The sequence below is a fragment of the Sesamum indicum genome, linkage group LG8 (genome assembly GCF_026168435.1).
Source record: "Sesamum indicum cultivar Baizhima isolate 11 linkage group LG8, ASM2616843v1, whole genome shotgun sequence".
NCBI lineage: Eukaryota > Viridiplantae > Streptophyta > Magnoliopsida > Lamiales > Pedaliaceae > Sesamum > Sesamum indicum.
Window position 1 is genome coordinate 15,768,721 of NC_142664.1, and position 72,089 is coordinate 15,840,809.

Genomic DNA, 72,089 nt, shown 5'->3' on the forward strand with positions numbered 1-72,089 from the left:
AAAGGCCTGATTCTAATCAACAAACTCCTACGAGGACAATTCGTTTAAACTAGATCATGCATTCCCCATAACATAATTAAATACTGTGACATAACTAATCATGCTATGTTGCCACTAAGTATTGAACTAAATAAACAATTACACGGATTTATAAAGTTCAATTAGCTAAGCAAACCTTCTTGATAATGAACAACCGGCAGAATCATTCATAAATCAGATGTTTGTAATTAAAGCACAGAGAATAACATGAATATTTGCTTGACAAGTGTAGAACGCAGATTAGATCTCACAACATAATGGGAATCAAGCAATCACCATACCTTAACCAGGAAATAAGGAATTTAGCCGGACATATTAATGGAAGAACACACTAGAAAGTGGAATTCCATTAATTCCGGTAGTAAAATAAAATAAAAGAGAAGAGATGAACAGAGAATTCTATAGAGTTCTAAGATAAAAACTGAACTACTTCTAATAAAGAGATCCTCCCTATTTATAATAAAAGTCCCTTACGAATCTAGACGTAATGGGGGGATAGATACGTGATAAACTCTAAAAAGGTAAATAGATTACAAAAGATAAGCTTAAAAGAATCCTTTCTAAATCTAAACACTTGATTCCTTTATCTCTTGGGGAAATCATTCGTGCTTATCCTTATCCCGAGTTGACTACTCCATTAAGCGTGGGCGCACTTTGTCAATTTTGCAGAAACGTCCTTGTAATCTTCCTTTTTGCTGAATATGCAATAAAATCACATAATTAGGAATATTTTGGCTTAAAAAGGAAGATTAAATTGCTATAAAATCATTATAATTGCAGAGTTATCATATATTGTTGCATATACTCCACTTAGATTAACTTTGTTACTATATAGTGTAAATCGTTGTCTCATAGTGAGTATTTCTTTTTGGACATGATATTGTATTTTTATTCAGAGTTCTGTTTTATGCTATAACATTTTGTATCTGAAGTAAGCAACTCAAACTTAAACCAAGTTGATGTCTAGTTTCTCTGGAATGTATCCTCCATTGTCTGACCAATACTTGAAGAGCACCTCACTATCAACATCACCATCACCACTCCAACCCTCTATCACCATCATGAAATTAAAAAAACATATTAGCATATGCTGTGAATGCAATATTTGGTTTATTTGGCTAACGGAAGGTTTGGTTATATTTAATTTGTTTCCATTTGCATATACTTTGTTGTTCTAGTACGATGTGTTATGGATTTTACTCAATGCTATGCGTTAGTTTTAAAGCCATATTGTAGAAACTTGTGTGAAGGGGGTCAACACCTTTTTATTGGTGCAGATCAGTGATTTAAATGTAACCAAACAGGAATTGAAGCTTTTCATGGAAATGTATTGGCACCAAATGGTGGATTCAAGGTTAGCATTTTTTATTTGTGGCAAGATTTTGGCTATTTTTGATACTTATCTTGAGTAGTAGTTCCTCAATATTATTATGATTACAATGCAGCTCATTTTGATTAGATTATATACTTTATTTTTTCGATGTGTTGGTTGCTCTCAGAATGGGGAACAAAGGTGAATAACTATTTATCAATAAAAAATGTTAAAGTCCTTTTTTTAAGAGGAACGTTTGACTTGCATAGTTGTTAAGATCGGTAAATTGGATCAGGGTCCAGAATAGACATAAAAAGAAAAACGTAAGGTCCAGAGGTGACTTTTTTTGCTTGATAAGAAATAATAGACAAATGGCAATCATATTTGGGTTTGTTGCGTTGCTGTCATTTCTATGTTACTTGGTCGCCTTTCCTTTCTGCATAACAATTTAGGTTCATTTTTGTTTAAACCAAATGTTTTAAAGCGCCGTCAATGGAGGGACCTTAGATTGGTACTTTGGAAGCAACCCTCATGGTGCTTAAGGTATATGCTTCGATTATCCAAAGATTAAAAATACTCTTTTGGACTTGATTTGGTTTGTTTAACAAAAAGCATGACCTCATCACTAGTGGTGGTGGTCTGTTGTCCACAATTAACTTATAGTTATTGAAATTAAAGAGTCAATAAATTTTAAACTATTGCATCAATCATACTTGGGCTCAAGGTTACCATTAGTTTTTTATTCTATCACAAAATCTTAAATATTGTTTTTTTGTTGTTAATTTTAGTTATGATTGTATATTTTATCATATTTAAGCCTTTTTGCCTTATTTTTTTCATTTAATTTTTCCTGTAAAATTTGAACTATTTACTTTATTATTTCTATTATTTGTGAGTATATGTGTCTATTTTAACATTGATAAACTTGCATTGTATGCTTAGTGCTTGGTTAAAATTCTTATATGTATTTTGATATAAGTTAAATTTAATTTAAGTTAGACAATTTCATATGTTTTAGGTCACCATGGAAGCATCGTATTTTAATAAAATGTAGGATTAAAACGGAGTTCGCTCCTTAAATTAAATACCTTGGCTAAATTATATAATTGATAGATTTAATCATGTTTGAAAGTATGATTATTCTCATTTTACTTTTAGAGAGTAGCATATATTTGTCTGTTTTATTAAATTCAAAATCAATAACTTTATTTAGGTCTTGGTGGCGTACTTTAAGCCAAATTTCAATCGAGTATACTATTGTTGTTAATGCTCTTTATTAAGGTTCCATTCTGAATTGTAATTAACTTTTGATTGTCCGTGGTTAAAATATCTTTTGATATTTTTATTATTTAATCAGTCTTATTCTTATTACAAGATTAACTGATATTAAAAAATTAAATAATAAAATGTTCACTAAATATTTAAATTTTCTTTCACGTGCAAAGTTCTAGTGCTTTTATTTAATTGTCTAAGCTTATTTAATTAATTACATGTGCATAAAATATATTTTTCTACAAAAAAGCTGTCATTTTGCATATAAATAAATGAACAAATTGATTAATACTTGTTTCTATGATTGTAGACAACAAGATGGAATAAAATAAGACGTACAAATAATTTGTTGATATATGAAAGAAAATAATAATACAAAAAAGAATGACATCTGATATATATGACAATTGTTTCAACGTATTTGTATCATACTATGAGTGCATTAGAAACAAAAAGAATGACATCCGACGTGTGACAATTATTTAATCTTATTTGTATATGTATGGATTTTTCATTATATTTTTGAAGTTATTTATGACTGATATGGAAAAACTTTAAAGATTCATCATTTTTTAAAGTTCATATGTTTTATAAACGATAGCACGAAGTTTATATAGTTTATTAATATTTTTGAGTAATAGTATAGTTATAACAATTTAATTTGAGTATATAATTGACTTTCGATTGTGTGGTTAAAATATCCTCTTTTTATCTTTCTTTCGAAATTGGATATGTTTTTATTGAATAGCTGAAAGACTAATCACCCATGAATTAAATGTCTTGCTTAATTTATATAATTGATAGATTTAAAAAATTTAACTCCATCATATTCGAAAAATGTATTTTTGTGGTCATTTTCACTTTATTTATTTTAAATTAAGAACTTTATTTAGGCAATAATAGTGATGTCCTATCAGTATTGTAGGACTCCTTTTATTTTGAGACTATTTGCTTCCTTTCATTTAATTAAAATATATTGGGTACGTTTTGTTATCTGGTTATTTATTAAGCATGAGGAGATTAGAATAATCATTTTATTGGGTTATAACTTATTGTAGCTATATTTATTTAAAATTTTTGTTTTTTATGTACAATTTTTTGGTTTATTTATCTTCTCTTTTATTTAATTAAATAGAAATAATAAAAAGTTCAATTGTTTGAATTAACCTTTTACATGTATGTAACAAGGTCAATTAGTGAAAATAAAATCTAAATTGAAAGGACTCTTACATGTCTTTGGATTCATTTTTTAGTGTTTTGTTTTGTGTTGCAGAGATAGAGAGAGAAAACAAGAGTTATGTTTCGAAAATTAGTGTATCTTTTTATTTATTTTTGGAGGTAACTTAAGATATTTTTTGGAGGGATAAGATTCTCTGTTGATTTGTCAAATTATATCCCCTTTATATGTATTTATATTTGTTGGTGGATCAAAATATATATAATTATATGTGTTGTAAATAAGTTATTAAATTTTATTTTTTTAAAATAATAATTATATATTTTTATAAATCATATTATTTATAATTAATCACATCACTTCCACTATAATTAATTATTAATTAAAACATCACTACCAATTTTAGTAACATAATAATAAATAATTATTTCTTTATGTATTTTGTCACTAATTAATGAAGGAAATGAACATACCAAAATAATAAGTTCTAATCACTTGAAAAAGTTCTATTTTGTAAAGATTATAAAATTAGTGAGAGAATATCGTGCATAAAGTTTCCTGATAAAATTTGAACTATTTAGGATATTGTTTCTATTATTTATAGTGTATGAACTGTTAGTGTTTGATAAATTTAGTGTATAATGTCTATTTTAAAGTTGATAAATTTGATTTGTACGGTTAGTGTTTGGTTAAAATTCTATAATTATTTTAAGTTAAATCATTTTGTATGTTTTAGGTCACCATGAAAGTATTACATATTACTAAAATATAGGGTTAAAATGGAGTTCGCAAATTAAATTAAATATTTTAGTTAGATTATATCATTGATAAGATTTTCTGTTGATTTGTCAAATTATATCCCTTTTATATGTATTTATATTTATTGGTGGATCAAAATATATATAATTATGTGTTGTAAATAAGTTATTAAATTTTATTTTTTTGAAATAATAATTATATATTTTATAAATCATATTATTTATAATTAATCACATCAATTCCACTATAATTAATTATTAATTAAAACATCAATACTAATTTTAGTAACATAATAATAAATAATTATTTCTTTATGTATTTTCTCACTAATTAATGAAGGAAATGAACATGCCAAAATAATAAGTTCTAATCACTTGAAAAAGTTCTAGTTTGTAAAATTATAAAATTAGTGAGAGAATATCGTGCATAAAGTTTCCTGATAAAATTTGAACTATTTAGCATATTGTTTCTATTATTTATGGTGTATGTACTGTTAGTGTTCGATAAATTTAGTGTATCTATTTTAAAGTTGACAAATTTAATTTGTACGGTTAGTGTTTGGTTAAAATTCTATAATTATTTTAAGTTAAATCATTTTGTATGTTTTAGGTCACCATGAAAGTATTACATATTACTAAAATAGAGAATATCGTGCATAAAGTTTCCTGATAAAATTTGAACTATTTAGCATACTATTTCTATTATTTATGGGTATGTACTGTTAGTGTTCGATAAATTTAGTATATAATGTCTATTTTAAAGTTGATAAATTTGATTTGTACGGTTAGTGTTTGGTTAAAATTCTATTATTATTTTAAGTTAAATCATTTTGTATGTTTTAGGTCACCATGAAAGTATCACATATTACTAAAATACAGGGTTAAAATGGAGTTTGTAAATTAAATTAAATATTTTAGTTAGATTATATCATTGATAGATTTAATCATATTTTTAGACAATAGCATATAGTTATTTTTTCTATTGAATTCAAAAACTAAAAATTTTGTTTAGCCAATCAAAATGACGTACTATAAGTATCTTTTTATAACTTATTAATATTTTTTAGTAGTATAACCATACCATTACTTATGTGGATTGAATATACTATCGTTGCTAGTGCTATTTATTAAGGTTCCATCTTGTATGATAATTAATTTTTTATCATAATATTAAATGGTTAAAATATCCTCTGATATATTTATTATTTAATTTTAGCTCTTACACTTATTACAAGATTAATTGATATTGAAAAATTAAATCATAAAAAATTGACTTAACTTTCTTTCATGCGTAAAGGTTTAGTGCTTTGTTTATTTATTTAAGCTTATTTAATTAATATTACATGTGTATTAAAATATATTTTTTATGTAAAGATGGACATTTTAATAAAAATAAATGAACAAATTAGCGCTATGACAACTAAAGGGAATAAAATAAGGTGTACATATAATTTGTTTATATATGAAAGAAAATAATAATACAAAAAAATGACATCTGACATATGTGACAATTGTTTATTCGTATCATATTATAAGTGGACCTTTAATTGGATTTTGCAAAATAGTTTGAAGTTATTTATGATAGATATTGATTGAAAATTTTGAATAATGATGATTAGAAATATGTTATTGAAACGATATTATAAAGTTAATTTATTAAATTTTTTGAGTGATTGTATAATTATACCAATTTAATTTATCTATACGGATTGAGTATAACTGACGTTTGATTGTATGATTAAAATATCCTCTGTTTTTTATTAGCTATTTGTAAAACTAATAATAATTGGTTTAAAATAAAATTTAAAGTTAGAAATGGATTTTGCACCTTAAATTAAACATCTTACATAATTTATATAAATTGATAGATGTAAAAATTTTAACTCCATCATCATATTTCAAAAATGTGTTTTCGCGATCATTCTCATTTTATTTAGGTAATAATAATGACACACTCTAAGTTCTGTAGAACTATTTTCATTTTGAAATTATTTTTTCCCCTTAAAAAGTATATATTGGGTATATTTTGTTAACTAGCTATTTTTTAAGTTTGAAAGGATCAAAATAATTATTGTAAAAGAGTTGTAACTTATCATAACTATATTTATTTAGAGTTTTCTATCTTTTTATGCTTAATTCAATTGTACAGTTACTTAATTTATTTATTTTCTTTTTTAGTTAAGATAAATAGAAAGAATAAAAAATTCAATTGTTTGAATTAAATCTTTCATATATTAAATAAAGTCTAAATTAAATGGATTGTTACATATTCTTGGATTCTTTTTTGGAGTGTTGTGGAGATTGAAAGAGAAAAATAAAAATAAATAAATATATTTTGAAATTTGTGTTTGTTTGAATTTGTTTTTTAAGCTAACTTAAAGTAGATTAAAATATATGTTGTATGCTTAGTTTTTCTTGGTAGAACAAAATTCACTGTTAATTTGTCAAATTATATCCCCTTTATACATGTCTATTTATAACCTGCATTGAAATATATATAATTATGTTAGTAAATAATAATTTTCATAAATTATTTATAATTAATCTCATCACTTCTACTATAATTAATTATAAATTAAAAGTACTAGTAGCAATAGCATACTTGATTATGTGGATATTTTAATTTGGCATGGTTATACTAGTCAAAAACGTTAATAAATTATGAAAAATGTTCTATAATATGTCATTTTGATTTTCTAAAGTGTGTGATTTTGAATTTGATAAAATAGATAAATACGCTAATTTAAACCGTGAATTCTATTTTAATCTTGCATATTTAATTTAAGACGCAAGTTTTATTTTAATCTTGCATTTTATTAATATGTGATACCAGGGTGACGTAAAACATATGAAATCATTTAATTTAAAATGAATTTAAAGCATATATATTCACAAATAATACAAGTAGTAGGCAAAATAGTTCAAATTTTATCATGAAACTTTATGAACAATATCACTAATTTTATAATTTTTACAAAATAAAATCTTTTTTTGAGTGTCTAGAACTTCTTTTGTTGGCATGTTCATTTATTTCAATAAGTAGTGACCAAACACATAAAGAAATAATTAATTATTTAGAAAATAGTATTATTTTAGTCCACTAAGTATGCATAATTTTAATTTTAGTCCGATAACTATGTCCATTTTTGTTTAGGTACAATAACTTAAGAAATTGCTTATTTTTAGTCCTCTGGCAAATTTTCGAACAATTTTACCGCTATGTTAAAAGGACTAAAATTGCATAGGGGTAAAATTGTCCGAAAATTTGCCAGAAAATTGCATAGGGGTAAAATTGTCCGAAAATTTGCCAGAGGAGTAAAAGTAAACAATTTCATAAGTTACTGAATCTAAATAAAATGGACATAATTATCTAACTAAAATTAAAATTAGGCATACTTAGCAGACTAAAATAATACTTTTCTCAATTATTTATGAAATACATAATCACTTTGTTAAAAGGGGCACTGATGTTAATAGTTAACTGTAGTAGAAGTGATATGATTAATTATGAATAATATGATTTATGAAATATGTAATTATTATTTTAAAAAAAACATAAAATACATCTATTTTAGGTCACCTTCAAAAATAAATCTAGATTATTTATCTAGATTTATCTCTCCACCACATATAATAAAGTAAATCTAAACATATCTAACATTCCATTCACTTGACTTTATTTTCACTAATTGACGTCTTTAATTCAAACAATTGAACTTTTTATTATTTTTATTTATGTAACTAAAAGAGAAGATAAATAAACTAAATAACTGTACAATTAAAAAGTGCATAAAAAATAAATCTTTTTAATTAAATATAACTACGATAAATTACAACTCATTACAATGACTATTCGAATCCCCTTAATAAATAACTAGTTAAAAACACATATGCAATACATATTTTTCAATTAAATGAAAGGAAATAAAATAATTTTAAAATAAAAAGAGTTTCAAGTTTTTAGTTTTAAGTAAATACAATGACAATGATCGTGAAAATACATTTTCAAATATGATGATGGAGTTAAATTTTTTTAGACATTTAATTTAGGGTGCAAAATCCATTTTTAACCCTACATTTTATTTTAAACTAATTATCATTAATCTACAAACAGAACAGATCCAATTTCAGAAGAAAAAAGAACAAAGTATATTTTAACCTTTCAATCAAAATTCAATTATACCCGATTCGTATTACTCAAAAATATTAATAAATTATACAAATATCATAATATTGTTTAAAAAACATATGATCATTAAAAAATGATCATTGTTCAAAATTTTCAACCCATATCAGTAAAAAATATACTTCTATCTTTTTAATTTATTTTGCATTTGCACAATCAATAAAAGATTCACTCATAATAGGATACAAATAAGATGAAACGATTGTCATATATGTTAGATGTCATTCTTTTTTGTTTTTGATGCAGTTATAATTCGATACAAATAACTAAACAATAGTCTGATGTCATTCCTTTTTGTGTTATTATTTTCTTTAATATATCAACAAATTATTGTACGGCTCATTTTTATTCTCTTTAGTTGTCTTCAATCATAGCAACAAGTATGAAAATTTTAATTTGAATAATTAATTATTTGCACATGAAAGAAAATTTAAATATAGAGTAAATTTTTTATTACTTAATTTTTGTTAATATCAATTAATCTTGTAATAAGAGTAAGAACTAATTAAATAATAAATATATCAAAAGATATTTTAACTACTTAATATTATGAAAAAATGAATTTGATATGTTTATACTACTAAAAAATATTAATCACTTACGAAAAAGTTCTATAGAACGTCATTTTAATTGCCTAAATAAAGTTTTTAATTTTGAATTAAATAAAATAAATAAATGTATATTATTATTTAGAGTAAATGAGAATAATCATACAAATATATTTTTCAAATATGATGAAATCTATCAATTATATAATTTAACCAAAATATTTAATTTAAGGTGCAAACTCCATTTTAAATTTTATTGTGATATAAAACATACAAATCAAGTTTATCAACATCAAATTAGACATTACATACTAAATTATGTATCTCAATAAGCATATATTCTCACAAAAATAGAAATAATATGCTAAATAATTCAAATTTTATCACAAATTTTACAAAATAGAACCTTTTCCGAGTGTTTAAACGTATTTTTTTGTTTGACACATTTATTTATTTCAATAATTAGTGAAAAAATAAAAAATAATAATTATTTATTTATTAAATATATAATTATGTTATTAAAAGTTGTAGTGATGTTTTAATTTATAATTAATTATAGTAGAAGTGATGAGATTAATTATAAATAATTAATAATTTATGAAACATATAATTATTATTTACTACACATAATTATATATATTTCAATGCACCTATAAATAGATATGTATAAAGAGGATATAATTTGAAAATTAACAATGAATTTTGTTCCATCAAGAAAAACTAAACATACAACATATATTTTAATCTATTTCAAGTTAGCTTAAAAATAAATTCAAACAAACACCAATTTCAAAACATATTTATTTATTTTTATTTTTTTTCTTTCAATCTCCACAAACACTCCAAAAAAGAATCCAAAAACATGTAACAGTCCATTTAATTTAGACTTTATTTTTGCTAATTGACCTCATTACATATATATGAAAAATTTAATTCAAACAATTGAATTTTTTATTCTTTCTATTTATCTAACTAAAAAAGAAGATAAATAAACTAAGTAACTGTACAATTGAATTAAGCATAAAAAGATAGAAAATTCTAAATAAATATAGCTATGATAAGTTACAACTCTTTTACAATAATTATTTTAATCCTCTCAAGCTTAATAAATAACTAATTAACAAAATATATCCAATATATACTTTTTAAAGGGGAAAGAATAATCTCAAAATGAAAATAGTTCTACAGAACTTAGAGTGTGTCATTATTATTGCCTAAATAAATTTTTAGTTTGAAATAAATAAAATGAGAATGATTGCATAGACACATTTTTTAAATATGACGATGGAGTTAAAACTTTTACATCTATCAATTTATATAAATTATGTGATGTTTAATTTAGAGTGCAAAATCCATTTCTAACTTTATATTTTATTTTAAACCAATTATTATTAGTCTTACAAATAGCTAATAAAAAAACAGAGGATATTTTAATCATACAATCAAACGTCAGTTATACTCAATCCGTATAGATAAATTAAATTTGTATAATTATACAATCACTCAAAAAATTTAGTAAATTAACTTTATAATATCATTTAAAATAACATATTTCTAATCATCATTATTTAAAGTTTTCAATCCATGTCAATCATAAATAACTTCAAACTATTTTGCAAAATCCAATTAAAGGTCCACTTATAATATGATACAAATAATATTAAACAATGGTTACATATATGTTACGTCATTCTTTACATTTCTGATGCACTCATAATTTCATATGTCACATATGTCAGATGTCATTTTTTTGTATTATTATTTTCTTTTATATATAAACAAATTATATGTACACCTTATTTTATTCCCTTTAGTTGTGTTCTGTCATAGCGATAATTTGTTCATTTCTTTTTATTAAAATGACCATCTTTACATAAAAGATATATTTTAATACACATGTAATATTAATTAAATAAGCTTAATAAATAAATAAAAGCACTAAATCTTTACGCGTGAAAGAAAGTTAAGTCAACTTTTTATGATTTAATTTTTCAATATCAATTAATCTTGTAATAAGTGGAAGAGCTAAAATTAAATAATAAATATATCACAGGATATTTTAACCATTTAATATTATGACAATCAAAAATTAATTATCATACAAGATTGAACCTTAATAAATAGCACTAACAACGGTAGTATAAATCCACATAAATAATGGTATGGTTATACTACTAAAAAATAACTATATGCTATGGTATGGTATGGTATGATAGTATAAAAAGGTACTTATAGTACGTTATTTTGATTGGCTAAACAAAAGTTTTAGTTTTTGAATTCAATAGAAAAAATAATTATATGCTAATGTCTAAAAATATGATTAAATCTATCAATGATATAATCTAACATTTGCGAACTCTATTTTAATCCTATATTTTAGTAATATGTGATACTTTCATGGTGACCTAAACATACAAAATGATTTAACTTAAAATAATGATAGAATTTTAAATCTAATGATTATGTCAAAATAAATAAGAATTTTAACCAAACACTAACAATACAAATCAAATTTATCAACTTTAAAATAGACATTATATACTAAATTTATCAAACACTAACAGTACATACCCATAAATAATAGAAATAATATGCTAAATAGTTCAAATTTTATCAGAAAACTTTATGCACGATATTCTCTCACTAAATTTATAATTTTTACAAAATAGAACTTTTTCAAGTGATTAGAACTTATTTTTTTGACATGTTCATTTATTTCATTAATTAGTACAAAATACATAAAAAAATAATTATTTATTATTATATTACTAAATTTGATAGTGATGTTTTAATTAATAATTAATTATAGTGGAAGTGATGTGATTAATTATAAATAATATGATTTACAAAATATATAATTATTATTTCAAAAAAATAAAATTTAATAACTTATTTACAACACATATAATTATATATATTTTGATCCACCAACAAATATAAATACATACAAAGGGAATATAATTTGATAAATCAACAGAGAATCTTATCCCTCCAAAAAATATCTTAAGTTACCTCCAAATATAAATAAAAACATACACTAATTTTCAAAACATAGCTCTCGTTTTCTCTATCTCTACAATACAAAACAAAACACTAAAAAATAAATTCAAAGACATGTAAAAGTCCTTTCAATTTAGACTTTATTTTCACTAATTGATCTTGTTTCATACATATAAAAGGTTAATTCAAACAATTGAATTTTTTATTATTTAATTATTATTCTAATCTCCTCAAGCTTAATAAATAACCAAACAACAAAACGTACCCAATACATTTTAATTAAATGAAAGGAAGCAAATAATCTCAAAATGAAAGGAGTCCTATAATACTGATAGGACATCACTATTATTGCCTAAATAAAGTTCTTAATTTAAAATAAATAAAGTGAAAATGACCATATAAATACATTTTCCAAATATGATGGAGTTATATTTTTTAAATCTATCAATTATATAAATTAAGCAAGACATTTAATTCATGAGTGATTAGTCTTTCAGCTAGTCAACAAATCCAATTTCAAAAGAAAGAAAAAAAGAGGATATTTTAACCACACAATTGAAAGTCAATTATATACTCAATCCGTGTGGATAAATTAAATTGTTATAATTATACTATTACTCAAAAATATTAATAAACTATACAAACTTCATGCTATCGTTTAAAGAACATATAAACATTAAAAAATGATCAATCTTCGAAGGTTTTCCACATCAGTTATAAATAACTTCAAAAATTCAATGAAAAATCCGTACATATACAAATAAGATTAAATGATTGTCACATGTCGGATGTCATTCTTTTTGTTTCTAATGCACTCATAGTATGATACAAATAAGTTGAAACAATTATCACATATATCAAATGCCATTTTTTTTTGTATTATTATTTTCTTTCATATATCAACAAATTATTTGTACGTATTTTATTCCATCTTGTTGTCTACAATCATAGAAACAAGTATTAATCAATTTGTTCATTTATTTATGTGCAAAATGACATCTTTTTTGTAGAAAAATATATTTTATGCACATATAATTAATTAATTAAGCTTAGACAATTAAATAAAAGCATTATAACTTTGCACGTGAAAGAAAATTTAAATATTTAGTGAACTTTTTATTTTTTAATATTTTGATATCAATTAATCTTGTAATAAGAGTAAGACTAATTAAATAATAAAAATATCAAAAGATATTTTAACCACTGACAATCAAAAGTTAATTACAATTCAGGATGGAACCTTAATAAAGAGCATTAACAACAATAGCATACTCAATTTAAATTTGGCTTAAAGTACGCCATCAAGACCTAAATAAAGTTATTAATTTTGAATTTAATAAAACAGACAAATATATGCTACTGTCTAAAAGTAAAATGAGAATGATCATACTTTCAAACATGATTAAATCTACAATTATATAATTTAGCCAAGATATTTAATTTAAGGAGCGAACTCCGTTTTAATCCTACATTTTATTAAAATACGATGCTTCCATGGTGACCTAAAACATATGAAATTTTCTAATTTAAATTAAATTTAACAATTATATCAAAATAAAAAACTAATGGTAACCTGGGGCCCAAGTAAGACTGATGCAATAGTTTAAGATTTAAGATTTGACTCTTTAATTTCAATAACTATAAGTTAATTGTGGACAACACACCACCAATTTAATCAAATATGATCCTTGTATTAAATACCACTAGTGATGAGGCCATGCTTTTTGTTAAACAAACCAAATCAAGTCCAAAAGAATATTTTTAATTTTTAGATAATCGAAGCATGTACCTTAAGCACCATGAGGGTTGCTTCCAAAGTACCAATCTAAGGTCCCTCCATTGACGGCGCCTTTAAAACATTTGGTTTAAACAAAAATAAACCGAAATTGTTATGCAGAAAGGAAAGGCTACCAAGTAAGATAGAAATGAACAGCAACGCAACAAACCCAAATATGACTGCCATTTGTTTATTATTTCTTATCAAGCAAAAAAAGTCACCTCTAGACCTTACGTTTTTCTTTTTATGTCTATTCTGGACCCTGATCCAATTTACCGATCTTAACAACTATTCAACTCAAACGTTCCTCTTAAAAAAAATGACTTTAACGTTTTTTATTGGTACATGGTTATTCACCTTTGTTCCCTATTCTGAGAGCAACCAACACATCGAGAAAATAAAGTATATAATCTAATCAAATGAGCTGCATTGTAATCATAACAATCATTGAGGAACTACTACTCAAGATAAGTCAAGATAAGTATAAAAAATAGCCACAACCTTGCCACAAATAAAAAATGCTAACCTTGAATCCACCATTTGGTGCCAATACATTTCCACGAAAAGCTTCAATTCCTGTTTGGTTACATTTAAATCACTGATCTGCACCAATATAATCTTAAAACTAACGCATAGCATTAAGCAAAAGCCATGACACATCGTACTAGAACAACAAAGTATATGCAAATGGAAACAAATTAAATATAACCAAACCTTCCGTCAACCAAATAAACCAAATATTGCATTCACAGCATATGCTAATATGTTTTTTTAATTTCATGATGGTGATAGAGTGTTGTAGTGGTGATGTTAATAGTAAGGTGCTCTTCAAGTATTGGTCAGACAATGGAGGATACATTCCAGAGAAACTGGACATCAACTTGGTTTATGTTTGAGTTGCTTACTTCAAATACAAAATGTTATAGCATAAAACAGAACTCTGAATAATAAAAAATAATATCATGCCCAAAAAGAAATGCCCAAAAAGAAATACTCACCATGAGACAACAGTTTACACTATATAGTAACAAAGTTAATCTAAGTGGAATATATGCAGCAATATATCGCACATCTCCACAACTTGAGATTTGCAACAAAAATCAACAATGACTCCCCCCCCAAAAAAAAAAAATTTATTGCTATTTCCTTGAATCTCACCCAAATCCCTAATGCCTATAATGATTTCCAAATGCAAAGATCTCCTAAACACTTAAATCACACCAATTTCCTCTATAATTTGCTTTTTTTCCATAAAAAAGAGATGATTCTAAACGTGTAAACATAAAAATTCAATCTTTCCTCCCTATCTTATTTCTATGATATCAAGCAAGGAGAAGTACCACACAACTACTTCCTTTAGGTTGAATTTAAGGAGTCCACAGAATAAGTATCATTCGTCCCCTTGAAAAGCAACTACTCTTCCCCTTTCATCTTCCCCTTATTGATCTAAATAAAGCAGTAAATTTCTGTACTTACATCTTACTTTTTATTAAACATTTTATCAAACAGATACCAACTCGGAGGCCACATTTAGCTCATGCTATGTGATTGGGGAAAGAATAGGTGCAATAATATGGATATATTCTACCACAAGCAATTAAGTAAAACTAGAAGTCCACATAATTAAAGTGAAGACAAAAAGCGACTCTCTTGGAATACTAGTGGACGAGAGATCAAGCGGTATGCGAGAGAGAGAGACAGAGAGAGATAAGTAAGCGAGAACATACTTTGTCAGCTTTAATGTTGCATCTTCTCTCTTCATTTTTCTCTTTAGATTTCAAATCATCAGATGGATTAGGCTGTCATCAGATGGATTAGGTTGGTCTTAGCAACTGCAACTCAACAATGTAGTCCTATCATTGTACAAATAGCATGATGCTTACAAAGATGTACTAGAATTGGCTGCAAAAAGAGAAATGAGAAGTACACAAGATCCAAAGACTAATTTTATGCCCATCCTCACACGCCAAGCACAAAGAGGTCATGTATTTATAACATGACACCCGAACAACTTACCACAAAAGATCGCAACACATCAAATGTATGGTATGAGCTAGTAGCTGTCTCCACATCTCGTACAAGAATCTTCTTCGTCTTCAGTTCCTTGACTACAATAAGTCAATAAAAGGTGCCGTTAAATTAATCATATCCTTTAGTGGATTAAAGCTTTAAAAGACAAGTCCTTGATTGCTCAACACTCAAAAGAGTTAATATTCAAAAAGTATGCCCAAGAAAACAACAATTTAGGACACACGATGCAAAACAGCGGCATGACTAAGCATTACATTGCATGGTACTGTCCAACAGCCACATACCTAGAATTCGGCAGGACTAAGCATTACATTGCATGGTACTGTCCAACAGCCACATACCTAGATTTCTTATGGACTCTTGACTAAGCATACCTGCATGTTTCTATTTTCTAATGATCAATGGAAAATTTTATAAAATGTTAATCCAAATAACTCCCATCAAATCATCATTTTTCTAGGCATCTTATATGTCTAAATACAACAACAATGGGAAAAGTTTTTGTATTTTCTGTTTATCCACATGATTTATCCCCCCAAACAGACCATCACTAGTGCGACAAGTATTACATGATTTTGACAACATAAAGTTCGTGCTACGCTGACTCCTCTTCTAGTGTACTAATAGGAGGTGGTGTTCCTGAATCTAATAAAGCAACAAAATCAAATTGTGGGTGATGCATCACCCACAATTAACAAAACACCTATCATTGTTTAGCCTAGTTTCTAAAATTCAGTCAATGGCTAGCAAACACTTAGTCCATATAACAGATGGTGATGCATCTCATAATATTATACGACATCAACATGCTTTCCAAATATCAAAGGTGAAAATTAGACTCCAAACAAATTAACCTGACACCAACCATTTGTTTAGAGATCCAACAAGCAACACTGAGCTTTGCATCCATCCTTGCAGTGCAATGCTATGTCCACTTGCCTCTTAACCTATTGTGGAAATCAACAATAACATGGCTTAGTTGAAGAAGGCAAATTAGTCTCAGTTCTGTCAGATATCAATATCCATTCTTGCTTTGCTTTGAGAAACAAACTGCTTAAAACGCTTCTGGTCGGTCAATTGAACATCTTGAAGAACACGATTGACCTACAGTTGATAATTTGAACAACCGAATCAATCAATCTTCAGCTGCTTCTGATAAATTTGAAAAGGAAAGCAACAGTTGAGGACCAAAGCATGTTGTCCCATTGAGCTTGACAGTTGGTTTCATTAGAAAATGACAAAACCTACCATTTAATTCAATAAGACCAAAACTAGAACACAAGGCAACAGAACAAAACGAGACACATAGGGTACCAAGCCCTGACCAGCATAAGATGTTAACTCATCAGTTGTCCCCTTTCTTAAACCTTCCAATATATAGAGAAGTGAACCACGCTTAAAAAGAACATGAACAAAAGGAATGAATATAAATATTGACACATGTACCTGTAAAAAAACTACCAACACCCTTTTCAGTTAAGCCATGACCCAAACCTTCGATCATGGCTTAGTCACAATAGACTATACAAACTATTTATGTAAAAGAATTGGTTTGCAAGTACCACCACTTTTCAACCTACCTATGCAGTATTCTACGACATACTTCAAAGAAATCTTACACAAATTCATTCAAACATCACGATAACAAAGTTATAACCCTCCACCAACTTGAAAAGATACAATGGTGAGGTTCGAAATTCATATGTAATTAAATTACAAAAAAAAAATACCAGAATTACCAGGGTAAATAAATCTTCAACACGTCCTGACATAGCTTTGCCTCACCCTCGAACAATTATATGGCTGCAGGGCTCCTCCTTCCCTCGAACTGATGGTGTGAAAGAATATAGTGATATCCCACCAGCTTTTCCTTAATTGGTTCAGTTGTACAAAATTCAAATCTTTAGTACCCATCTCCAGCAATGACTGGCTGTTGACACCGCATACCATATCAAATTTAACGTTTGATTTGATGATGAGAGTTACCATGAAACTAGTAAAGCCAACAGAAAACAAAACCAATTTTCTTCAGTATATCACATGAGTTCCATTTCTTGAAAACTAAATTTTCATTGCAAGACTGGTAACAACCTGAAGTTTCAACAATTATACTCCAAGAGTGGGGGTAAGGTTACAAAATTATAGTCCAATACTAAACTGAGGCTGGAGGAGCCCACTTCAACCCCCGCAACCAACAAGAACATCGCCCAGACCACTCTCCAGCAGGATTTTTCTCACAGGAGAAGCAGGGGTTCCCAACATTAAATGGTCAAGAAAACCCAGGGATTGCTCAATCTCCAAATATAGAGGTGCTTCAGAGAGAAATTCTAACTGGTCTGGAGAACAGTTTCTCAGAGCCAACTCTGGATTCCTCAGCAGCTGAATTTGCTTTAAACATATCAAGATATTCTGCATGGGAAAGCATGGTTAATGTAAGGCAACACAAGCTTCAAATTAAGAGCTAATTGCATAATCCAGAGGAACATCTTCCTCTTCACTACGTCCATGACCTTACAAATTTCGCGAATTGACAATCATGGATTCTTTTACTAATCGATAAAATATTAAATTTGCTAGCACAACTTCATCATTAAGATGCAGATGCTATACTTCTTCCAGAAATGCACATTCACGTACAAAACTATCAATAAGTTTTAAAATTCAAACTGAATCAATAAGTTACCCTTAAACTCAGTAATCCATCGAAACATACCACATATATTCGCTTGATTTCTCAATAACGGTGCTCAAACAGTTTGTCCCACTTGGGATCCTTCGCTTCATTCTCTTGCAGCGGCTGCTTCGAAGAAGCCACTGTAGGAGTCAGAAGCAGTAGCTAAGACACCGGCGACTGCTAGGCTTCCGAAGATGAGCAAGAAGCTGATGGGCCAAACCCACTTGCCTTACTTGAGGTGGCCTCTGTGAGAAGGCTTTTCCACGAAACTATTGTCGTCTCACCAGGCCACACGCAGTTCCACCATTAACCAAAGACGACCGCATGAGGACATTGGTCTCGACCCCGAACCCGAATTGGCTCTGTCGTCTTTTGCCATTAATTCAGAGTTTTTTGTCAATCTTTCATCTACAAAGGTTATTGAAGATTTACTATGTAATTCAGCAAAAAGTCGGTCAATCCAATATTTGCATATGTAAATATGTATTTGTCAAGGATGACTAGTTTCTTATATTAAGTGATCATGTATGAGTTTGTTGTGCAACTTTAATTATTTGCATCTAAACTTAGAAAACCCAAAAAAGGGAAAGGTATCAAGGAAAAATGCGGACCAAGTATACATCATTAACATACTCTTTAAGTTACAGCACAAGATTTCTCAAATAATATAACCACAAGAGCTACATGCATGCAATATTCAAGTTGAGAGACTAATGCATCAATGCCAGAAACTATAATGCGGCCTCCCAAACCTATCTAACAATGAAAGAACATAGCTTTCCGATCATAAAAGTTCTATGCAAAAGGTTATCTCTCCGTTGCCTTAATAAAAATATATTTACGCATTGCATTCACGTTTTCCTCGCTTTAAAACTAAAGCATAGCATTCAACAAAAGCCATTTTTCCCATTCTGTCTAGGAGCAAAAGCAGTCACCCCCTTAATTTGCATTTTTCATAAAAAAGAAGGAAGATATTGAATGTGTAAACATAAAAAATCAATCTTTCCTCCCTGCCTTATTTCTATAGTATCAAATAAGGAGTACCACACAACTACTTCCTTCAGGTTGAACTAAACAAGTCCACCAAATAAGTATCATACATCCCCTTGGAAAGCAACTACACCTTCCCCTTTCATCTTCCCCTTATTGATCCAAACAAATAAGTAAATTTCTGTACAACATCTTACTTTTCGTGAAACATAAAACCAACTTGGAGGCCACATTTAACTCACACTGTGTGATGGGGAAAAGAATAATTGCAATAATATGGATATATTCTGCCACAAGCAATAAAGTAAAACTAGAAGTCCACATAATTAAGGTGAAGACAACAAGGGACTGTTCAGCAATACTAGTGGACAAGAGATCAAGCAGTATGCAAGAGAGAGAGGGAGATGAGAACATACTTTCACAGTCTTAATTTGCGTCTTCCCTCTTCATTTTTCTCTTTAGATTTCAAATCATGAGATGGATTAGGCTGTCATCAAACAAAAGTAAGCACATGAGTCTTAGCAAGTGCAAGTCAACAACACAATTCTATCATTCTACATACAGCAAGATGATTACAAAGATGTCCTAGAATGGGCTGCAAAAAGAGAAATGACAAGCACACAAGATAGATCAGAAGACTAATTTTTATGCCCATCCTCACACACCAAGCACAAAGAGGTCATGTATTTATAACATGACACCCAAACAACTTACCACAAAAAGTCTGCTATTAACTGGCTCCGCATGTCGTACAAGAATCTTCGTAATCTTCCGTTCGTGCACTACAACAAGACAATAAAAGGTGCCATTAGGAAACAAAACAATGAAAGGTGCCGTTAAGAGGAACTAATCGTATTTTTTGGTTATTCTTTGGTGGTTTAATGCTTTAAAAGACACTTGACTACTCAACAGTCAAAGTAGTTATAATATTGAAAAAGTATGGCCAAGGAAAGAGCAATTTTAGGATTCCCAATGAGAAACAGCAACAATTTACTTTTTCTGAACAATTGACAATATTTAACTTGACAAGCATTTACAAGTGGTAGTAACTTCAGAACTAACCCAACCAAATGTAAAAGAAAATTAGACATAATTGGTCCAAAAGTGCTTTTTCAGCCAAAACCAAGTGTGAACATACCTATTATCGGAGAAGCATCAGATATTGATAGCTTTCCAAAATCAAGCGGCGGTGACTTTTAATGGAATCTCGTGAATTTCCAACCCTGATATACTCAAAAGTATCCAACATTTTAAATCTTCATCTTTATAAGAAGACACCGAAAATCGGAACAAAAAACATTGGTACTTACAAAAGGCATTGATGGCAAACTGAAAGCTTTTTGTTTAACCCAAAAAATAACTGGGTGTGTCCATGCTCAGCGCACCCAACGACCTCTCGGCCATGAAGGTGATTTGAATCAATTTTCAAGGTTCAGTTTATGAGTTACAGAAGCCAATGCAGATGGCAGAGGCCATGAACTCTCCATGCTGTCAATTGAAAGATTTTCACATATGCACTCTAAGAAATAGCACAGTCGGTTTTCAAATATCATTCTTTAACATATGACATAAGCACATTTCCAGTACCGTTGATAACGACGACCACAATAGTTTCAACATTTTTACAATTACTCTTTCGGCAGCGAGCGAATTTAAGCAGTTAAGATTAACTCCACCCTCAGCATTTTGGATGAGAAAAATATTGATAACCTAACACCCATATGGACAAGAAGAAGAGTAAAGTAGTATGTGATACCTAAAGACTTCTCTTGATCCCATTAGTGAAATAATTATTAGTAACACAAATAAACAGGCACATGATAGACAACATTAAGTATAAGACATGCTATCTGTGAACTTTAGACTAAATTCCACCCAGCACAATAACACAAGAGCTGAATTTGACCCCCTATAACTTACCTTACGCTCCTTCCCATGAAATTGGGGTAACTTAACATCGACAATCCATGCAATAAGATCCTTCCCAATCACTCGAAAAAGTGCATGCATAGGAGCATTAAATTATATGTTATCAGATTCCACACACAAAAACCATTCTTGCCCTCAAGCATGTCTTGATCCAAATACAAGAATTATCCAAGTAGCAATTCTCAAATTTCCTTTCATATCACTCAAGTATATCCCCTACACTAATATGACTTAATAGTTAAAGAAGAGATAGCAATTTGAGAACAAGCACTTGTAGCACAACATTCAACACGTAGGTATCCCATTGACTTCATCAAAACCAAATGAAACAAGTCTCAACACTCTCATAAGGGTTCTCACAACGATGTCATTGTAATCACTCATAACATAAGGCGTTTAAGAATTCGGGTTTCACTCAAGTCAATACATAAAATGCCATTACCATAGGCTTGCTTGTGAATCAAATCTCCACCACGAACGAAATGCAAATTAATGCATGAATCAAAGGGTCTTTCAATAGGTTGTAATGGGGCTTAGGACAAGGTGTGGCAAAAGACAGGTCGAACTTTGGCTTATGAATTCAAAGGCACGATGCCAACCTAGTTGCTTATCCTTCCAAGCTCATTTTCGTTCAACTTAATTCAAGTGCTTTGAACAGTCAAAACTCGTGAAATTTTTACATTTCTTGCATCTCCTGCATCTTTCCTCTTTTTTTTCTTTTTTTTTCCCTTCTTTTTTCCTCCGTTTCACCATTTTTCTTCTCTTTTTTTTTTCTTTTCCTCCATCTTTTTTCTCCTTTTTTTTCCTCTGTTTCATCATTTTTCTTCTCTTTTTTTCCCATTTTCTCCTTTTTTTTTCTTTTCCTTCTTTTTTTTCCTCTCTATTTCATTACTTTTCTTCCCTTTTGTTTTATTTCAATTTCTCTTTCCATTTTTTTTCCTTTCCCTTAGGGCTAACGATGCATCCATGTATGCAGCTTGAATACATTAACTCACTTCCATGTCAACTTAAAAGCAACCAAGCCAACACCATGCCCTTGAATGGGCTCAATATCACTTCAGGAAATAACCAAAAAGGGGATAGTCAAGCTTATAACGTGGTTTAACCAAGAAAAGAAAAGCAAAGGCTCAAATGAGTTTTTCTATGGGTGAATTCAAGGTAGGCTCTGTTCAAGTCAATGGGTTTTTCCTAAGTGCCCTTATCACTTTCATACACCAATCTAACAAGAATGTGGTCTCAAAATGTATTACACAAGCAAGTTCTAGAACGGACAGACTAAGTTTGACGCCCTCAATCAAAATAAATATAGAAGCACTATTGAAATGGAAGTGCTTTGGCCCAAAAGCTCACACAAAGGGTTTTTGTGTTGATTCTTGAACATTGTTAATTTGATGCAGTCAATGGAACATAGTTAACACAATGTCCCTTTTTTTTTGGGTTTTTTTAATATGCCACAAGCATCCGTTTCTCTTACTTATCTCGACTTAAACCAAAATTCCTATTAATCTAAGGGATATCACAAGATGACAATCTGAAAATTCAGCAACTACCACAAGATAATTCACATATTTTTCTCAAGACACACTAACTTCATTAACAAGTTGGTGTTCAATAAAACTTTTCAGCCACCAAACAAAAAATTTCACGTCCCACACATCCACATTCCACACATTAATACGAATTTCAACTTTCAGATTTCCAGCAACACAACCAATTTCGCAAGAATCGTGCTACAATGACTATCCAACCACGTTCTCAAAAACCAATCACAACCACAAAGAACAACATACCTCTCCCCACAACAAGCACATGCATGATGCATTGTCCTCAATCTATGCACAGAAACCCACTCAAACAAGGGAACGAAAAGTAAAAAGGGAAGAGAACACGTTCCTGAAAATTGGGATGGTGTCAAGAACGGGGGTTGTATGGTCTGAGCTAGTAAGTGTCTCCACATCTCGTACCACGAAAGATCGCAGCACATCAAATGTATGGTCTGAGCTAGTAAGTGTCTCCACATCTCGTACCACAAAAGATCGCAGCACATCAAATGTATGGTCTGAGCTATTAACTATCTCCACATCTCGTACAAGAATCTTCTTGGTGTTCAGTTCCTTAACTACAACATGACAATAAAAGGGCCATTATGAGAAATTACTCGTATCCTTTGGTGGTCTAAAGCTTTAAAAGACAAATCCTTGACTGCTCAACACTAAACTCAAAAGAGTTATAATATAGAAAAACTATGGCCAAGAAAACAGCATTTTAGGACTCACAATGCAATACAGCAGTAATTTACTTTTACTGACCATTGCATTGCATGGTACTGTCCAACACCCGCATACCTAGAATCTCTAATGGACTCTTTGGGGCACAATTGTTGCAGGTAATACTGTTCAGCCTTCCACCCTCTCCCTTGTGCTTGCAATTGGCAAGATCTCACAAGAGAAAGCCCACAAAATAGAAGTAGTAAAGCAATATATACTTTTATTTCATTGTAATTACAGCACAAGAAAATTAATTTGATGTACTAATTGTTTTTTTTCCTATCTCCATTTCAAAGTTTCGCACATGAAAGAACTTGAGGTTGGTCTTAAAATGGATTGGACACTACATCCATGCATAAACAGATGCCAAGAAACATAATGGATTCATCTCCACCAGGTTTCTATAATCAAGTGAAAGAGTGCACTCTAACTTCCCACGATTAACAAAACACCCATCATGGTTCATAGTCGAGTTTCTAAAATTCAGCAAATGGCCAGCAAAGGCTTGGTCATATAACAAATGGTGATGCATCTCATAATATTATAGACATCAACATGCTTTCCAAATATCAAAGGTGAAAATAAGACTCCAAACAAATCAACCTGACACCACCCATTTTTTCAGAGATCCGACCAGCAACATTGAGCTTTACATCCATCCTTGCAGCTGCAATGCTATGTCCCTGCCTCTTAATCGATTCTGGAAATCAACAATTAACATGACTTAGTTGAAGAAGGCAAATTAGTCTCAGTTCTGCTGGAGATCAATATATACCTCCATTCTTGCCTCACTTTGAGAAACAAACTGCTTAAAACACTTCTGGTCAGTCAATTGAACATCTTGAAGAACATGGTTGACCTACAGTTGACAATTTCAACAACCGAATCAATCAATCTCCAGTTATTTCTAAGAAATTTAATAAGAAAAGCGACAGTTGAGGACCAAAGCATGTTTCCCAATCGAGCTATGACAGTTGGCTTCATTAGAGAATAACACAACCTACCATTCAATTCAATAAGACAAAACTAGAACACAAGGCAACAGTACAAAACGAGAACACATAGAGGACCAAACCCTGACAAGCATAAGATGTTAACTTATCAGTTTGTCCCCTTTCTTCAACCTTCTAATATATAGAGAAGTTCACTGTGCTTAAAAAGGGCATGAACAAAAGGAATGAATATAAATATGCACACAAGTACCTCTAAAAAAAGTGACTAGTATTCCCCCAAGTAGATTTAGGTATACATAAACATGAGAGATGCACAAGAAATACACCAAACTAAATGAACGGAAATATATATAAAGTTATAAACACAAGTACATTGCATGGAATGAGAGAAGGAACTCCAATAGGTACCTTGGATCATGGCTTAGTCACAGTAAACTACACAAACTATTTATGTAAAAATTCTGGCTTATAAGTATCAACACTTTTCAACCTACCAACACACTTTTCAACTACGCCATGACCCAGTATACCTTGGATCATGGCTTAGTCACATTAGACTATACAAACTATTTATGTAAAAAGATTGGCTTGCAAGTATCATCACTTTCCACCTACCTAGACATAGTTCAAAGGAATCTTACACAAATTCAATTAAACATCATGATAACAATGTTATAGCCCTCCATCAACTTGAAGAGTGACAATGGTGGGGTTCGAAATTCGCATGTAATTAAATTACAAAGAAAAAATACCAGAATTACCAGGGTAAATACATCTTCAACACGTTCAGACATAGCTTTGCCTCGAACATAATATGGCTGCAGGGCTCCTCCTTCCCTCGAACTGATGGTGTTAAAGGATATACTGATATCCCACCAGCTTTTCTTCCAATTAATTGGTTCAGTTTTACAAAATCCAAATCTTTAGTACCCATCTCCAGCAATGACTAGCTGTTGACACAACATATCATATCAATTTAATGTTAGATTTGATGATGAGAGTTACCATGAAACTACTAAATCCAACAGAAAACAAAACCAATTATCTTCGGTATATCACATGAGGTTGCATTTCTTGAAAACTAAATCTCCATTACAAGACTGGTAACAACCTTAAGTTACAACAATTATACTCCAAGAGAGGGGGTAAGGTTGCAAAATTAGACATGTTCATAACAATGGCATTCTAAGCACAAAAAAAACAAAGTAATAACCCCGGGTTTCTTTCTTCAAATATTACATATCAAAGCTGTTGTGGTTTTCTCTTAAGTATGTACACTTTCTTCATACTAAAACAAATGGACATTGGTAGCCTTCAGACATTATGCTTTATTCAGCTATTGATGGATGTTTGTGTATACTCACGCTCATAGACTAATAACAAAATAGATGTGAGATTAACACATTTTGCTCCGTTTGAACATTCATAGAGGGTGCATAATAGCTTTCATTCTTGGCACAAAACTTTTTAAATTCAAGAGAGAAACAATAAAAAATACAGTCTCGAATAAGTTTAAGCCGAGCCTCAGTCTAAACAGCTTGGGTCACTCTGCTTGACTTACTGCCCGGTTGTAGTTGACTTTGGAGGTAATATGCATGGGCACTTCAGACTTAGGTACGGTATTTATTGATGGGATGGTGCTATAGCACATATTCAATAACCAAGAAAGTACTAAAAGTTCAATTTACGATAAATTAACATTGTAAAATAAAAACAAAAATCCAACATTATCATAACTGCACCAAATAATAAGCAATAATCGAACAAAATCGACAATCATGGTTTTTTTACCAATCAATAATTTATTAAATTTGCTAGCACAGCTTCATCTTTAAGATGTACCTACTATACTTCTTCCAAAACTACACATTCATGTACAAAACTATCAATAAATTTTAAAATTCAAACTAAACGAATGAGAGAGAATGAGAGATATACCTGTTCAGTGACAGACCACTTTGAATTGAGAAACTGGCTGTAAATGTCGTACAACCTTTGCTTCTCAGCTTCTGAAACTGATGATTTAGGCATTTAGCCTTGGATGCCATGGACTCCAGAGGAGCACCCGTGATAATAGGCATATTTCCAGTTCCACTGCCATCTTCCCTGTCCAAGAGCATATGAACTGCTTCAAGTTGTGTGTCAGAAAGAAGTGCTTGAAGGTCCGCTCCACTAAAGCCTTTAGTCCTGTGAGATATAGCGTTCCAAGTTAACATTACTGGCCATTGGTAACTGCATGGAAACAGTCAAATTAGTAATCATGAAACATATGAATTATTGCAAATATTTTTCTTACTAATTATATATCATCTAGCAAGCACTGCGCCCATATAAAGAAGATTAATAAAGAAAATACACCTAGTATCTTGCAGATTACTGATCAAGAGTTACAGACTTAGATCCAATCAATCACTCACTAAGACGTCTTGCTTTTCTAAAGAAAATAAAACAAACAATGACCTGAAACTCGCAATGCTAGCAATTGAAGACAAAGGCTAGATGAAATTATAGTTCACGTAGAGATGTCAAGTTAAAAAATCATTTCCACGTCGTGATTATTGTCAGTGACCCTGTTACTTATTGCAAAGGGCCGTCATAATTATCTGGACAATAAAACTACTGAGCACGATCTCAACCATGGTTTTTCCCTTTCATTTACTTCATTTTACTTGTTCTTAGAATGGGAAGAAGCAACAGAGAAAGAAACAAACAAAATGAAGTTCATTGATCTTCAAAGGGAGAATTAGAATGACCTTTGCATTGTTCCATATTTTCAATTCATAATTTAACAATAAAACAACGGAATAAACCAAGATAAAATGAAATATAAGCCAAGGTACAATCACATTCTGAAGATGGGCAAGATGTAGTTTCAAGTGGACTTAGTTCAATTTTAAGTTAATACTTAATGCAGGGCAATCTCTTCTTCAGGCACTGCACCAGCATGACTGATTGCAGATACTGATGCAAGAAGATGAGGCAATGCTTAAGTAGCACCTAATATGTTTTTTCTTTGTCAAAATGCAAAATCTGCAGCATTTACCTCAGGGGACTCCAAGTTTGAGTTTAATCTGAATAGGAGGTCTTTTGCTAATTTATTTTTCAGCATGCTTGCAAGTTTAGGGGTTAGTAAAGCTCTAAGGGCATCAGCTGCAGCCTGATTGTTGAGTGTCGGGATCTCCTCGTCAACCAAACCACTAAGCCTTGACAAGGCATGAGATGCTTTTACAGCATGTATGTTTTTTGCTATTTGACCGCTAGTTCCAAACCATGTGCATCATATTGGAGCAACAATGGTATAAGGTACCTGAACAAACAAAAAGTGACCCTATAAAACCACAAGTTTCTAAAATGGACCTGGATTCAAACAAAATAATCCACCTGAGAAAGACCATAAAGCAGTTTGCAACAGTGGAGTGGTTTTAAAGATATAACAGGCACATGGCAGCTGATCCAGAGGCCTTCAAGTTCACAATGTTCATAAACCATAAACTTCCACAGTGCCGTAGAATAATGAAATTTTGTCTTTCAAAGAATAGTCACCATAAAGTACCTTCAACACAATAGTTCCAAGATTTTGTTCAATTTTAAAACAAAAGTTGGACTCTCTTCGCAAGCAAATTGACTCGACAAAAGGTACCAAACAAATAAACATTAACTCTATGACCCCTCAAGTTTGTAAATGGACCTCGATTCCAGTAACAGACCACAAGAGAAAACTATAACATCAAGGTACGGCAGTTTTTTGAGAAACATCAGAGTGGTTTTTGTAAGATGTAACAGTCATGTACCAGCTGATGCAGTGGCTTCAAAATTCATATTGTTCAAAAAGCTTCATGTAGAAAAAGTACATTCTGCCATTCAAAGAATAGTCACCGAAAGCATCTTCAACACTACACGAGCACAAAGAGCATTATAAATAGACCAATATGGGTAATTTCATTATTCAATATCCATATATGAGCTACGAAGAATTATATGGGCAAAAGAGTGAAAAGTAATGAACGAATAGAAGCTAAGTCACTGAGCAATATGTCACCTGGAGCCAGGCTAAGCGATAAATATAAAAGGACGGTCAAGAAATCCATAACAGAAACAGTAATGTTCTGCAAACTTCCAGAAACTAGAATCTCATGCTAGAAAACTGATGAAAGCATAATCATAACAATATAATGATCTATCTTACCACAGTACACCAGCCTTCAGAAGGGCATTTTGAATTTCAGACGAGATAGAAAGGTGAGCAATGGTCTGCAGGGCAGCATCAATAGCAGCAGGAACAAGCTCAAGTTCAGTGCAATGAACAATGTCATCAACTAATCCTGAAAATTCGAGCATCTCAGTTCTCGCACTTTCAAACTGACTCAAAACTGAAAAAGTTCGCATTATGCTAGCAACAATAGTAGCGTACGGTTCAGTGGCAGGAGTTGTTGGTTGGACCACACACATGCAACGGGAAAGGAGTGTTGCAAGAAGAGGTATTCCACCATCGCTCACAAGCTCTTCACCATTGAATGGTGAAGACTCACACCTGAAAGTTAAATATGTGGAAATAGCATAAGCAAAAGTACATTCACAAAGTACTTATCTAAAGAGGAATGATATGGAAATTAAAGGCAGATGATGAATTTACATCAACCAAACAAGCTCCGAGGATGCAACTAGAAGATGTGCTCGATCAGAGGAAAGAAAATTGTTATCATCCTTGTCCACTGTAATGGCACTTAAGAGCATAGGATATCCAGCATATTTGAATGGCATCAATACATTCCCATATCGCCTACATAGAATACACTGGCCCTTTAAGAGAAGCAACAACCTCCAAGTGTGGGGACCTTGCAATCCTTGCATGGTCACCTAAGGAAGAGGAATAAGAAAGCAGTAGATCACTAAAAAGAAAATATGAAACATGGAACTCAAATATGAAGAAATACAACCAATTAAAGAGGATTGCATTCCGGCCAAAGACATGCCTCATAAAAACCCTCATACATAGGGTTCAACTTAGGAATTTTGACAAACTTTGCTGATCATATTCCAAGAAGTTTACTGATTGCAGAATGAAATATTAGATGGAGGCAACAAAACCAAATGGAAACATATGTAAGTAGACCAAACCTCATAGGAAAGCCCTATGATTTACATTTTCACTCTTCCGCAAAAGCCACTTAAATTTATATATTTAAATTTATTTCTTGGTCCACACCTTAGATTGAGGTAGTATCATATCTAAGAATTAAATATATATATATATGGTCCCGTGTCCTTCCTAGTTCCAAGATATATTTAAAACCAATACTGATATCCATTTATATGTGTAAAAAAGCATTTGGCTCATCTTGACAGCATAAATACCTTTAGAGCACTTTCTACCAGTCAAATAAACAGCTTAATTGTGAAAACGGCGTCTAAACAAGTCGACTAATTCATTTGAAATAAGATCTGGCAGCTTATAAGATCCCTTGTCTATATGTTCTTTTTTTTTTCTCAAGCTTAATCATATAGTCTCCGTTTTTTATGAGTAACGACAGATCCTCACACAGGATCAAGGAATTTGGCATACCTGCAAGCACTCATAAGCTTTCTGCACTGCCAGAAACTTCTCCCTCCCTTCAGGATTTTTGTTTGGATGATACTTCATTGCAAGTTTCCTATACTGTCTCTTGAGCTTTTCCTCATCAATATACTCAATCTGCTTTGATATATTAGGTATCTCCTCAACTGACTCAAAACTTGGTTTCTTAGGGGCGTCGTCTCTGGATACTTCATCAATGGAAATCTCTAGTATCTTGCAAGCTTCTTCTTCAGAAAGGTCCATTGGCCTTCGAGTTAACTCTTCTCTCACATTGCAAAAACTCAACATGTTCAACAATAGCCAATTAGGAAATCTAATTTCATCACATAAGTTTCGAGTAATAACGATGACACCACATTTCATCTTTCAGCTCTGGATATGTCACTGGTGGCATTGGAGCATAGTCATATAAGGAATGACAATGCTGTGACAATTTCTGAGGGAAATCACCAAGATGCTGAAGAACCTAATCAAATAAAACTGAGAGTTAAATGCAGCACTTATTTGCATTGAGGATGACTCAACTACCACCATGTTTTAGAATGTAAGTACTAAATGTTAAGAAAAGATGCTTGGGGTGAAAGACAAGTAGCAAACTCCAGTTGCAGATTCAGGGCTACCTGACAGATCAGATTTTCTGCTCGCATCTTGTGTATCCAAATAATCTCAGGAGTGTCTGAATCAGAAACCATTGCTGCGGCAAAAGCAACTGGGCCGCTACATTCCAGTACATAAAGCAATGACTCAGGTAAGAGGCCGCCCAAAACACTTCGTTTCGCCAAAGGTAGAGAAGAGGAAATTGCAGCTTCCTCACCACCATGAAAAGCTTGATAAACATGAGTCACTGAGAAGAGTTGGGCAATTGAAAGAAGATCAGAACCAGGGTAAGCCAGTGCAAACTAAAATGCGCCTGTACTGTATAATTGGATCATTGCTTTTGGGTTCCTAGTAACTATAGCTTTCAGCAGAGCAGCAGCAGCATCAACAATAGTCGGTTCACCAGAAACAATGTGCATATTGATGGAGCCACCATCCAGCCACTGCCTAGTTCAGCTTAAAACCAAAAGAACAAATAACGAAAACATCTCAAACCTCTGTGGAAGGCAAAGAAAGGAACAAAAGTTACCCCACATCCAAAGTGAAAGTGTTATAATACAATTACCATCACAAGAGAATATGAAAAGTTGCATCTTTAAAACACCAGGAGTTTAAGGATACAAGTACACACGGATATCCTAAGTGCATATTACATGGAAACTATATCTTAGTTTAAAGAGGTGCAACAGTTCCAGTGACCCTTCTACAATTGTTTGCTCAATCAGTCTCCAATGTGCATCTCATGTGACGATAAGTACCAGACAACTGACTCCCATTTTAAATGGCTTGCAAGGCAACCGGTTTATTGTAGGATAAAGCTCTGATCCTATTTTACTCTATGTTCCACACATCAATCTTTTATGTACCAAGCTCATAACCAAAGGAATGCTTTAAGGGCCCAGAACACGCCCGTTTTAGGAACATTGTAAAACAAGCATACCCAACTATAGGTAGGTGTATCAAGTAAAGACTCCTTCCATGTCATTATTTGTCCCTTTGGCGCAGGAAAAACAGAAATTTCTCTACCATAGATATCCTATTTAAATAACAAAGTAAATAAGAAAGAACCTCGTTCAGTAACTAATTTATAATATATTTAGTCTAAGAAATGTAGATGATCTAAGAGCGAAAAAAATTCTTCGTTATCACAGTAGAAATTACTTTATTTCATATTCTGTGGCGAAACACTGCAACATAATGATCATGATCATAGTCTGTAGGCCAGTAATTAGTCTCTATAGAAACTAGATACTAATTCAACTCCACCAGTTCAGCAGTAGTTTGATATATAAACAAAACTTCAGTGCTATTGAAGATCCCCAAGATCCGCAAAGAGCTAGAGTAGTTCAATACAAGTCAGCAGACATGATGGAAACAGGAAGCACAGAGTTCATGGTGATCCTGATTGGCATCACGGTACCATTCTGGATAATACGCACAAAAGGATACCAATTCAAGGCCTAAACCCAATGAACTCCAATTCTCAAATTGAACAGCCTGCTTAATTATTTCAAAGTTTCAGATCTAGATCTATTAACAAGTTGCATATTTCAGAGACCAAATACAATAGAAGGGTTTTTGGGGTAGCTGATCATAAACCAATCTTGACTAGCATAATCATTCATGATACATGTACTCACAGAGCTTCACAACTCAGTAAATTACCAAATGAAACAATACTTGAGCACGGGCTCATCACTTTCAATCTTACCCAAACTGACTAAAAAAAGGAATATCACCAATAACGTCTACATAAGACCAAACTGTATAGAATATCCTAAATGTAGCATCAAACATCCCATCTCACAACGGACCAGAGCATTGTCCAAATATTTAGATGCAAAAATCCCAGAGATTGCAATTGCATGCTCATGTACATAAGTTCAACAATTTACATAGCAACAGGCATATCATAATTCGAGAAAGGAATAGTAAAAGAATACGGAGACAGTATGTCCACTGTTGTAGACAATTTTAGTATATTGCCATTATTGCACTCAAAAAATCAAAACCATCAAGCATCCTCTAAAATGCTCTGATACTTTGACTTAGAGATATCCACCAAATTACCTTCATTTAGCTCCAACTAACATGCATCATTCTACAGCGCGACACATTCCAATTGTGATCAAAAGTCATATATTACATAAATGAAGCAATTATTTGCATATATTTCAATTTTAAATAATAATTATTATCTTACTAGGTTTTTGCACAGGGGCATAACAAGAAAAGGAATGCCGGTAAAATACTAAATTTCCAAGAGACCATTTCTGCGTGATACCAGAAGAGGATCACACATAAGAAAAGAAAACAAACCTAGAACATAAGGAGACTGCAAGATCATATGATAACTGGAAGCGAGACACCATTGGAGGACACCTAATAGCTGCACTATGTATTGCAGCTTCTCTTGCAACAATCGACGATTCAGTATTAGCCATATCAGCAACATCTCCACAATAATATCCTAAAACAATAATAAGATCGAATAAACAGAATAAGCACTTTAATTTCAGATATTGATATTAAATAACTTCTCTAGATAGATCAACATAAATATCGGTAGGAATTAAGCCAGTACAAGTGACTTACCAGGACTGAACCTCGAGTGATAAGCTCTTGGGAAGTGACAACAAATTCTCGAGCCTTTTGCACCAGTAGTCAAGAAAAACATTGATTTAAGAGAATGACTTACAATGCAATCAAAGATTAAATCACTAAAGATGCAGAACAACAAAAAGTAACACAGACCTAATATTAACAAATGATGGTATCAAATTATATCTGTTGATTCTCAATGGATAAGAAAATCCCTAGCGGAATGCTAAGTCCTCAAAGGTACCTAAAAGATTTTTACAGTACTTATGTTCCATATATTCTTCTCATGATGTAATCTTTTTTTCATTTAAAACACCTTGTTGTGAGCTAATAACTCAATACCACCCAATATCTATTGTCCAGTATGGACTTGAATTTTACTCCTTCAACACTTCAAGAGCATAAAAACATAAATGCAGGAGAGCACTAACACACCTAGCCCCTCAAAAGAATAGCTCGCACTACCAATGAACTAATGAATGGGTTCTGCATAAGAGTGTAGGGGACAAATGATAAAGATGATATGATAGCATATAAATAGTCACCTGCACCACGGAACACCAGCACTAAGAAGCACATCCAGGGACATCATCTGGTGTTCTCACCAAGTGTAGCAAATGTAACTGAAAGATATCTGATGAACTTCATTAAAGAGTTTAACAGAAGATGGAACACAAAAAAGGAATCTGATTTTATTATCAATTATTAGTTAACAATGATTCCCAACCTCACATACCTGGATAAACCGCATTCATGGGCCAGTATAGATTAGAAGTGAAAAATTTATAATACTTGTCTATATGCACCATGGTAGACTTCTTTAACTCTTACATGCAAGCACATACATTTTCCTTTTAAGGGGCGGTCATGTAAGATGCACTACTGCTATATACTGAACTTGCACCCTCACCCTGCTGGGATGGCAATCTAAAGGGAATAATTCATTAAAGATTAAAGAAAACTATAATAATATAGAATTTAAATATTGTTACAATAAATACAAGGCCAGAATCTATCTCCTCCTCCTCCCAACCAAAAATAGTAGTCACATAAGAAAAGGCATGCCAAAGTAGAGGATTTTACACACAAAAATTTTCAGCACTCAGAAATGTGACAATTTTTTAATAAATCAATAAAGAAAAGAAAGGACTGCCGCAATGTCATTAAAGTTATTGCCTCCAACAGAATGAAATACTATGTGCACATAATCTCAAAACACAAACGCCGCAATACATTATGCAAATGCTAACTTATCATAACGAGGGTAAGAGGCCAATCACATCACAACACTTCGTTTTGCCAAGTATAGAGGAGGACAATCAAGCTTCCACAAAATCTATGGATTTCAAAGTGTTATCATCCTCGATGCTAGGACAATACCCTTTTATCTCCTCACATCTACCTAGTCGGGACGGATTTCGCTTTTCTTTCTTTTCTTTGGCCACTAATGAATTTTTTTTCTTTTTTCTTCCCCTTTTGCTGTAGTCACGGCTTTTATTTTCTTTTTTCTTCCTTTGTTTTTGCCCGCGACTTGTGTTCTTTAGGCCGTTTTCCGGTCTTTTGACGCGAATGACAACACTTGTGGTGAAGGCACCCGGTTACTCAACCAAAAAACGTCGCATTCTGGCCTTTTGACGCGAATGACAACACTTGTGGTGAAGGCACCCGGTTACTCAACCAAAAGACGTTTTACCTAAAGTGCTTTGCATACTCATAGCTCCGGCCACCGTTTTACGTGAATAACAACATTTGTGATGAAGTTACCCAGTTACTAAGTGACCTAAACCAGCGGAGTAGATGTAATTTCCTTTTTCTTACTTTCCTTTCTTTCTTTCTTTCTTTTTTTCCGGAAGGGGAAGGGCCTTTGAATTTTTCAAAATGGATGCATGTCCCATGTTAGGGATATAAGGATCAATCGGGTAGAGTTTTAGCAAACAAATATGATCTCACAAGAATCCTAAGATTTAGTAGAAGCAAAGATATTCCAACTCTCTTTCAAATAAATTCCAAAAGCATGAAATTATGCCTCAACGACTCCACAGATAATCAAAGCAACAATCACATAACGCTAGTGCACATTCATGTCTCAATCTTATGACTTCCTAAATCACATTTATTTGTCAAATTACTAAAAAATAATATAAACGGAAGTAGTTTGATAGTAACTGGCAAAAGAAAACAAAACAAAAGTAGTTTGATAGGATAACAAAAGATGAACAAAAATTTTAAAAAAAGTTACCCTCTGGTTCCTATGTGTTAATTAACACTACATATATGTCATGGAATTCTTTACTTTTGAAATGGTTTTATCTCATTTGGAAGGTGAATTGGGCTGTTCAAATCAAAATTAGAATATGAGAAGTTTCATGTAATTTCAATTGAACCAAGAGTCTAATCCTAAAATGCTAAACAATTACAGACATCCCGACAACAAAATGTCTCACAGAGCTTGATATACCACAAAGAACACAATACATGTCGTTTACTTGAATGAGATAACATAAAAGCACAACCAAATTAAACAAGATGAGAAACACCCACACCACAGTAGTAAAGTAATTGAAAACCACTAAAAAAACATCCAACACTATTTATCAAAGGAACAAACTTGCCATAGATAAAAAGAAAATCACAACCCCATAATGTAGATGATAAATATCAAGAACTCAAGATAACAATGCAAACATATAAAGGAATGCTTGATGGATGAAATGAAGAGCGAAAGCCAAGAAAATGATCAACTTTTTACCACCATTATCACTTTGCAAAGACTTTCTAGTTTCTGTGTCATTGTTTTCAAAGACCGTTTTGCCACCTCATACACCTTCCATTCGCGTCCAGCATGCATGAAGACATAAGACAAACAGATAATTTTGAAATTCCACAACCAAACTGCATGTTCACAAGAGGAATTAGTGTACTGTACATCATTCGCCATTGTTGGATAAATAAATTACAAATAGAACTTACGTCTAAAGTCTTCAAGAATCCTCAAGCTCTACCGCCTTCTTGGACCATTCCTCCGAACCTTCCTTAAACGAGTGTACAAGCTTGGTTACCTATGTGGTCCAGAAACATTTTAACACAAAGACGTTGATAAATGCATTAGATGTGGCAAATGTCTACACACACACACATATATATATGAACAACCAATGCATTGCTTAAAAAGATAAGTAGTTGTTAAGACGAAGCCTTAACCAACCATCAATCATGAACTTATAAGGGCATCATACAACTAAGAACAACATGAATCATTACATACACACAAACATAGCCAAAAGTGACACTCTTATAAACAAGACCGTCGTGCTTTGTTATGTTGATCGCCAGCATGGTAAGTCCTCAAAGGTACCTAAAAGATTTTGACAATAATTATGTTCCATTTATTCTCCTCCCAATGTCATTGTGCTACTAGTGCTTAACTTAATACCACCCAATTACTCCCAAATATTATACTCCTTCAACCCTTGAACAACATTAAAAAGATAAACGTAGGACGAGGACCAGCCCACCCATCCACTCAAAAGAATAGCTAGCACTACCAATGAACTAATGAATCAGTTCGCATAAGCTTCAGATCTATTAACAAGTTGCATATTTTTGAGAACAAGTACAATAAAAGTGTTTTGGGGGTAGCTGATCATAATTCAATCTTGAGTAGCATAATCATTCATGATCATGTACTCACAAAGCTCCACAACTCAGTAAATTACCAAATGAAACAATATTTGAGCAGAAGCTCATCAGCTTCAATATTACCCAAACTGACTAAATACAGGAATATCTCGAATAACGTCTACATAAGACCAAACTGTACAGGAAATCCTAATTTGAGGATTGTTCAAACAGCAGAAACACCCTCTCACTCACAATATGGTATTAGAAGATGAATGCATTCAACTTGGAAAGGAGACTGAACTATTCGTGGTAATAACCAACAATGATAAACTGTGAAGGCCCTTAAAACCATCAGAAATTGAAGCTGGTTCTTGAATTAGAAGATAAAGAGGGATGAAAATTGGATTTGGACAGGTCAAGGAAACCAAACATCATAAAAGAAAAAGTGGCTTCCATTAAAACTTCATGTAATAGAATTCATCATTCACAAAAAGAACTAGCATGGTTCTGAAAATTAATTGTTACAAGTCATAAGAAAAGCGGAAATCTCTGCTCACCAGATGCATACGAGATTATTTGCCTTCTCAATGGTGAAATATAATGAGCCCCTTGGAATGCAGCAGCGCGCGGTACATTGAGTGGTCTGAAATCAACGGAATATGCCTTCTGAAGCCATCCAGAATTGCCATCTTGTCAAGTTTTCAGGTCTCCTGCCTGATTTATATCCTCTTAACAATGACACCTAAGCAACCATGGAACACTCATGATTTAGATAAATGTTCATGTCTTACAAATTGTCACATCTTAAGAGCTGGAATAAAAAAGGAAGATTACGGGAAAATTATACAGACATGTACCCTCAGGTTTGGGTATTACGGATTAAACGAAAAAAAGAAAAAAAAAAAAAAGAGGGAAAGGCCTATGAAGCATGATAATAAAGATCTATGAAGCACTTTATTCTCCACAACACACCTAAATGAAAACCACAAACAAGATAATCTGTGAACATTACAGGTTTCATCACAGAGGGAGACAGCTGCAGAATTGTGCTTACCCTAGTATTTCTTTGTTAATGTCTCTGGCATTGTACCTTGTATATCCAAAACCAGTGTAATCCCAAACCTAGAAGAAGACATTCATCAAATTCGGATGTAAACTGTTCCAACAATCCTTAGCAACATTTTTCTAATTTTAAGTAGAAGAAAATTACTGACCATATGATATTATAATAGAGCAAATTAAACACATTAGGATTGTCAAAGCAAAAATTAAATGAAAGAAGCACTAGAAAGCAAGATAAAGATGACATGTAAGATGGAGGGAGAAAGTATTTGCAAGCAAGGAAGTGAGAGCAAACTTAGGACATCAACAGAGAGTATTCCAGTATTCCTTCTTTATCTATCAATATATGAACAATGAGAAAATATTGGGCCAAGAAGGATTGTTCAAACAGCAGTAACATTTCGCAATACCATAATTTGAGGCCTCCTTCTCGCTCTGTCTCTCCCCCCTGCTTTTCTTGGTTTTCTTTACTCTGTTTTTTGGGTGAGAAATGAACACAAGAAAAAAGAAATGAAGGTGAGAGGGTTTCACCATGTGAGTGTGGGTGGGGTTTGATGATGGGGAGAAAACGGTGGTTTAAAGGTTTTTTCCAGCGGGGTTTTCCTTTCTTGGATTTGTACCCACATCCTCAGCTGCTTCTCCCGCGGGTGCTGCCGTACCATCACATTCGAACCCTTGAGTCGGCCATACCACCATGAACTTCACCTGCTTTCTTTAAACTTTTTCCTCAAAGAAGTGAACAGAGGAAAAGGGAAATGGTTTGATGGTGGGGTTGGGTGAGGGTATTTTGGCGGTGGGAGGACTGAACAGCGGCGTCTCTCCTTCGCGGCTTTGGCTTTCTTGGAGGGAGAAACTGAGGGGTATTGTTTGAGGTGTGAGAATAAGAATTGCAAGAGGTGTGACGGCCTTCCTCGTACCTGCAACATCACCCACTTGCCTCATCTGCTTCTCCACATTCAGCAACATGTCAATTTTCGTTTCCAAATCTCCGCCTCCATATTCCTACAAAATTAAACCAAAACATTCGATAAATCACAGCATGAGATATAAAATGGGTAAGCCAACAATAGCGTATAAGCTAATTGGAAATCAGGAACACGCATTTGCTTACCATTTCGATCGAATAGATACGACCAATTGGGGAATTTTTCGTGCAATCGATGAAAAACAAAACCCTAGAGAGAGAGAGAGAAAGAGGAGAGAGTTGTGAATATGTTTTACCATGCGACCATCTTACCGCTAATAAACCTTTTACAAAATTATAAAATTTTTATTATACATTTTGACCCCTAAATTATGTTTATTGTAACAAAAGTCCCCGTAAAAAAATAATTTAGTATTGACAAAACAAAAACATCCTTTTAACTTATTTTTATATTTTTTGTTTCACTTCCTAAGTATATTTAATTAAAAAATCTCTCTCAAAACTACTTTTAGTAATTTTAAAATTTTCACTCAAATTTTTATTTAAACAACAATGTTCAAAATGTATAACTTTATATAAACTATATAATACATAAAAAAAAGTTTACAAATTCAATATGAAAATATGTTTTACAAAGAAAATTATTTACAAGATCAATTTAATTTTATAAAAAAGTATATTATATAACTTATAATTTTTATATTAAATTACATGCATAAATATTTAAAATATAGCAGTCTGAATTATATAGCCCCATTCTATAAGAATCTTGTCCAAGATACAACAATATTGTATGATAGGCTTAAAAAATATCCATCATCACTCATAACTTATATATTTTTATATTAAATTACATGCACAAATATTTAAAATATAGCATATCATCACTCATAAAATAATAAAATAAAAAATCTCTCTCAAAACTACTTTTAGTAATTTTAAAATTTTCACTCAAATTTTTATTTAAACAACAATTTTCAAAATGTATAGCTTTATATAAACTATATAATACATAAAAAAAAATTTACAAATTCCATAAATATGTTTTACAAAGAAAATTATTTACAAGATCAATTTAATTTTATAAAAAAGTATATTATATAACTTATAATTTTTATATTAAATTACATGCATAAATATTTAAAATATAGCAGTCTGAATTATATAGCCCCATTCTATAAGAATCTTGTCCAAGATACAACAATATTGTATGATAGGCTTAAGAAATATCCATCATCACTCATAACTTATATATTTTTATATTAAATTACATGCACAAATATTTAAAATATAGCATATCATCACTCATAAAATAATAAAATATTATATATTAATTATATCAACAAATTAGCATATTTTATAGTACGTATACATAAATGTTCAAAATAATATTTTATATGATGTTGACAATTCCTCTAGAAAAAAACTTCACTATATATAACAATACAAAATAAAAATTATGTAAATCTTTTAGAAATTATATAAAATAAATGAATTGAAAATTTATAGAGTTTATTCAAATTTCATACTAATTACAAAAGTTATAAATTTTGGATAATATTTATTTTAAATAAAAAATTATAAAAATTGAGATTACGTTTTTTTGTGATGACTATAATAAATATATTTTAGAGGGTGCAAACAATAAGGGTATTTTTGTTATAAAGCTTTTGGTCCATATTATGAGGGAGTTTGTTATATTTTATAGTTTAAAGGGATATATATGACGATTTTATATATACTTTAGGGATGGAAAGTGCATTTCACCCAAAATTTTATTTTATTTTATTTGACATTTTCAATTGAAGATTTTTACAATCAAAACTAGTATAGTAAGTTCCTTTTACTAATTTTTTTTTATATTTATACATTTGGTTGTTTTTGTTATAAATGTTATTAACTCAAGTTTTTTTTATATATATTTTATTTTGTTGTGAAAATATGGCATAGCAAAATAATATTACTATTGTTATTTATTTTAGAGGTCAATGGATTTATTCATATGATTGTGTGAGTTATGATCACTCTTTAGTCATATTTATGAAAATATATTATAGTACTACGTTTGTTGAACTAGAGTCGATTTTGTATGAAAAACTTGGTCTTAATGTTTGATGCAAAGTTATGTGAGATAACATATATTTATGGGATAGTTACACCTCCCATTCTTAAGGTTTGGTGTAACTACACGTAAATTTTATGTAATTTAAAAAAATTAAATCTAGTATTCCTAAAGTTTGTTTATGTTACTCAAAGTTCACAGAATTTACTAATATGAATAAAAAAATGAATGAAAATCCATTATTACCCCCAATTTACTTATTATTGACTTATTGCAGGTCAAATAAATCTTTTTATAGCCAAACTACCCTGCATCTTCACATGTTAATGCATGTAAGGAAGTATATTTTCTAGTTTAGTCAGAAAGTATTATTTTATTTGAAATAAGTCAATTGAGTGTAAATATGAATTGTCATCCTTTTTTAAAAAAAAATATTAGCAATTTTTATGAATTTTAAGTGACAGATTGGTAAATTTATTAGACGAAAGCAAACCTCATGAGTACTAAATGTAAATTTCCAAACCACAGGAGATCTACGTGTAATTATATCAGATCTCAGGAAAAGACAGTGTAATTATTTGGGCCAAATTGCATAAAACCCCCATGTAATTTAAAAACTCAGCAAAAGTCCCCCTTTTGATTTGAAAATAGGCAAAAAGCCCTGTGTCTATATTTTTGGATAAATGTAAGTTTTATTAATAAAATAATAGTACAGTACAACATGGTGGTTATCAGTTGGTGTCTCCCTTGACAGGCCAAGGGATACGCCAAAGTCTAAATAAAGCTCGTGTACTGACTAAACTAGATAAAGTAATGCTATGTATCCGCTGCCTGATGTCCTCAATAATTACTACTGCCATGGTGCTGGGTGTCCTTTTGGTTTGCTCGAATCGTCTCAAATTCCTCTCCTTCCAAATGTGGTAAACACATGATGCTAATAGCGCTCGGTAAGACATGTTAATAATGTGCTTACCCCTCCATTTCCGGGACGCCCATGTAATATCCGTCATCCAGTCTCTATTAGGCCACGAGAATCGTACTATTTTTCAAATTTCTATGAGACACTGTCGACTAAATCTACACTGAAAAAATAAGTGGCCATGTGTCTCCGTCGCTCCCTCGCTGCATAGAATACATGGGCCAAGGTGGGCTAGCCATGGTTTATTCGTCGTAGCCAACTTGCCAAGAATAGCAAGCCATAGGATGAATAAGTGACGTGGAATCTTGAGGGATCCCGAAAGTAGTAAGGACCACTCTATTTTCTGTCCAGGTGGATCAAAAAGCCTGTAAAGAGCGTGAGCTATAGGAAGCCCATGATTGAACCTCCAAATAATGCGGTCCTCCCCTCCATGGATAGTGGGTAGTACATGTGTGATTTTCAAATACTCAAAATCTGTGATAGAGGGCCAATGCCACTCTCCTCCACTAATCACCATACTGAGTTTAGTTGACTCCTCCAATCTAAGTAACCTCGGTCCACGTGGGAATCTGTCACTAAGGGGTCCCAGATGATGCCATGGGTCCTGCCACAAGTAGAATCTCCTCACATCTCCTATTTGATAATCCACCATAGATCGGAGGAAGATCCGTAATCGGAGGATTTTCCGCCTTACCCATGATCCTCCATGCTCTCTAATCGTCCATATGGAAGTATCTCGTAAACGACCCTGGTAGAGCCATTCAACCCATATCGAGGTCCTATCGCACCTGATGATATCACATAGTTTCTTAGCCATTAATGCACGATTCTAGATAGTAATATCCTTGAATTCTAGGCCTCCCTCCTCCTTCTGCCGACACAGGTCTTTCCACGCAACCTTGGTATAACCACTGGTTGATGTCCCTTTCCACAAGAAAATTTGCAGCCTCTTCTCAATTTCGTTTGTAACTTTCTTTGGCAGTATGAACGCCGATGCTCAATATAAACTCAGCGACATGAGTACAGATTTAATAATTTGTACCCTGCCAGCATAAGACAGTGCAATACCCTCCCAACCAGCAATACGTTTATCAATTTTCACCAATAATGGACGACAATCCGCAATTGTTAAGCAAGATGATAAGAGATGTAGCCCCAAATACCTTATCGGTAAGACACCCTCCTGAAACCCGACTGTTGTCAGCATCTCCTTGCGCAATCCTTGGGCTGAACGTGAGATAGTAAGATGGCTTTTCTGCACGTTCAGCCTGAGCCCCGGCCATATAGCAAATCGATCCAATCCTGTGTTAATGACTCCAATAGAGTCCATATCAGCATGACAGAATAACAACAAGTCATCAGCAAAGCCCAATTGAAAAACTCTGGATGTATCACATTTCCAGTGGAAGGAAAATACTTCATCCTGATTAATCAACTGTAGTATACCCAAGTGTAGTACTTCCATTACAAGCACGAACAAGTATGGCGAAAGAGGATCTCCTTGTCGAAGCCTTCTGGCCCCCTTAAAGAAACCATGAGGTTTCCCATTCAGCCCAACATAAATGAAGTTGTAGTAACACACACCTCAATCAACTTCACGAAATTAGAGGGGAACCCAAATAACTCCATCACCGCGATCATAAAGTCCCACTCCACCGTGTCGTATGCCTTCCGAATGTCCACTTTTAAGGCACATCGGGGTGGTAGACGGGCCTGGTTGTAGCCTGTAAATAGCTCCTACGCCAACATAATATTGTCTCCAATGCTTCAACTGGGCACAAATGCCGCTTGGCACGGACTAATTAGTTTGTCCAATATCACACTCAACCGTTGGACAATGAGTTTGGCGATAATCTTATATAACACATTACAGTAAGATATAGGACGAAAATCACCAACGGACATAGGAGAGTGTACCTTGGGTATAAGCGCCAGAAGTGTAGTATTTATCTACTTCAGAATTCATCCCGTAGTAAAGAAATCCAGCACTGCCGACGTCATTTCCTGCCCTACTATAGGCCATGCAGCTTTGAAAAAGCCCGATGAATACTCGTCCGGCCCCGGTGCCTTATCCTCAGCAATGTCAAAAACTGCCTGCTTGACATCTGCTGGTGTGAATGGCAAGAGTAAAGAGCTAACGTCCTCTTCATTCAATAGATGTCTCACCCATGGTCGAAGGAACTGCAGATCTATCACGTCTCTCCTTCTTTCCCCACCAAGCAGGTTTTGGTAGTACATGACAAACTCATCGACTACCGCTTGTGGTTCTATATGAGTGGCTCCATGATCATCATTGATTTGTAAGATTCTCCGCGCCGATCTCCGTTGAGCAATCTTACGAAAGAATACCTGGGAGCACTGGTCACCCCGCTTCATCCACTGCATTTTTGCTGGCTGTTGGAGCATACTTTGTTCAAGTTTGGCTGCTTTGGCTAATATGAATCGGCAACAATGTTCTAGCTGCAAGAATAATTCATCCTGTCTGTTAGAACTGACAAGCTGTTGCGCCATCTCAAGAAACCCTTTAGCCAGCTAGACATTATGTGATAAGTCTCCCTTATTCCTCCTCTCCTCTCTAAACACTGATTTAAGTGCTTTGAGTTTTCTTGTTACCGCATACATAGGCACCCCAATAATGTTATGTTGCCAAACCTGCTGCACACTGGGAATAAACGCTGGTGATAAGGTAAGGTAATTATCGAATCAAAATATAGCTCCATGTTGTTGTTGACTATCCCCGTATAGATCAGCGGTGAGTGATCTGAAGTACGTGGGGTGAGGCTAGTGTAAAAAGATGTTGGAATCGAGCCATCCATCTATCATTAATCATCATTCGATCCAACCTTTTCCAAAGATTCAGTGGACTTGCACTGCAGTTATGCCATGTATACCATTCTCCCTGCATGGATGATGGTAGTAAACCTGCATTCTGAATGCAGTCATTAAACTCTTCCATTGCCATTCGAATGTCTCCCGATGCTCCACATATTTCACTAAAATCTCGTACCACATTGAAATCCCCTCCAATAAGCCACGGGATATCAACAGTCTGCATGGCAATAGTCTTTAGGGAACCCCATAACTCCCTCCTGTTTGCCACCTCCGTAGCTCCATAAATCACAATAATGGCAATTGACTCACGTAGTGACCGTATATAAACAAGGAAATGGATGAATTGCGTACCACATTCAACAACATCAACATCTATAAAGTTATCATCCCACGCAATCCAAACCGATTACCAACCATTCCATAATCCACAAACCATTTCCAATTGGGTAATAAGAAAGATTGAATAGCAGCTACATTATTAATACGAATACGAGTTTCAAGAAGACCAAGGAATTGTAACCTAAACTCAGCAATGATATCCGTCACTGCTAGCTGATGGTCTCTTTTGTTCAGGCCACGAACATTCCATATTACTGCATTCAACATGGGTCACCAAGAACGGGGCTACTTTGATTAGGACCCCGTGACATCTCATCTGCATCATCAAGTAAGTGTAGAGCATCAAACGTATTGTATACGACAATTTCCTTACCCTTACCCTTTCGACTCGGCCTTTGGCCACCACCACGAGGAGGTTCACGACCATCTCTCTACTTATCCATCTCTTGTTCTGGTGGTATTGTCTCCTGGTCAGGCACTGGTGGCGGCTCACAACTCCTGGTTTAGGAACGTAAACAGTCACCGGTGGTATAATTGGTTTGGATGGTTTATTGAGTGCACAGTCCTTGACCGAGTGCCCTAATGTCATACAGTTTGTACATTTGGGAGGTATCCACTCATATTCCACGTCAATTTTGCACAGTGTCTCTCCCCCTTCCTCGTCTGGCGTCATAATGATAATATGTTTAGGTAATTTTGAGCTCACATCCAACATCACGCATACACGAGCGAAGTCCAATCTCGTGCATGCCTTTGTAATCGCATCTGGATATAGGGGTTTGCCAATACCGCTGGCCACTATACTGAGGCCCTCCTCAATCCATAATTCTACCGGTAAGTGTCTCAATTTTATCCAAACAGGGACCTGTGTATGTTTTAATTTCCTCATCACCATCCCTGGCTCCCAATTCTGCATCACAATTGGTTGTCCTTGAAACAACCACGGTCCTCCTTCAATTGCTTCTTCCATATATGCAACAGTTTTGAACTGGAAGAAGAAAAAATCATTCGTTGTAGCCTTTACCTCCCGCAATCCCGGCCAAATGGAGTTGGCAAGGTCTTTAACATGATAAAAATACGGGCGTTTCCCAAGAAAATAACCAACCGCTATGGTTTTCCATTTTATAGATCCATTGCGAATAGTTTCCATGGTAGGTCTCACCACCACTTCACCATTTTGTATTATTGGAGGTATGTATGAAATTGTCTTCCGAGATGAATTATTGAAAGCATCAACAATTTTGTCATCAATGCTCATATTGGAGTGTGTATTCAACAGAATATTACCCACAAACAAACTCATGGGAAAAGAGCCTTCTTGTGTAGGAAGAGTGCTAATTTTGTCCATAGCATTGCTTATGTCATGCATTACATCAGCAGTTGCATCAACGGTTGTGTCATTACTTACATCATCACATAGGTTAGCAATGATGTCAGCGTCTGTGTCAGCAGTTGTGTCATGCCCTACGTCAGTAGTGATGTCAGCGTCCGCATCAACTGTTGTGTCATGCTCCATGTCAGCAAATTCCGGCGTCTTCTCAGTTCTCTCCGGCAGCACGTTGTTCACTGTATTCATCGGCCAGAAAATCGTCAGATTAGTCAGAAAGGTGCCAGCAGCAGACCCACTATCTTTACCCATCGTTTCCGTCAAGATCCGTTCACCTATCTTGCCAGAAATGCTGTTGCACGACGACTGATTATCAACCTTTGTTCCTGTTTTGTTTTCCATCGAATTTGTAACCGACAACGACGACGGCAGTAAGTTTCGCCATACCTAATGCCTAGGCTTAGGAAGGACTGGTGCCGTTATCGCAAAACATCGCGTAACTGCCTCCTTCCCAAATCTTGATTCCCATTTGGATTTCAACTCACTAAGTGCTGCCATTGATTCAGTATCTCCTTCGTCGATTACAGAATGGGCAAGGCGAATGAACTCTATCATGTTGAACATGCCCCTTTGATGTCTGCCATTGTTGCTTTGTGAAGGTGCGCCGCCAAACCCTAATTTTGGCTGGCGCACCGTATTCTCCATATTCGTGGCCAAGATTGCTTTTATGGGTAATGATCCGTCTTCTCTATTATCAGAAACCCTAACATTATCGTCTTCCATGGCTGAAACAACCAGAGTCGTTTCATCTTCCCCAAGCGTCGGTTCATATTCTACGGCGGCGCGAAACCCTAATCCTAAGGATGAAGAACCAGTATGTAAATCCACTTCTTTTCCGGCCAGAATTCCTCCCTTACCTTCCCCAAATCCATACGAGTGTGAATGGTTATGAATCTCGCCGGTTTTCGCCTCCAAATCGCAGTTCGTCTCTTCATCTTCCTCGGCGGAAAAATACGATTTGCCTCCAAACTCTTCCATGGCAGTCGTCCTGTTTTGCCCATCAACGTCAGCCCCAACTCCGCCGTCAGTTTCATCGTCGCCGGCGTCCTCTCCGTCGCCGGCCGGAGAGAGAAAAGATAGGATTTGAGGATTGCATGTGTGTGATTCTTTTGGTGTGCTAGTGTGTGAGAGAGAAGAGAGAGAAAATTGAGAGTCCATTTTTTTTGTTTGGGACTATGCTTTGGTTTTGGCTTGTTGTGAACCCCCCTATGTCTAATAAATACATAGTAATTAACCACATAATAATAAGCAACATTAACTTAAAACAAATAAGAAATTACACTTTCTTCCAAATAGTTCTAAAATTACACACACCATTCAAACTTTCACACTTAATCCATAAGGAATTGTCCAAAAATATTGATAAAATTTTAATTTTACACTTATAAAAATAAAAATACAGGGTTAAATCAATTTTGACCCCTGTGATATAATAAAATATCAAAAATCCTCTAAAAGGGAAACAAACTTGCTTTAATAAAACTGTGCAAAACAACTAAATTTTGAACATTATCAGAATTCAACGAAACTTGACCCAAACGTAGATCTAGACCCAAGCATTTGTGTTATACATTTGCTAAGCGTAATAATAACTACAAGTTAGTATAAAAGGAAAACAAATATGTTTTAATAAACCGTGCAAAACAGCTAATTTCTGAACGTTCTCAGAATTCGATGAAACTTGACTCTATCGCAAGTCTAGACACAAGCATTTGTGTTGTAAATTTGCGAAGCGTAATAAAATAAAACCGTGCAAAACAGCTAAATTTTGAACGTTCTCAGAATTCGACGAAACTTGACCCTAACGTTGGTCTAGACCAAAGCATTTGTGTTGTAAATTTGCTAAGCGTAATAATAACTACAAGTTAGTATAAAAGGAAAACAAACTTGTTTTAATAAAACCGTGCAGAACAGCTAAATTTTGAGCATTCTCAGAATTTGATGAAACTGACCCAAACGTAGGTCTAGACCCAAGAATTTGTGTTATACATTTGCTAAGCGTAATAATAACTGCAAGTTAGTATAAAAGGGAAACAAACTTGCTTTAATAAAACCATGCAAAACAGTTAAATTTTGAACGTTCTCAGAATTCGACGAAACCTGTCCCAAACGTTGGTCTAGACCCAAGCATTTGTGTAGTAAATTTGCTAAGCGTAATAATAACTACAAGTTAGTATAAAAAGGAAACAATCTTGCTTTAATAAAACGTGCAAAATAGCTACCTTTTGAACGTTCTTAGAATTCGATAAAACTTGACCCAAACGCGGATCTAGACCCAAGCATTTGTGTTATACATTTGCTAAGCGTAATAATAACTACAAATTAATATAAAAGGGAAACAAACTTATTTTAATAAAATCGTGCAAAACAAGTAACTTTTGAACGTTCTCAGAATTCGACGGAACTTGACCCAAGCGTAGGTTTAGACCCAAGAATTTGTGTTGGTATATAAGGGAAACAACGATATTTTGAACGTTAGTATATAAGGGAAACAAACTTATTTTAATAAAACAGTGCAAAACAACGATATTTTGAACGTTCTCAGAATTCAATGAAACTTGTCCCGAACGTTAGTCTAGACCCAAGCATTTGTGTTGTAAATTTGCTAAGCATAATAATAACTACAAGTTAGTATAAAAGGAAAACAAACATGTTTTAATAAAACCGTGGAAAACAGTGCAAAACAAAAAACACTCTCGCCTATGGACTCTTACAATTCTCTCTCTCCGAATTCACACACTAGCACACCACGAATTACACACACACAACCCCTAGGCTCTAATTCGACGGACGGAGATGGTGGAGACGATGGCGGGGATGAAGGATGTGATGAGGAGGGCGTTCAGACGATGGATACGTTGAACATGATGGTTGAACGTCTACAAAAGATGGCCACCGGCGATTTTGGCGGTAACTTGAGGCGCCGCCCTACCTTAGGGTTTGCAAGCGCAAAATCAAGCGGCTCTCATGGCGAACATGGATCGATCTCCTTCAACATGCCTGAGTTCTCAAAACTTGCCCATACGGTGCTAGATGCCGGCGATAAACAAGCTTTGGATGCATTGCGTGAACTAAACAATAAGTGGACGGAGCGTTTTGGGGAAGAAGCAACAACGCGATGGTTTCCGCCATCTAGGGAGGCGATTACCACGTCGTTTTTGCCCAGAGTATTGAGGCCGCCTGTAAGGAATATTTGTCCACTGTTCAGGCGAGTTGAGAAGATGGAAACACCAGATCCGAAACCGCTTGAGCCGGCGGTAGATAGAAGCCAACCACCGTCCACGGATGCCGGGCGGTTAGTAGCTGAGTATGTGTCAAACACTGGTTACATGGCATCAAAAAATCGGACTGTAGAGATGGCTAAAGACGGGGCACTGGACTTGGTCAATAACGACTTGGTCCATAATAATGCGGTCACTGTGAAAAACGTGGAACAAGACTTGGTCAACAGTGACTTGGTTAATAATGACCCGGTCAAAATTGACTTGGTCAATAAAGACGCGGTCAACGTGGAAATCGTGGAACAGGACTTGGTCAATGATGACTTGGTTAATGGTGAATTGGTCAACACGGACGCGGTCAACGTTGATGTGGATGGGGAAAAGGACAAAGATAAAGATGTAGACACGGTCAGTAGTAATGATACTGTTGGATTTGGACAACAAAGAACATATGAGACTAACTCTACTCATACCGGCTTATTTATAGGGAACATCCCGTTGCAGTTATGCCCAATTCCAGCCGCGGATGATAAAATTGTCGACGGTTTCAACAACTCCTCCCGTAAGACGTTCTCATATATCCCCCCTACTATACAAAATGGGAAAATAATTACTAGACCTACTATTGAATCTATTCGAAATGGAGCTAGTAGGTGGAAAACTACTACGGTCAGTTACTTTCTGGGAAAGAGACCATACTTTTATCATGCCCAAGAATATGCCATGTCCGTCTGGCCTGGCTTACGTGATGTTAAGGCCACCACGAACGGATTCTACTTCTTCAATTCAAGAAAGTGGCATATATGGAAGAAGCAATCGAAGGGGGACCGTGGTTGTTCCAAGGGCAACCAATTGTGCTGCAACAGTGGGAACCGGGAATGATGCTGTGAAAATTAAAACATACACAGGTCCCAGCTTGGATAAAATTGAGACATTTGTCGGTAGAATTGTGGACGGAGGAAGGCCTGAGCACGATAGCCAGTGGAATTGGCAGACCCCTATACCTGGATGTGATTACAAGAGCATGCACGAGATTGGACTTCGCTCGTGTATGTGTGATGCTGGATGTGAGTTCAAAATTACCAAGGCATATTATCATTATGATTCCTAACAAGGAAGGAGGAGAAATACCATGCAAAATTGATGTTGAATATGAGTGGCTACCTCCTAAATGTACAAGTTGTATGACGTTAGGACACACGGCAAAAGTTTGTGCGTTCACCAAGCCGTCCAACCCAGCTAAACCACCGGTCTTTGTCTACGTTCCTAAAACGGTACCTGCAAGGTCACCACCCATGCATGATTAAGAGAAAATACTGCCGACTCAAGGGGTGGACAACCAGAGAGAGGGACGAGAGCCTCCTTGCGGGGAAAGCCGCTATATCCTCCTTGTATATTTTGTTTCCTAGTTTTGATTTAAATGTGTAAAGAAATTGTGCTAATAAACCTGTATTTCTTAAGTCAATTTGTTCAACAAGCTGTTGAAGGATAAGGCTTTATGCGAGGGAAAGAATCCTGGGGCCAGCTCCTCCTTGAAACATCTGCTAGCTAATAGCCCCTCCTTGAATCTTGCCAGCTCGGCCTCTACTAGTGATTCTAAAGGGAAATGTCAGATGGAGCTCATGTTGTCTCCTGTCAAGAAAACCAAAGCTTCTTCTGGTTCCTTGGCTCAACCTGCTCCTAAGCCTCCACCTGTGCTAGCAGTCCTCGTCCTTCATTAGTACAGATATACAGAGAAAAGCTTAGTTTAAATGAGGCTCCATCCTTGCTGAAAGAGGAGGGTGAGAGTAGCTGAGTTGCCAACTTTGTGAAGGGAACTCTGGCTCATCCAGATAGGAGTTTTCTGGGAATCCTTCCTTGCGATCAAGGCATGAACTTATTGGCTTCATACGCTAGCAAGGTAAGGAGTATGAGAGCTTTAATCCTAATATGTGCTTAACCTAAGAGATTTACTTAACATGTTCGCAGACTGTCTTGCTAATTAGAGACTTGTTGGAGCGTGGAGGACCTGCTGCAGAAGAGGCCCAAAGGAAGATGGAGGAACTGGAGAGAGACATGCATGAGAAAGAGTCAAATATGAGGCTAGCATTGCTCATTTGAGATCTTAAGTGTCGGCCTTCATGATAGCTTGGAGCAGGTGACATTAAAGCTTCAGGATTACCCTTCTACTGAGGAAGAAGCAAACTTTTGAGGAGGTATCGGCTAACTGGCTCGCAGACTTCAAGAAGTCCGAGGAGTTTCAGCACCTCCTCGCAGATAGTGCCTTGAAATATTATTATCATGGATATCGGACCTGTGCCTCCCAATTTGTTGATGCTGGTTATTTTTCATTAATTGCTTCTACCGATTTCCTGGAGATCCATGCAGGACTTGCGGATGCTCCTGAGCCTAATGACGAAGTGCCCCAAGAATTGCCAGATAGCCTGCTCCACATTCCTTTTGAAGGTGAAGCCCCAACAGATCCAGAGGATCCCGTGGTGGAAAATGTTGTTCCTTTGAAAGTGGTCCCCTGTTGATGACGATAGTGCCCCTCTTGCTGCTAAGTAAAATTTATTTTTCTATTTTTGACACAAACATTATTACCTCCTCCTGCATGAGGTTTTATGAAAATGCCCGCTTATGGGCTCTGGATGATTTTGAACTCTTATTTCTTTCCTTGCTTTATTGATCTATGCAATTTTCATGATTTCTCTTTGTCACGTGTTGGTGCTTTGTTTAAGATTCCTGCAACAATTAGTGCAGTCCAAAAGAAGAGTAGGTGGAGTTATTTTCCTTCTGTTTAGAGAATTATCCCTATGGAAAAGGAAGGTATATCCTAAGTGTTTCTGTTGTTAGTCAGGAAAACATATTTTTCTATAAGATAGATCATAATAAAGAAGTCAAATCCTGGATATATGCTTGTTGAGATCACTTCCTTTTGAATAAATATAAAGTCTCTTCAACCAAGCAAACTTGAATGGCTAAGATCACTTAAGGAAGTCACGCGCTAGTAATGTATAAGCTGCATATTATCATGGTGTTTTCAACAGATTGCATGTTGGCAAGATGCGTATTAACACACAGTCTACACCACTAAAGTTCTTGGTCTTTGTCAAGGCCGTGATTATTGGTAAACTGAGTTTGGTGACCGGGATATGAATCTGCTAAAAGCTGTTATGCTCCTCGCTGCACTTCATTGAGGTTAGCAGGAGGTTTCATCTCTTGGATAGCTCGAATTTTCTCGAGATTGACTTTTATCCCCTTCTCTATAACCATATATCCTAAGAACTTACCACTTTTTACTCCAAAGACGCACTTGGCCGGATTGACTTTCATGTGATATTTTCTTTATGTATCTAATGTCTTCGCTAGATCAACAAGGTGTTGGTCCATCTGTAGGCTCTTTATCAGCATGTCATCAACGTACACCTCCATGTTGCGTCCTAGCTGTCCTTGAAACATGCGATCCACTAGGCGTTGATACGTAGCCCCTGCATTGTTTAATCCAAAAGGCATAAGAACATAGCAATAGGTTCCCCTTGACGTAATGAAGCTAACACGCTTTCTGATCATCGGGATTCAACATTTTTTGGTGATACCCTGTGAAGAATCCATTAAACTCAATAATTTATAGCTAGAGGTGGAATCCACCAGCTGGTTTATACGAGGTATAGGATAGAAATGTTTGGGGCATGCTTTGTTAACGTCACGAAAGTCAACACACATACACCACTTGTTACCTGATTTGGGTACTAGCACCATGTTGGATAACCATTTTGGAAACTGGATCTCCTTTATATACCTTACTGATAACAACTTACTTACCTTTTCTTATATGATTTTATCTTTCTCAGGCCCAAAATGCCTCTTCTTCTGCTTTACAGGGGGGAAATCCGGATCTATATTCAGACTATGCATCACTAATCCCTACAAGCTCAGCTGTCCAAGCAAAGACATCAACATTCTGCTATAAGAAAATGGTTAAATGTCTTGCTAGTGTAGGACTCAGTTGAAAACCAATCCTGGAAATTCTATCCGACTCTCCAAGTACCAGTTGGATGCTTAGTAACTCTTCTGTCGGCTGGACACGAGCGAGGAAGGCACCCTTTTGACTGTCCTACTAGGTAACATCCATGCTGCTTTCCTTGCTAGGAGGGTCCACTTCCATATTGCTGTTGCTACTCTTTATTGCCTCCTCATAGCACTTTTGCATTGTGTATTGACTGTCTTTGACCTCTCCTACTTTGTCTCAAATAGGAAATTTCAACTCCATATGGTATGTAGAGATAACAGCCTGGAAAGTGTTCAGAGCAAGTTGTCATAACATAACGTTGTATGCTGATGGCATATCCACAACTAGAAAGTGAACTATCCTAATTCTTTTGGTGGGCTCCATGCCCAAAGATAGGGTAAGTGAAATTTGCCCCAATGTGTATACAAACCTCTCCGTTGCAATTTGCCATTTCTCATGCCAAAGCTCAAGTAATTCCCATAACGGTGCCAGTGATGCATACCAGAAATTTGGCCATACCACAAGGGTCAAAGGATCTTCAACAAAATCCTAAGATTATCAAAAGACTAACTTTGCAAAATATGGGTTAGCACTCCGATGCTTAAGTCAGTAACAGATTAAAGAAGAAATAAAAAGAAAAACCAAATCGTAGGTCTAAACCCATCCATTTGTGTGGTAAATTTGCCAAGCGTAATAAAAACTACAAATTAGTATAAAAGGGAAACAAACTTGCTTTAATAAAACCGTGCAAAATAGCTAAATTTTGAACGTTATCAGAATTCCACAAAACTTGACTCAAACGTAGGTCTATACGCATGCATTTGTGCGGTAAATTTGCTAAGCGTAATAATAAGTACAAATTAGTACAAAAGGAAGACAAACTTGTTTTAATAAAACCGTGTATAACAACTAAATTTTGAACGTTCTCATAAATCCACGAAACTTGATCCAAATGTAGGTCTAGACCCATACATTTGTGTGGTAAATTTGTTAAGTGTGATAATAACTACAAGTTAACATAAAAGGGAAAAAAACTTGTTTTAATAAACCGTGCAAAACAACTAAATTTGAATGTTCTCAGAATCCCAGGAAACTTCATTCAAACGTAGGTCTAGACCCATGCATTTGTGTAGTAAATTTGCTAAGCGTAATAATAACTGTAAGTTAGTTTGAAATAAAACAAAGTTTCTTTAATAAAACCATGCAAAATAGCTAAATTTTAAACGTTATCAGAATTAAACGAAACTTGACCCAAAGGTAAGTCTAGACCCATGCATTTGTGTGGTAAATTTGCTAAGCGTAATAATAACTACAAGTTAGTAAAAAAGGGAAACAAATTTGCTTCAATAAATCGTGCAAAATAATTAAATTTTGAACGTTCTCAGAATTTCATTAAACTTGACCCAAATGTAGGTCTAGGCCCATGCATTTGTGTAGTAAATTTGCTAAGCTTAATAATAACTACAAATTGATATAAAAAGGGAAAAAAACTTGTTTTAATAAAACAATACCAAACAACTAAATTTTGAACGTTTTCAGAATTCCATGAAACTTGACCCAAACGTAGGTCTATACCCATGCATTTGTGTGGTAAATTTGTTTAGCGTAATAATAAATACAAGTTAGTATGAATGAAAAACAAACTTTACTTAACAAAACTGTGCAAAACAGCTAAATTTTGAATGTTCACAGAATTCTACGAAACTTGACCTAAATGTAGGTCTATACCTATGCATTTGTCTGGTTAATATGCTAAACGTAATAATACGTACAAGTTAGTATAAAAGGGAAACAAACTTGCTCTAAAAAAACCGTGCAAAACAGCTAAATTTTGAACGTTATCAGAATTTCACGAAACTGCACCCAAACGTAGGTCTAGACCCATGCATTTGTGTGGTAAATTTGCTAAGCGTAATAATAAGTATAAGTTAGTATGAAAGGAAAACAAACTTGCTTTAATAAAACTGTGCATAACAACTAAATTTTGAACGTTCTCAGAATTCCACAAAACTTGACCTCAACGTAGGTCTAGACCCATGCGTTTGTTTCGTAAATTTGCTAAGCGTAATAATAACTACAAGTTAGTATAAAAGGGAAACAAACTTGCTTTAATATAACCGTGCAAAATAGCTAAATTCTGAACATTTTCAGAATTCCACAAAACTTGACTCAAACGTCTGGACACATGCATTTGTATCGTAAAATTTTCTAAGTGTAATAATAACTACAAGTTAGTATAAAAGAGAAACAAAATTATTTTAATAAAACAGTATCAAATAGGTAAATTTTGAACGTTCTCAGAATTCCACGAAACATGACCCGATCGTAGGTCTAGACCCTTGCATTTGTGTGGTAAAATTTGTTAACTGAAATAATGAATACAATTTAGTATGAAAGGGAAGCAAATTTTTCTTAATAAAACCGTGCAAAATAGCTAAATTTTGAACGTTCTCAAAATTGCACGAAACTTGACCCGAACGTAGGTCTAGACCCATGCATTTGTGTGATAAATTTACTAAGCATAATAATAACTACAAGTTAGTATGGAAGTGAAACAAACTTGCTGTAATAAATTCCATGAAGTTTGACCCAACCGTAGCTTTAAACTCTTGTTTTGGTGTGGTAAATTTGTTAAGCGTAAGAATAACTACAAGTTAGTATAAAAGGAAACAAACTTGCTTTCATAAAACTGTGCAAAACAACTAAATTTTGAACGTTCTCATAATTCCGCGAAACTTAACCCAAAAGTAGGTCTAGACATGCATTTGTATGGTAAATTTGCTAAGCATAATAATAACTACAAATTAGTATAAAAGGGAAACCAACATGATTTAATAAAACCGTGCAAAACAGCTAAATTTTGAAAATTTTCAGCATTCCACGAAACCTGACCCAAACTTAGGTCTAGACCCATGCATTTGTGTAGTAAATTTGCTAATCGTAATAATAACTACAAGTTAGTATAAATAGGAAACAAACTTGCTTTAATAAAACCGTGCAAAACAGCTAAATTTTGAACGTTCTCAGAATTCCACGAAACTTGACCCAAACGTACGTCTAAACCCATGCGTTTGTGTGGTAAATTTGCTAAGCGTAATAATAACTACAAGTTAGTATAAAAAGAAAAAAAACTTGCTTTAATAACACCATACAAAACAGTTAAATTTTGAACGTTCTCAGAATTCCACGAAACTTGAGCCAAACGTAGGTCTAGACCCATGCATTTGTATGGTAAATTTGCTAAATGTAATAATAACTACAAGTTAGTATAAAAGGAAAATAAACTTGATTTATTAAAATCGTCAAAACAACTAAATTTTGAATGTTCTCATAATTCCACGAAACTTGACCAAACGTAGGTCTAGACTCATGCATTTGTGTGGTAAATTTGCTAAGCGTAATAATAACTACAAATTAGTATAAAAGGAAAACATATTTGTTTTAATAAAACAGTACCGAACAGCTACGTTTTGAACATTCTCAGAATTTCTTGAAACTAGACCCAAATGTAGGTCTAGACCCATGCATTTGTGTAGTAAATTTGCTAAGCGTAATAATAACTATAAGTTAATATAAAAGAAAACCAACTTGATTTAATAAGACGATGCAAAACAACTAATTTTGAACGTTCTCAGAATTCCACAAAACTTGACCCAAACGCAGGTCTAGACCCATGCATTTGTGTAGTAAATTTGCAAAGCGTAATAATAACTATAAGTTAGTATAAAAGGGAATTAAACTTGCTATAATAAAATCGTACAAAACAACTAAATTTTGAACGTTCTCTGAATTCCACGAAACTTGACCCAAACGTAGGACTAGACCTATGCGTTTGTATGGTAAATTTGCTAAGCGTAATAATATCTACAAGTTAGTATAAAAAGGAAAAAACTTGCTTTAATAAAACCTTCCAAAACAGCTAAATTTTGAACGTTCTCAGAATTCCACGAAACTTGACCCAAAAGTAGGTCCAGACCCATGCATTTGTGTGGTAAATTTGTTAAGCGTAACAATGAATACAAGTTAGTATGAAAGGGAAACAAACTTTTTTTAATAAAACCGTGCAGAACAACTTAATTATGAACGTTCTCATAATTGCACGAAACTTGACCCTAATGTAGGTCTAGACCCATTTAATAAAATCGTGCAAAACAGCTAAGTTTTATCAGAATTTCTTGAAACTTGACCCAAACGTAGGTCTAGACCCATGAATTTGTGTGATAAATTTGATAAGCGTAATAAAAACTACAAGTTAGTATAAAAGAAAACAATCTTTCTTTAATAAGACCGTGCAAAACAACTAAATTTTGAACGTTCTCAGAATTCCACGAAACTTGACCCAAACGTAGGTCTAGCTAGACCAGTGTATTTGTGTAGTTAATTTGCTAAGCGTAATAATAACTACAATTTAGTATGTAGGTCTAGACCCATGAATTTGTGTGATAAATTTGATAAGCGTAATAATAACTACAAGTTAGTATAAAAGAAAACAAACTTTCTTTAATAAGACCGTGCAAAACAACTAAATTTTGAACGTTCTCAGAATTCCACGAAACTTGACCCAAACGTAGGTCTAGCTAGACCAGTGTATTTGTGTAGTTAATTTGCTAAGCGTAATAATAACTACAATTTAGTATAAAAGGGAAACAAACTTGATTTAATAAAACTGTGCAAAACAACTAAATTTTGAACGTTCTCAAAATTTCACGAAACTTGACCCAAATGTAGGTCTAGATCCATGCATTTGTGTGGTAAATTTGCTAAGCGTAATAAAAACTACAAATTAGTATAAAAGTGACACAAACTTGCTTTAAAAAAATCGTGCAAAACAGTTAAATTTTGAACTTTCTCAGAATTCCTCAAAACTTGATCCAAACGTAGGTTTATATGTATGCATTTGTGTGGTAAATTTGCTAAACGTAATAATAACTACAAGTTGGTATAAAAGGAAAACAAACTTGTTTTAATAAAACCGTGCAAAACAACTAAATTTTGAACGTTTTAAGAATTCTACGAAACTTGACCTAAACGTAGGTCTAGACCCATGCATTTGTGTGGTAAATTTGCTAAGTGTAATAATAACTACAAGTTAGTATAAAAGGGAAATAAACTTGATTTAATAAAATCGTGCAAAACATCTAAATTTTGAAAGTTCTCAGAATTCCGCGAAACTTGACCAAACGTAGGTCTAGACCTATGCATTTGTGTGGTAAATTTGCTAAGCGTAATAATAACTACAAATTAGTATAAAAGAGAAATATATTTGTTTTAATAAAACAGTATCAAACAACTATATTTTGAACGTTCTCAGAATTTCTTGACAAGTTAGTGTAAAAGGAAAATAAACTTGATTTAATAAAATCGTGCAAAACAGCTAAATGTTGAACGTTCTCAAAATTCCACGAAATTTGACCAAACGTAAGTCTAGACCCATGCCTTTGTGTGTTAAATTTGCTAAGCGTAATAATAACTACAAATTAGTATAAAAGGGAAACATATTTGTTTAAATAAAACAGTACCATACAGCTAAATTTTGAACGTTCTCAGAATTTCTTGAAACTTGACCCAAACGTAGGTCTAGACCCATGCATTTGTGTAGTAAATTTTCTAAACGTAATAATAACTACAAGTTGGTAGAAAAGGGAAACAAACTTGCTTTTATAAAACCGTGCGAAACAACTAAATTTTGAACGTTCTCAGAATTCCATGAAATTTGACCCGAACGTAGGTCTAGACCCATGCATTTGTGTAGTACATTTGCTAAGCGTAATAAAAATTACAAATTAGTATAAAAGGGAAACAAACTTGCTTTAGAAAAATCATGCAAAACAACTAAATTTTGAACGTTCTTAGAATTTCTCAAAACTTGACCCAAACGTAGGTCTATACGCATGCATTTGTGTGGTAAATTTGCTAAACATAATAATAAATACAAGTTTGTATAAAAGGGAAACAAACTTATTTTGATAAGACCGTGCAAAACAACTAAATTTGGAATGTTCTCAGAATTCCATGAAACTTGACCCAAACGTAGGTCTAGACCCATGCATTTGTATGGTAAATTTGCTAAGTGTAATAATAACTACAAGTTAGTATAAAAGGAAAATAAACTTGGTTTAATAAAATCATGCAAAACATCTAAATTTACTCTATCGCATGAAACCCGTTTTCAATTTCTAGCACTTCTTTCAAATGTCTTCTCTTTTCCTTTCTTTCCCTGAAGTCCTCTTTTAGTCTAAAATGAGAAGATACTTGTAGCTAGTCCTTAAATTGATAGGTAGGAACGCGTCTGCATTCAGTACAATAGAAGAAATTTGGTATAAAATATTTGTATATTGAATCAAATTATTTGATTTGATAATTTATCAATTTTTTTGTCAAACTCAATTTAATGTATGTTAAGCAAATTTTGATAAACAAGAAAAATATAAATTCATAGTTCAATGTATTAGGTATAAAAGAATTAGTGTTCAGTTTAGTTCGGTACTGAAAACCAAAATGAATTGAAAATTAAAATTTTAAAAAGCCTCAAACTGAATAGAGGATAAAATTTTATCCAGTTTGTATAAGAAATTTTGATTTAATGTTCAAAATTTCTATTTCGACACAATTAGATCAGTTTATCAAATTGTACAGATCCCGAGTAATAAGAATATATCAAGTTTTCACCCATAATTCTCATTATGTTATCTATGATTTATGGCATGCAATCTAAGAGTACTTTAAAATTTTGACATGCTATATTCTCTCGGTTGTAATGCATTTCTACATTCTTACCACATAACATATAACTAATTCTAATTTCTTTCAAAAAATTTATGTAATTAATTATAGCTATATATCTTAGAGAATATTTTTAAAATTTTATAGAATATTTTAAAATATAGCTTAAATAGACAAAAATAACCTTATGTCTTAATAAAAGAATAAATTCATTTCCGCCGTATTGGTGTATACACTACTTTAGTACTTTGACTCCTCCAAAGTAAAATTTTTAACAAATGTAATACAAAATTTATTCAACATCAAACTAATTAAACTATATGGATCAAAAAGTGAGAATTTTATAATCAAATATAGAACCAAAATTATAAAGGCCATAATGTCACATGCTCATTTTTTGTTAAAATATCTAACGGAAAGGTGATATGGGTCCAAAAGTGTTTAGAAATTACGAAAACAACAGTGAGAATTCAATAACTAATAAAATAAAAAATAAAAAGACCCTAAATTATGGGACAAATAATATTATTTTCCCATTATTCATATTAGAAATAAATGTGAAAGAATACTTCAAAATATAAAATTTTAAATAAAAAATTATTTTAAAAAAATTCCTTATGCAATCAAATATATCAATTTTAACCACAAAATTTTATTCCACGTGAGAAACTAATTAAATAATGTAGTCATTTACTTTATATTATAAGAATAAACAAGCACGTTGATGCTAGTAAACATCATATCAATAATATAAATATTATTTATAATACATAAATTTGTACTATATAGAGAAAATAGGGTAGACAAGAAAGGGACAGTTTTGATACCGTTGCATCAATTTTTTATTATTTTAAAAATATCCTTCAATTTTTCAACTAATAAAATAATTAATTTATTAAAGTTTTCAAATTTATATTAACTCAATTGTCCAATTAATATATTATATATATATATTTATAATATACTTTCAAATGTAAAAGTTTATGTATTATGCGCAAGCAAAAACGACATGCCATGATGGCTAATATATATTCAAAAACACTTATATAATGGAGCAAGGAAAAATGTTGACAAGTAAATTCTTAACAAAAAAGAAAACATATTAATTTATTATTAATTTTATACTAACAATTTACATATTTATTAAAATTTATCTAGACTAAAAATAGCATATCATTTAATTATTTTGTGTTGAAAAGAATTTGGGATGAAATTTGTTATACTTTGATTTTTGAGGGACCAATATCCTATTTAGACTATAAATAGTAGGAGTGAAAAGTAATAAGGATATATTGATCAACTTAATTGAAATCTTTAAATAAAGAGTAATTGAAGGTTTTAATCATAAAATAAAACAACAATTTGAAAAAAAAGTTTGTTTGCAATATTTATATGTTTGTGTTGGAGATAATGTGGTATAACTCATTATAGGAGACGTGGATAGAGTGAAAAGACCGAACCACTATCTATTGGATAGCTAAAAGCGTTCTAAAGTTGAGGTAAGTAAATAATTAGTATTATCTATATATGTCCTCTTTATTTGTGGTATTACTACTATATGAATTTGTGGTTCATGCTGACATTGATTTATTTGAAAATATATGAGTGGTGAATAATTTGATTTGATTGACGATATTGTGTACGTGGAATGAGGAAATACGTTGAAATATTATGTTTTTTGTTTGATGTGTTGTGGATGTCTGAAAATGAGATGTTTATATATTGTTTTACGTTACTAGTTGCTTACAAGAATGGTGATATATGGAAATGAGGGAGCGGTGGAAATTAAATGTAATTGTGGTATGAATACCCCTTGATGTGTTGAAAAGTCTATAAGGCGAAATGATGTGAAAAGAGCGATGCTGCGATATGAAAAAGATGTGATATGAAAAGAGCGATGCTGCGATGTAAAAGAGGTGTGATGTGAAATAAAAGAGCTATGATGCGAAATGAGATTGATGAGCCGGCTGTCAAGGGGATTCACTTAAACTTATATAACAATAAGATTGAGTTGACGGGAAACACACAATATCACCTTCTGGCAAGCAAACTAGGAAAAAGGAAGTTTAATTGATTGTTTTATTATGAGATAGCTCTGTGGTGTACTACAACTGATTATGTTGGAATTTAATTGACTGTATTCAATGCATGTTGCCTACTTATCTTATTTGGGTTGTGTTTAATATACATATATAGATAGGGCTGGTTATTTACTTATTGAGTGACAGGCTCATCCTTCTGCTGACATTTTCTTTTAGGAGTAGACTTTGAGGTGTCTGACTGTTGAAAAATAGTTCTACGCGCTATACTCAGGCAGGTCGGGCTAGTATGTTGTTTTCTCCTCTTTGTCAGTTAGAGTACAAAACACATTTTGTTGTATAAATAGAACGTAAGCATGGAGATTACTTATGATGGACTACTTGTGGTGTTTGATGTGCATATATGATGTTGTAGGTTGATTACGCTTGTTATGACGTTGGGGTTACGTATACATATGGATTAAATTATTATGTGCATTTATATTTATAAACACAATGATTACTATAAGTATGACGTTAAGCGTAGATATAGCCCTTGTAGCGAAGGGGGTGCTACACTGGACCCCTGCATTTGTATGGTAATTTTACTAACCGTAATAATAACTACAAGTTAGTATAAAAGGGACACAAACTTGCTTTAATAAAACCGTGCAAAACAGCTAAATTTTGAACATTCTCAGAATTCTACGAAACTTGACCCAAACGTAGGTCTAGACCCATGCATTTGTGTGGTAAATTTACTAACCGTAATAATAATTACGAGTTAGTATGAAAGGGTGGAGATGTTTCTGATATTGCTGCACTTAAATGGTTAAGTTTTGCCAAACAAGCTTCAATACGTAGTGCACTATTAATTGTCCTCCAATGGTATCTCACATCCAATTATGATAGATTTAGCAATCTTGTTATGTTCTAGGTTTGTTTTCTTTTCTTCTTACAGTGAACCTCTTCTTGTATCACTCAAAAAATGGTCTCCTTTTGAGTTGAGTTACTTAAGAAGGTTCCACATGTATCAAATTATGGATAAAAAAGCACCAGCTACTGGCCAAATATCTTAAAAGCCGCACGAAGTCCCTTAGATTTTTAGATCATTTCGGTAACAAGCCTTATGTCACTCATATTTGCTTTTATTGTTTGATGCTTTTCTCTCCCATATTATTTGTATGTTGTATGTGCTTTGAGGTAGATACACATCATATTTACATGCTAATGTACAATTTGGGCCATTTTATTGTAGTGCAGTCAGCTTTTCTTTTAATGATCATCATCGATCTCTCTCGTTCTCTTTTAACCCTACATGTCAATTTATTTTGCAATCTACATAGAGGACGTTTCTAAGGAACAAGAAGAATGTGAGGTTTATAAGGTGACTCTTATGCAATACGATAATTTTCTGTGTACAAGTACTGTTAATGATTGAAAGGCCCTCATGGTATGTTCTCTTGTTTTCATCTTCCTACGAATTTGAATTATAAAATTATGCCACATGACTTCTGGCTTTATGTGTTCTCTTTATCCATTTGTGCTATCTCTTTGAATAGACAAAGTGCCAAAGCCCATATATGTCGCATGTAATTTTATTTTGTGTTACTCAAGTGTATAAACTTGGTTGTGGAATATACTAATTACAGTGCAACAAATAATAGGATCATTCTGATGTAATATATGTGTTTGTTCTTTGAACTGTACGTTGTTGTCGACAAGTCAATGACTTTGGATAAGCTAAGGTAATCTTTATCAATGGTCATCAATGGTAATCTTTATAAGCTAAGGAACAAGAATGAGAAGAATGTGAGGTTCATCAAAGGTTAAGTGTTAGCAATAAGAAAATTTTCTACATGAAGTTTCTCATAATAATTTAAAGACCTCATCGTATGTTCTCTACTTTCACAGTACCATGAGTTTTACTGATAAGAGTATGCTCCATGACTTGTTGCTTCACTTGTTCTCTTTATGTGCATGTTTCAATGCTTTAAAATATTACAACATCGAAAATATTTGTTGCTCTTATATACCAAAAGCATAATCTATTGCATATCCTTTAATTTATAAAAGTGGGTGTACATGATACAGAAAAAGATATGAGACATGATAGAGATTGATTTGGCTGATTGGATGTAAGAAATATTAGAGATTAGATTTGGGTTTACCCGAGGCCATCATAAACTTAATTTCAAATAGAACTAGAAATCCATATCTATATCTATCTACATTGACTTCTATGTAAAATTTATGAAGAGGACAAACAATTTATTACCGTTTTTAATTTGACTAAACTAACCTTTTAATAATTATATTAAGTAGTCCTTTTGAGTTGAATTACTTAAGAAGGTTCCATATGCAGTAAATTATGGATAAAACACACCAGGTACTGGCCAAATATTTTTAAAACCGCACAAAGCCCCTAAGAGTTTTAGATCATTTCTATAAAAAGTCTTATGTCACTCGTATTTGGTTTTATTATTTAGATGTTTTTCTCTCCCAAATAATTTATTTGTTGTATGTGCTTCTGAGGTACACATCATATTTATATGGCGATGGACAATTTGGGCCGTTTTATTGTAGTGTAGTTAGCTTTTCTTGTGATGATTATCATCGATCTCCCTCGTTCTCTTTTAACCATACATGTCAATTTATTTTGCAATCTACACAGAGGATGTTTGTAAGGTACAAGACGAATGTGAGGTTTATAAGGTAAGTGTTGTGCAACGCTATAATTGTCTGCATGCAGGTAGCCAGGTACTCTTAATGATTCAAAGGCCTCATGCTATGTTCTCTTGTTTTCATCTTATTATGAATTTGAATTATAAAAGCATGCTCCACGTTTGGCTCTACGTGTTCTCTTTATGCATTTATGCTATCTCTTCAAATAGAACAAGTGCCAGAGCCCATATATGTAGTATGTAATTTTATTTTGTTCGACTCAAGTGAATAAACTTGTCCATGGAATATACTAATTATAATGCAACAAATAATAGGATCATTCTGATGTAATATGTTTGTTTGCTCTTTGAACTCTACGTTTTAATCAACAAATCAATGACTTTGGATAAGCCAAGGTAAATTATTAATGGTCATTGATTTCCCACACTTCTAAGGAACAAGAACGAGAAGAATGTGAGGTTTATAGGTTAAGTTTTAGCAGTGAGAAAATTTTCTACATTAAGTTTCTCGTAATGATTTAAAGACCTCATATGTTCTCTAGTTTCATATTACCATGAATTTGACTGATAAAAGTATGCTCCATGACTTGTTGCTTCACTTGTTCTCTTTATGTGCATGTTTCAATGCTTTAAAATATTAGAACCTTGAAAATATTTGTTGCTTTTATATACACTGAAAGCATAATCTATTGCATATCCTTTAATTTATAAAAGTGTGTATACATGATACAAAAAAAGATGTGAGAAATGATAGAGATTGATTTGGCTGATTGGATGTAAGAAATATTGGAGATTAGATTTGGGTTTACCGGAGGCCATCATAAACTTAATTTGAAATAGGACTAGATATCTATATCTATATCTATCTACATTTACTTCTGTGTAAAACTTACGAATGGGACAAATAATTTCTTACCGGTTTTCATTTAACTAAACTAACCTTTTAATAATTATATTACGTAATCCTTGTGAGTTGAGTTACATAAGAAGATTCCACATGTAGTAAATTATAGATAAAAACACACCACATACTGGCCAAATATCTTCAAAGCCGTATGAAGCCCCTAAGACTTTTAGATCGTTTCTGTAAAAAATCTTATGTCACTCGTATTTGGTTTTATTGTTTAGATGTTTTTCTCTCCCACATAATTTGTTTATTGTATGTGCTTCTGAGGTACACATCATATTTATATGCCTAAGAACAATTTGGGCCATTTTATTTTAGTGCAATCGGCTTTTCCTTGATGATGATCATCGATCTCCCTCAATTATTTGGCAATCCACACGGGACGTTTCTAAGGAGCAAGAAGAAAGTGAGGTTTATAAGGTAACTATTGTGATAATTTTCTGCACGCGGGTACTCTTAATGATTCAAAGGCCTCATGGTATGTTATTGTAAACTATGTTCTCTTTAAGCATTTATGCTATCTCTCCGAAGAGATCAAGTGCCAGAGCCCATATATATAGCATGTAATTTTATATTGCGTGATTTAAGTGTATAAACTTGGCCATGCACTAATTACAATACAACAAATTATAGGATCCTTATGATGTAATATATGTGTTTGCGCTTTGAACTCTACTTTGTTTTCAGCAAAACAATGAATTTTGATAAGCTACGCTAATCTTTATCGATTGGAATGACCATAAACTTTATCTGAAATAGATCTACTTAAGTATCTACATCTATATAAAAAGTATGAATAGCACTAACAATTTCTTGAAGTTTTTAGTGTGACTAAACTAACCTTATAATAAATTTAATAATTTTATTACATCGAATTGCGTTACTTGAGAAGAAAATCAGTAGCTACTGACCAAATATCTTGAGAGCCACATGAAGCCTCTTAAATTCTTAGATCATTTCGGTAACAAGTCTTATGTCATTTGTATTTAGTTTTATTGTTGAGATGCTTTTCTCTCTCACGTTATTTGTTTGGTATATGTGCTTCTGAGGTAGAGACACATCAAATTTATATGCCAAAGGACAATAGTCAGCTTTTCTATCAATTATGATGGATCTTCCTAGTTCTTTTTTAACCCTACATGTCGATCTATTTTACAATCTACACTAAGGATGTGCCTCAAGAACAACAAGAATGTGAGTTTTATAAAGTAAGTGTGGTGCAATACAAAAATTTTATATTTGGAGCTTCTCTTAATGATTCAAAGGCCTCATGGTATGCCCTCTTATTTTTCAGTTTATCACGAATTGGAATGATAAAAAGTATGGTCCATAATTTCTGGCTTCGCTTGTTCTCTTTATGTTCATATTTCATGCTTTTAAAATATTAGTACTTGTAAAATATTTGCTACTCTTGCATATACTGAAAGCATAGTCTATGCTATATTGTTACTTTAATTTCTAAAAGTACTATTGTTATATATTATATTTGTATATAGATATATATATGCATATATTTTCATATTTATATACAAGACATAAATGTGTGCATGATACATAAAAAAATTTAAAAAATAATAGAGATTGGATTTGGCTGATTGGATGCAACAAATATTAGAGATTGGATATGGGTTGACTGTACGTCCATCATAAACTTAGTGTAACTAGAACTATATATCTAAATCTGTACCTATATATATTTATATTTATATAAAAAGTATGAATAGCACTAAACATTTCTTGCAATTTTTAGTTTGACTAAACTAACCTTATAATAAATTTAAAATTATATTACATAGTCCTTTCAAGTTGGGTTACTTGAGAAGATTTCAGATGTAGTAAATTATCTATAAAACTCATTAGCTACTAGCCAAATTATTTGGTTTTATTGTTTAGATGCTTTTCTCTCACACATTTATTTGTTTGTTGTATGTGCTTCCGAGTTAGATACGAATCATGTTTATATGCCAAAAGATAAGTTGGGCTGTTTTATTTTATTGTTATCAGCTTTTCTATCGATGATCATCAATCTCCCTGGTCCTACATTAACCCCACATGTCAATTTCTTTTGATCATGTCCGTAGTTATGTTGTCACTGTTATTTGGTTTTATTGTTTAGATGCTTTCTCTACCACATTATTTGTTTATTGTATGTATTTCTGCGCTAGATACACATCATATTTACGCCAAAAGACAAGTTGGGTTGTTTTATATTATTGCAGTCAGCTTTTCTATTGATGATCATTGATCTCTGCTTATTTTGTTTTAACTCCACATGTCTATTTATTTTACAATCTATATAGAGGACATTTCTAAGGAACAAGAAGTATATGAGGTTTGTGAGGTATGTGTTGTGCATAACCTGTCTATCTATTTTGCAATCTACATAGAGGATGTTTCTAAATAACAAGAATGTGAGGTTTATAAGGTAAGTGATGAATACTCAAAATTTTCTTCAATATTTTTAAGTTCACTTTGCTCTTTCGATTCTTCTGATTTAGAGGATTTTTCTTTTTCCGAAAATATTACATTGAGTATTTCTTGTTTTTCTTCTTCTTGTAAATTAAAATTATTTATTTTCTTTTTTAGCCTTCTAGCTTTTTTGTTTCTGCATCTATTTGCAAGATGATCTGTTTCTCCATAAATATAGCATCTTCTTATTTTCTTTGTGGTATTATTTTTAGCAAAAAATTAACAATACCATTTCAAAAAGTAATAAAAACAAATAATTTATTAAATTATAGAGAGGGGACATTTTTGTGCCAACAATAATAATATTTTGAGTGGTATTATCTATGTTAACACTATTATTGTAAATTTGAATTCTGATTATTACAAATAACTTAAATTTAGTTTAAGTTTGAAACGAAATAATAAGTCATATTTAAAAAAATAAATATGAAGGGGTTAAAATATATTCAGCTGCTACCAATTATAACAATAATTTATTATTTTTTATTTATAAAAATTAAAATTTCTCAATTTATTTTAATAATTTCATGTTGTTAACCGAATAATTATTCAATCTCAAAGTAATAGAAAGAAGATAATATTTCTCTCAAATAGAAATAAGGGCTATATACATATTTTAACTAGCTTGACTTTTTCTAAATTAGTAGATATAAAAGTAACTTTATGATCGGATAAAAACCCTCCATGCTTAGAATAATAATATTATTCTTAATATATTTTAGTATTTTGCACATTAAATTATCATTATATTATTTTTTTAACTATGATGAAATTTCAAAAGGCGAGGAGCTTAAAAAATTCATCCATATATTCCTTGTACCCATTTATTATTTAAGTTAAAGTTTTTCTGGTGTATTTGTAGTACATATTCAAAATTAATTAATGAATGAGTACAATAAACTAATAAACTCTCTCGAATATTTTAAATTAATTTGATAATAAAATTAAGTTATTTTGTTTTTTAAGATAAATCATTTAAATAGCTTTATAAATATATATTTTAAAAAAATGGTAAAATATATTTTTTAATTTTTTAATCCTAACAAATTATCATTAAGCATATATATATATATATATTTACTGTCAGTTTCTTTTCAATTTTATATATGGAGTTCTTAGGATATTAAACTTGTTATGTATTTATTTAATGTATAAAATATTAAAATATATTGGGAATAATATTATTTTTCAAGTCGAGGGGCAAATTTATTCAACAGGGATAAATTTAACATTTGATTGTTTAGGAAGTAAATGTTACTCTTTACAAAATAATTTAGAGGGTAAAATTGTATTTAAACCCACAAATAATTATTACTTGAAAAATTATTTATTATTTAGATAAAGCTAAATTTTCTCTGATCTTGTAATTTTAAAAAATAATCTTTATTAAATAATTTATGTTGGTTTATTAAATATTTTAAATCAAAAAATACTTTAATATTTATATGGGATACAAGTAATTATATTTATTATCTAAGAATTATTTACTATTCATACAAAAATAAATTATTTAATTCTATTAATGCCAATAACTAATTATCTTTTCAGGTTTTGTACCAATTATGGGTGACAAATTTTTGTACCTGCTTAGTTATTTTTATTATGTTCCGTTTTAGCTATATCCCTGTTGTATAGTAGGGTAAATTATATTTTGTCATTTGAATTATGCCCATTTACACCTTATTAATTTACCATTTTAACTTTGTAAAATTTACAGCTGTTATATATAATTATTTTTTTGTTGATCTTTTTGTCGAAAAAATATCACATACTTTGTATATGTAAAAATATCACATCATGTAACCCTTAAAATATCAAATGTCTACTGAAATTTATGTTTTTTCGAAAAAAATTGGTTGAAAAATAGTTATTAAAAGCAAAGTTCAAGATTTTATAAGGTAGAGATGGTAAGTTACACAAAAAAAAAAAAAAAAAATTAGATGACAAAGTGTAAGAACAGATATATTTTGGATGATTGTTATAATAAAATATAATTAATTCTATATTTTATCATTAATTGATATTGTTTATTCATAATTATTATATAGTCAATTTATATGGTGATATCGTGTATCGAGATGGATAAATTAGTTTTATTTATTAACATAAGTCGAATTCAAAAGTAAAAAAGAAATAATTACTAAATAAAATAAAGAACTTGAAATGATTCACCGATTTTATATTTATTTTATTTCCACATTTTTTATTATACGTTTGAATTTCATATGTCCCAACAATAATGGCAATAATAGTTTTAAAAAAATAATTTAGTATTACTATAAAAATAAAGTTCTTTAATTTTTATGTACATATATTTTATTCATTATGTAAGTTGTTATTATTATTTTGAAATTTTAATTACCAAAATTTAAATTTTGCGGTTAAAGTTTATAATCAAACTAATTATAATTATAATTTTTCATTTATCATTTTTAAAAAGTAAATTTCTCTGATTATATTTTAAAATTTTAATAATTCAATTAAAAAAGTAACAGAGAGAAGTTAACATTTTTCTCAAATAGAAATAAGTGCTAAATACATTCTGTTCTGAATTATCATTGATGTAACATTAATTCTCTAAACTAACAAATATAGCATAGCTTTTTGGTTGGATGAAAATCTTTTAATGTATTTTAGTATTTTGGACATAAAATTGTCATTAAATTATACTAAACTGATTCGTGCGGACCGTCATATGGAAGCCTTAGAGGCTTGGTCGATATGACTTGAGTACCCGGCTCCAATAGTACGGGAGTAGTCCGCAGAGTTGAGGAATCACGACAGTCACATACATACGATTACTGTATCTTGGATCTGTGCGAGAGGTAATTGTGTCACAGACATGTTCATCACAAGCCTTGTACAGTGCAATTAGAGTATGTAGCAAGGACGGTAAGTTCTAAGAAGAGAATCCATCCCCTATCAGTATGTGATAGAAGTATCTCCTATGCACTTGGAGATGCTTTCACGCTCTATTAATCGGTGGCCATAGTCGTTGAATGGATAGGAAAAGGAGGTTCTTATATCGAGAAACTTGGCGTGACATGATCTCAAGTATTAAGCATAGAAGCTTAGTCCAGGATGGGAACTGACACCTAAGTCCATACTTAGACTAAGGCCAGGAGACAGTAGACGGAAGGACCATATCCGTATGGACTCGGGAGCCTAAATGTTCACACGAAAATTCACCTAATCTCTAGTGTCATGGACCATTGCTAGACGGTCACCCATCATGACGGGCTT

General features: G+C 32.7%; 1 protein-coding gene across 1 annotated transcript; it reads right to left on the minus strand.

Annotated features, from left to right (window-relative positions):
- Positions 1 to 13,501: 13,501 nt before the first annotated feature.
- LOC105179809 (dnaJ homolog subfamily C GRV2-like) lies at positions 13,502 to 39,576 on the minus strand. The gene is made up of 28 exons (XM_088884291.1): positions 39,481 to 39,576; positions 38,780 to 39,371; positions 38,362 to 38,429; positions 37,865 to 38,049; positions 34,232 to 36,745; positions 33,681 to 33,734; positions 33,405 to 33,555; positions 31,109 to 31,541; positions 30,477 to 30,954; positions 29,547 to 29,770; positions 29,325 to 29,444; positions 29,100 to 29,235; positions 27,957 to 28,220; positions 26,852 to 27,145; positions 25,675 to 25,863; positions 24,736 to 24,819; positions 24,564 to 24,660; positions 21,075 to 23,812; positions 20,903 to 20,987; positions 20,479 to 20,546; positions 20,181 to 20,251; positions 18,814 to 19,182; positions 18,192 to 18,509; positions 17,840 to 18,030; positions 16,966 to 17,047; positions 16,086 to 16,177; positions 15,797 to 15,922; positions 13,502 to 14,645 (listed from the first exon to the last, which is right to left on the minus strand). Exons 9-12 carry the CDS (start codon positions 30,849 to 30,851, stop codon positions 29,226 to 29,228), a joined length of 729 nt encoding a protein of 242 aa, XP_088740417.1. The 5' UTR covers positions 30,852 to 30,954; positions 31,109 to 31,541; positions 33,405 to 33,555; positions 33,681 to 33,734; positions 34,232 to 36,745; positions 37,865 to 38,049; positions 38,362 to 38,429; positions 38,780 to 39,371; positions 39,481 to 39,576; the 3' UTR covers positions 13,502 to 14,645; positions 15,797 to 15,922; positions 16,086 to 16,177; positions 16,966 to 17,047; positions 17,840 to 18,030; positions 18,192 to 18,509; positions 18,814 to 19,182; positions 20,181 to 20,251; positions 20,479 to 20,546; positions 20,903 to 20,987; positions 21,075 to 23,812; positions 24,564 to 24,660; positions 24,736 to 24,819; positions 25,675 to 25,863; positions 26,852 to 27,145; positions 27,957 to 28,220; positions 29,100 to 29,225.
- Positions 39,577 to 72,089: the final 32,513 nt, after the last annotated feature.

Bases quoted from the DNA above. Each gene is read 5' to 3' on its own strand.
- LOC105179809 (XM_088884291.1), bottom strand. From the start codon at position 30,851: ATGAAATGTGGTGTCATCGTTATTACTCGAAACTTATGTGATGAAATT. The intron at 29,771-30,476 runs GTATGCCAAATT...CCTCTTCCTTAG, and splicing joins AAGCTTATGAGTGCTTGCAG to GTGACCATGCAAGGATTGCA. The intron at 29,445-29,546 runs GTAAATTCATCA...TTTAACTTTCAG, and splicing joins TCGGAGCTTGTTTGGTTGAT to GTGTGAGTCTTCACCATTCA.